This window comes from Gossypium hirsutum, chromosome D09 (assembly GCF_007990345.1).
Source record: "Gossypium hirsutum isolate 1008001.06 chromosome D09, Gossypium_hirsutum_v2.1, whole genome shotgun sequence".
Classification (NCBI taxonomy): domain Eukaryota; kingdom Viridiplantae; phylum Streptophyta; class Magnoliopsida; order Malvales; family Malvaceae; genus Gossypium; species Gossypium hirsutum.
The window spans coordinates 37,422,892-37,494,980 of NC_053445.1; the positions used below are offsets into that span (position 1 = coordinate 37,422,892).

At 30.5% G+C, this 72,089-nt stretch overlaps 4 protein-coding genes and 2 non-coding genes across 8 annotated transcripts; 2 read left to right on the plus strand and 4 right to left on the minus strand.

Annotated features, from left to right (window-relative positions):
• The first annotated feature begins 22,143 nt into the window (after window positions 1-22,143).
• LOC107891644 (glucomannan 4-beta-mannosyltransferase 2) lies at window positions 22,144-26,415 on the plus strand. The gene is made up of 8 exons (XM_041100521.1): window positions 22,144-22,838; window positions 22,921-23,019; window positions 23,164-23,416; window positions 24,542-24,652; window positions 24,874-25,124; window positions 25,217-25,416; window positions 25,500-25,715; window positions 25,804-26,415. Exons 1-8 carry the CDS (start codon window positions 22,509-22,511, stop codon window positions 25,955-25,957), a joined length of 1,614 nt encoding a protein of 537 aa, XP_040956455.1. The 5' UTR covers window positions 22,144-22,508; the 3' UTR covers window positions 25,958-26,415.
• Window positions 26,416-29,470: 3,055 nt separating this feature from the next.
• Window positions 29,471-33,232, plus strand: LOC107891645 (splicing factor U2af small subunit B). 3 transcript variants are annotated; one of them, XM_016816489.2, is made up of 6 exons: window positions 29,471-30,282; window positions 30,431-30,517; window positions 30,588-30,669; window positions 31,371-31,497; window positions 31,584-32,042; window positions 32,917-33,232. In XM_016816489.2, the coding sequence occupies exons 1-5, from the start codon at window positions 30,046-30,048 to the stop codon at window positions 31,993-31,995; spliced, it is 945 nt and encodes a 314-aa protein (XP_016671978.1). In that variant the 5' UTR covers window positions 29,471-30,045; the 3' UTR covers window positions 31,996-32,042; window positions 32,917-33,232. The 3 variants fall into 3 exon arrangements, with proteins under 3 accessions (XP_016671978.1, XP_016671980.1, XP_016671981.1); XM_016816491.2 differs by having other exon boundaries at window positions 29,936-30,282; window positions 32,178-33,232; XM_016816492.2 differs by having other exon boundaries at window positions 29,936-30,282; window positions 32,843-33,232.
• Window positions 33,233-35,082: 1,850 nt separating this feature from the next.
• On the minus strand, window positions 35,083-35,165 carry TRNAL-UAA (transfer RNA leucine (anticodon UAA)). The gene has a single exon. It is a non-coding gene; the product is annotated as a tRNA-Leu (tRNA).
• Window positions 35,166-35,553: 388 nt separating this feature from the next.
• Window positions 35,554-35,636, minus strand: TRNAL-UAA (transfer RNA leucine (anticodon UAA)). Its single transcript has one exon. It is a non-coding gene; the product is annotated as a tRNA-Leu (tRNA).
• A 629-nt stretch (window positions 35,637-36,265) lies between these two features.
• LOC107891646 (histone deacetylase HDT1) lies at window positions 36,266-38,816 on the minus strand. The gene is made up of 10 exons (XM_016816493.2): window positions 38,656-38,816; window positions 38,181-38,251; window positions 37,883-38,094; window positions 37,743-37,759; window positions 37,608-37,661; window positions 37,330-37,514; window positions 37,087-37,134; window positions 36,914-37,001; window positions 36,670-36,781; window positions 36,266-36,580 (listed from the first exon to the last, which is right to left on the minus strand). Exons 1-10 carry the CDS (start codon window positions 38,666-38,668, stop codon window positions 36,520-36,522), a joined length of 861 nt encoding a protein of 286 aa, XP_016671982.1. The 5' UTR covers window positions 38,669-38,816; the 3' UTR covers window positions 36,266-36,519.
• Window positions 38,817-57,603: 18,787 nt separating this feature from the next.
• LOC107891647 (uncharacterized protein At4g22758) lies at window positions 57,604-59,064 on the minus strand. Its single transcript, XM_016816494.2, has 2 exons — window positions 58,105-59,064; window positions 57,604-57,987 (listed from the first exon to the last, which is right to left on the minus strand). Exons 1-2 carry the CDS (start codon window positions 58,487-58,489, stop codon window positions 57,815-57,817), a joined length of 558 nt encoding a protein of 185 aa, XP_016671983.1. The 5' UTR covers window positions 58,490-59,064; the 3' UTR covers window positions 57,604-57,814.
• Window positions 59,065-72,089: the final 13,025 nt, after the last annotated feature.

Sequence of the window (72,089 nt, forward strand, 5' to 3'; positions counted from 1 at the left end):
TTGTTTAAACTGGGGGTCCAAAACGGTGCGTTTTGACCCCCTATAAAAGTCAAAAAATTTCAAAAAAATCATTTGTAAAGCTGAGGGAGAAAAAAAAGAAAAAGGGAGAGAGGAGAGGGGAGCCCGGAGCGATTTCCGGCGAAGGGGGAGGGGTCACCGGACGGCCGCCGGAGGCTCGCCGGCGCCGGCGCCGGCCACCGCACGCGGTGGCCGGAAAGGTAAAATTTTTTATTTTTTTTGCTATTTCCTTTTTATAAACCTATGCTATGTAAAAAATATCTAATAGATGAGTTTTTGGAATAAAAAGGACCTTAGATCTCTGCCTTTTCTGTTTTTGGTCTTTCTTACTTCGATCTGCTTTTATTACTTGTATTCTTAAGTAATACTACAATTGAAAAATGAAAGGAAAAACTCCCGAAGAGAGAAAAAAGAGAAAAAAAGGTCCCTCTGTTGTTCTTGATTTTGGCTTTTTAAAGCCGATTCATTTCTCTTGTTTTTCGTTTCTGTTTTGTTTATTCTTTGCCCCCATTCCTCGCATGCTGCTTTTGCTGTTGTCTCTGTCTCTGTTGCAGGTCGTGGGCGCGGTGGACGAGGGGGGTAAGGGGCCACCATAGTGGAGCAGGGTATGGGCAACGGCGCCAGAAACCTTAGGGTTTCTGGCTTTCCAAAAAAATTTGGAGACTTGGGCTTATCGGGCTAGGCTATTTCGGGCTGGTGTTGGTTTGCTGGTATGGGCCCGGGCAAAATGGGCTTGTACACAAATTATTTTCGAATAATTGAATATATATACATATAGTAGTAGTAGAGTAGACAAAGATGATGGCATTGATACTTTGTTTTTGTTGTCATAACAAAGAGATTAGTTGTGTTGTTGCGTTGGTTCCATAGCCATAGCCATAGCCATATGTCATCACTTTGAACTTCAAACCTACGAAATGTTCAAAACCAGAGATTAGGTATTTTGAGCGACTGCTTCTATAAAATTAACACATTTACAACGATGCTCCAACGGTCTCATTATAACTATCACTTAATATATATATATATATATACACACACCAACACACACATAGCTTATGATGTTGATGCCACATTAATTAATTCCTTGAGCATAAATATAAGAATAAGGAAAAGTGACAGACGTCAACCTAATTAAATTTAAAATTCTCCGACTATGATGTATATGGGTTAATGGTATTTAGACATCCTTAAACTATTGTCTAAATTTTAAAAAGGTTTTAAATTTTAGAATGTTTTAATTGATCCTCAAAGTATTAGTATCATATTAAATCGGGTTTTTCTATTTGTTTATCCATTATGTTAGGTGTTAAATGCTAACTTAAATATGATTTGGAGCATATTCGAAACGTGTAGGTCACATTGTAAACACATGTTTACTTGCTGCATGGATAGTTTAGATTTAACGTCCTCTTAAATTTTGTTGACCTTTTTTAGCACATCAAATATAATTTGTCCATGAGATAGATATACATGTATTTACAAATTGATTCATATTCTTTTAAAAATGCTCCATGTCAGATCTGAACTAGCGTTTCGCACCTAAGTTGATAACTAGATTAGTGAAAGGACCTGACTGATATATTACTGATACTCGACAGTGCACTTAAGGGCTACTTTAAAATGTGAAAGATATTTTGGGTGCAATTAATGTAAATTTTATGTTTAAGATATACCTACCATCTTATATACTTTCAATTATTTAAATATAAACATAATGATTCCATCTCCATGAAAATATTGAGGCTATATCTAGCATCTTAAAGTACTTATGCAGAGGAATAGACCTTTGTCTCTTTTCCACCATTGCTTAATTAAGAGGCACATAAATGCTACTCTAAAATCGAAGGTGCCATATCAACGGTGAAGTACAATGCTACCCTTATTTATATTTATTAATTGTACAATTTTTACATTCACTTAACTTGTTAATGAACAAATCTATTGTCGGTTCGTTTTTGTTTTTGTTTTCTTAGAAAACCAAAAATATGTGAAAATTATAAAAAGCTATTTTCACTAAAAATATTTTGTAAAATTAAAAATAATGAAAGCAATAAATTTTAACTTCAAATAGATTAACCCTAGTTTAAATCTATATAAATACAAAAGTATTTTTTAATAATTTTTAAATATTAAATCTAGTACATTGATTCGAATCTATATAAAATAAAATTTTATTTTCATTTATAAAACATGAAATTTTAAAAATAGGAAACAAAAATCATTTTTGAAAATGAGAATAAAATAATAATTTTAAAAACCAAAACAATTCTAAAATTTTTCACCGCTTTTATTAATTAAAACACTTGACCATATATATTTTGACCAATGGGGAAAAAAAGATTTAAAGTATAAAATACAAAGATCTGTTGTTCTGTAATTATCATCTACGTAAGTTTTCTTAGTTTAATGATTGATCAACTTGTTTGCACTTGCATTAATTTTTTAAATTATTATATATAATAAAAATATTTAAAATGATAAATTTAGTAATATAATCAACCACAAGTGCTATATTAATTATTCTAAAATTTGTCTAAACTCGTATTTTTATATACATTATAGATAATAAAATCATATAATAAATAATGAATAATAAAAGTTTAATAAAGTGGATCAGGTGCTTGAGTTGTGACAAATCCAGTTGTCAACGTGTCGTAGTGTTCTATTGATGTTGAGGTTGAAGTTTTTGTTGTGTTGATGGAACTTATCCTTCATCGCCGACGACGGGTGTTTATTGTTTTTTGTTCTTTGTTCTTTTCCTTGAATGAATTAATGACTTTTCCATTTTTAAAAAATAAATTAAAAATAATATAATTAATAATTATATATGTTTTATATTAAATTTAAATAAACAAAATTTTAACTAATAAATAATAAAAAGAAAGAAGGTAGGTAGGTTTTCTTTGTAAAATCTGTAAAAGAAAACATGCACAAATTTTTTGTTTATCATGTGCAAGTTCTACTTAAGTGACAAACAATATGTGGGCGATACTTTTTATCACAATAATAATTAATATATAAAAATAAATAACAAAAATGTGTTGCTTAGCTTCAGGACCAAAATTCTCTTGTCCAATTTATTCCCATAATAACTTAAGGAGATTATATATATGGTTGTTATTAGGGATAATGACATGACTTTAGGGTTTGTTCTAATGTGATATCTTTATTTTTAAAATATCTAATTTACTACTTCAAGTTTTAAGTTTTATTCATTTGAACAATTTGGTATATGATCCTAATGATGTTAACTTTTTTTGTTGTTGTAGTACATGAACCAATCAAAAGAGGGCATGTGTTCCTTTATTGACTGCTGGCTTGGCTGATGGGGCCTCTAAGCAAATTGTCCCTTTTTTTATCAAAATTAAATTAAAACAAAAAATATATTATCTTTTTATTCTTAGATTATTTTCGACCTTTCTTCATTCCTTCACAAACTGTAAAAAAATAATAATTTCATCATCTTCATCTCAATTGCAACTAAAATCCCAAAATTTTCAATATAATGTAAAAGAAAAAGAAGTAAATGAAGTTTTTTTAAAAAAAAAAAATTGAAATCCAAATACGATCATCATCTTCTCCATTCTGTTCCAAATTATAAAGCTCAGAAATTGAACAAAATGAATCCCACCATATGTGTATAACATAGCCCTAAAATAGTGATGTTACTGATGACACTACCATAAGAGGCGATAAAGGAAACTTTGAAACACCGTTATCGCCAGCATGCATCCTTTTGAACAAACATGACAGGTATGTGTTTTAGAGGTGAATACGGTTTTTGCTTCTTGAAACTCAAAGTTTTTTTGGAGCTCATTCCTACCATATGAACAGTACTATTAGGCTTAGTTGCCTCAATACGATTTTCTTCCGGTTGAAGATGTCGATAAGCATCCTCCAAAGTTTTGATGTTCATATTGTGGGTAAGGTGCACTTTCATGTATTCCAACTTTGAGGTAAGGACCAAATAAGTGCTTGAACTTGTTGTTCATCTGTAACAGCCCATTTTCAGTGAAATCAGAACAGTAGTTTTGGGACTACAAATTTGAGTTAGAAAGAAAAATTATTTTAGTAGTATTGCATGGTCTGCATTATGATAGGAATGACATATAAAAATTTTGTTAAGAAAAATTTTACTGATTACATGTTAAATTGATAAAAGGACCAAATTGTATAAAATGCAAAAGTTGAGTTCTAGTAGATATAGGTATCAAATAGCTATGGGATTCAAAACTTGAGGTCCTTATATGGCAATTAGACCATTAAATGGAGTTAGTAGATAATTATGATAATTCATCCATGGAAGTTTAAGAAAAGAAAATGACTAAATTGGAAATTGAAATAATTAAAGATGATAATAATCTAATATCATCTTATTTTCATCATCTTCCCCAAATTTTTTTATGAAAACCCTACCTAAGAGAAAAGAACTCAAGCAAGCTTAATTGGGTAAGTACTCTTGTCCTGTTTTTAGTAATTTTTATATTTCTGATATCATAATAACCTAATCTAGTTAATTTGGGGATTAATTTGCAAATTTATCAAAGTATTAAAATTTTTCCATGGATGAGTATGCTGAAATTTTGAAATTCATGGTAGAAAATGAAAGGTTGTTGATAGATAAACAACTTTTGTAAAGAAAATTTCCATGAAATTGTGATATAGGGATTAAATTGAAAAGATGTAAAATTCATAGAAAATTTTTTATTTTTGTGAAATACATGGACTGTTATTGTTACATGTAAAAATCGGTTAGGCTTGGATTAAGGATTAAATTGCATGAATTTCATTTTCCGAGCCTAGGGATGAAATTGGAATTAATTAAAAGTATAGGGGCAAAATAGTACTTTTGCCTAAGATGTGACTTGGGTTGATTTGAATATGAAATGTAATAAATTGATGATTAAATTCATTTATATATAGATCCAGAAAGATCAAATAAGGAGTTAGATCGAGGAAAAGAAAAAGTGTCGGATTAGTAGATTTTCATACACGAGCAAGTGTTGAGGTAAGTTCGTGTAACTAAATTGTGTATATTTATATGTTTGAATTAAATGTTGTATATGTGAATATTTATATGTTTGAATTAAATGTTGTATATGTGAATATTGAATTATATAATTATTATGTTTATGAAATTAATCGTATATCCAAAAAATGCTCGATAAATATTAAAACATGTTTGAATACATGAAAATCGATTCGATACAGGCTCCCGTATTGGTTATGGTATTGCATATGTTGCAGACACATCATAGCTCGAAAGAGCGTCCCGATATTAGTTCTCATGAGCATCCCGATATATGGTTCTTGCGAGCTTCCCGTTATAGCTCTTCAGAGCGTTTCGATTGGTTGTGATCCTACATTTGTTGTGGACACACCTTAGCTCTTATGAACGTACCGGTATATGGCTTTTCGTGAGCTTCCTGTTAAATTGGCTCTTTGTGAGCTTCCCATTATGGCTCGCTTGAACTTCATGACATATGGCTAACTATCCGGAGCTTCCCAATTAATGGCTCTTCAGAGCTACTCGTTATAGGCTCGCCCGAGCTACCTGAATACAGCTCTTATGAGCTTCCTGTTTTATCCCGGATAACCTTCTTATTTATGTGCTTTTATAAGCACTCCCGGATAGGAGTTGACATATTTACCATATTGTACACTTTGTGTGTATTGCCCATGTATCCATAGATATTTTAAATGATTTAACGGGTAAAGTTCCGGTATGAGATGATATGAATTCAAGATAAGTGACTATGAAAAATACTTGATATACAAAAATATGATACGTACATGTTCATTGGAAACTTGAAATGATAAATATATGTATGTAGAAATGGAATATTGATGAGCTCATCTATATTTCTTGGCATTTATATGAATTACATAACTAACATGCTTGATGAGGATGTATATGTGTTTAGGTTATTGATTACATTGATTTGGGTGTACTATGTATGCTTACTTTAAATGAACATGATTGGTAAGTTAAATTCCTATTATACGAACTTACTAAGCATTAAATGCTTACTCTGTTTTATTTCCTTTATTTTATAGTACTCGGAAGCTCATAAAGGTTGGAGCGTGTCAGAGTAAGAGCACACTATCCTTCAGCTCTTTTTTATATAAATAGCAAACTTTAAATAGAATATAATGGCATGTATATGTTAAATTGGTCAAATGCAGGCATATACATGTTTTGGTTGAAAATAGCCATTGGAATGACTTGTAATGGTCATGTTTTGATATATATATGGTATTATTATGTTTGAGGTAAGAATTTGATTATGCATATATGTATTTGGTATCTAGGTAAGTAAAGCTTATAATGACATAATAATAAATTATCTATTGGGAAGCCTAAGGGTACATTGATTGTATGTGTAGAATGCTTAGGTATTTTCACACGGATAGAGATACGGGTGTGTGCATCAACCGTGTGTGTCCCACGGCCTAGCACACTGGTGTGTGTCTTGGTCGTGTGACCCCTGCTCCTAATTATTGCAAATTAAAATGTTCACACAGCCTAGCACACGGGCGTGTGGCTTGGCCGTGTGACCAAGTCAGTATACCCTCTAAATTGGACATAGGTTGGGACACGATCGTGTGCCTCACATCGAATGCCCGCGCAGCATGGAACACGGGCGTGTCACTTGGCCGTGTGAGCCACACGGTCTGGCCACACGGGCGTGTGTCCCCTGCATATAAGAAAAATTTTAAAATTTTATGAAAAATTATCTGAGTTCCCGATTTAGTCCCGACTTGTTTCTAACGCATATATTGGGTCTCGAGGATCCATTTAATGGACAATATGATTGAATATGTTTGATTTCAAATATGAATACTAAATGACACAAGTTATTTGTAGTTGATCTGTAAACTCTGATAATACTCTGTAACCCTGTTCTGGCGACAGACATGGATTAGGGGTGTTACATCATCGGACAAAGTGTGACTTACATCATTCATCTCACTTTTTATGTTTCATATTTCTTTTATATGTTGTCTCATATTATAATTGGATTGTTTCTTGTAAGTGTCAAACTTGATTGTGAGCTATCTAAGTTTAGTGATCGATGTGCCACTAAATTTCACTTTGAGTGCAATTTGCATTTCTTTTGCGACCTCATGCTTTTTGAACTCATGCTTGATATTATTGTCCATACTGCTTAACAATGTTATGGGAGCTATGGAATTTTTCCTTTATCAGACATCATAAGCCTCTTGGTCCCTTTTATTTTGGGCAGTATTTCCTTCTTTAGGCTCTTGTAGAACATTATTCAAGATTTTTGTGAACTTGTTGTTCCTCTGGTACATATTGAATTTTCAAACTCCAGATTTTAAAGTTTTCTTTATTGAGCTTTTCACCTTTGTTAAGTTCAACAACAATATTTTTGAAAGCAAACGTCATATCAAAATAAAGATATTCTATATGAAAAAAATACACATGTTAATGTCTAGTATACACAATTTCCATTTATTTATTATCACAATAAAGAAACACAGTGATATTTATCATATTGTATAGAACCAATTGTATAGTAAGTTTAACAGTCAAATTCTATACGAATATTCTAATTGTCACTAATTTATTTTATTGTAGTTTTAGAACTCCCACTGTTTGTAATTGTGTAAGTATAATATACTAAAGGAAAAATGATTAGAAAAATTATAAGAACATAAAGGATAGTATAACTTAATAAAAATAAATGTGTAACACCCCAAACCCGTCCTAAAAGTTTAAGCCGAATCTGGACGAGTTACACTAACGTAGTAAAAACGTACCTCTTTTTCAGAGTTTTAACTTTGAAAACCATAAATTCATTTTAGTTTATTTAGATGATTTTGTAGTTTCGTTTTAGACTTGGAAAATACTAACAAGATTATAAAAAAGAAAAATAAGACAATTCCAAAATAGATTACAAATCCAAAGGATTAAATTGTAGTTAACTCAGTGCAAAACAATCTGAGCTCCTGCATGTTGTCCGATCCTAAATCAGATGCCTTCATGACAAATAAAAGTAGGACAAAGGGTGAGTCACCAAGCACCGCGTATAACCAAACTCAAATACAAATAAACAAAACGTGATATGTAAATCATAGTAACGCAAGCATTTGATAACAGTTGTATAACGAGTATGAAACAAATCTAGAGCAGAACAACGCAATTCAAACAGAACAGAACCGAATAGAGCAGAACAAAATAAGTGTCAAACTTGATTGTGAGCTATCTAAGTTTAGTGATCGATGTGCCACCAAATTTCACTTTGAGTGCAATTCGCATTTCTTTTGCGACCTCATGCTTTTTGAACTCATGCTTGATATCATTTTCCATACTGCTTAACAATGTTATGGGAGCTATGGAATTTTTCCTTTATCAGACATCATAAGCCCCTTGGTCCCTTTTATTTTGGGTAGTATTTCCTTCTTTAGGCTCTTGTAGAACATTATTCAAGATTTTTGTGAACTTGTTGTTCCTCTGGTACATATTGAATTTTCAAACTCCAGATTTTAAAGTTTTCTCTATTGAGCTTTTCACCTTTGTTAAGTTCAACAACAATATTTGTAACAACCCAATTTTGACCCTAATCGGAATAGTGGTTTCGGGACCACAAATTCGAGTCTGAAAAATGTTTTAATATTATTTTGTGTGTTTATGATATGTGAATTTAAATGTGTGAAAGTTTCATGAATTAATTTTGTTGTTTATGTGTTTAATTTGACAAAAGTATCTAATTGCATAAAATGTGAAATTTGCTTATTAAGGTGTGAAGTGTTTATTTGATAGTGGCTTTTAAATATGAGGTTTTTAAAGGGCAATTAGCCCATTTTAAAGGATAGTGGGTGGCATGATTGTTAAAATATATAGTTTTTATATATTAAATATAAAAGTTAAAATAATAATAGTATAATATTAAGTTATTATATCATAAAACATTAAAAAAATAAGCCATGTTATTCATTTTTTTATCACCGAAACTAGAAAAGAAAATTAGGTTTGAAGCTTTGAAATATTCGGCCATTGAAGACTTTGATTAACGTAGGTTTCTGTTTCGATTTTTGATAATTTTTACGTTTTTGAAATCGTTGTTTTAAATACTTCAAAACTCATGTCTTAATTTTGTGAATTGTTGATGATTTTGAAATGTGTCATTGATGAATGTTTGAGTTTCATGATGTTAGTTGATGAAATATGAAATATAAGTGTTAGATAAACATGTTTTGTCTTTGAATTTTTGGTGAATTTGAGTAATTAGGGCTAAATTGAGAAAATAAATTTTGAGGGACTAAAATGTGAAATAAATGACATGCATAGACTTATATGAGCTTAGTGCATATTCGGCCAAGCTATTGTGCAATGAAAATTTAATTATTTTGTATTTTGTGAAATAGGAACTAAATTGTGAAAAATGTGAAATGTTAGGGGCAAAAATGTAATTTTCCCATTTATGTGTTCTTAGACTAAATTAAATGAAAATATGTTTAAATGAGATTTATTTGAATATGTTTAGATCAAGAAACCAAGAAATCAGATTTAGATCGGGAGAAATCGAAAGTAGTTGAGTAGCCGATCTATTAGTCGACGACATTCGAGGTAAGTTATTAAGCATATATTTTGTATCGTTTTAAATCATCTTAGTATCTATGTAATTATGCTGAATTGAATGGTATATATATACATGTAGTGAAAAAAATTATTGAAATAAGATGTATTGAATTGTTGACTTTCGGCACTAAGTGTGCGGGTATAAAAAAAATTATGATAATGAGATTAGCACTAACTGTGCGAGTTTAATTGTAAAGCACTAAGTGTGCGAGATTGATTATTAAGCACTAAGTGTGTGAACTTATTAAATATTTTCGAATAACTATTAGTATTGAGTGTTCGACTTATTGAGTAATCATGATTAGTATAATGAGTAAATAATTGGAGTTCTTGAGTAATAACCGTTGTGGTTGTATCCAAGGTTGAGCTTTGTAAGTATTAAACCTATGTGGTGATTATATTTGGAATCAAATATATAAGATGATTCTTTATATCACATGATGATGAAATGCATAATGTATTTGGCCTTGTATTTAAATTTGAAGAAATATTTATGGTTGAGTAATTATATTGATTTTAGTTAAATCATAGTATTAAGTTAATAATTATCTTATGATATGGTAAGCTAAAGGTAAGATGATTTAGTAGTATGAATTGGTTAAATATTATTCGAGATATCAAGTTAAATTGTAAAGTTTATTTGCTTGTAACTTACTAAGCTAAATTAGCTTACAATGTGTTGGATAATTGTTTTGATGTATAGATTTTGGTGATTGCTACGTGTTCGGGGATCGTCTGTGAAGCTTGTCACACTATCGTCTATATTTTGGTATTTTACTAAGTTGTTTTCAAATAAATGGCATGTATAACGTAGTGAAAATGTTGATTTTGGAACCAATGTATATAGGTGTAATTAATAGCCATGCGAAAATGGCTTATCTCTTTTGGTTTGAATTCAGTATTAATGCATATGTTTTAATGGTCTAAAATGTAGTATATGTTCATGTTATTTTGATGCTTAAATGCTGCCCAATTCGTTGTATTTATGCTGCCTAAATTGTTGTATATATGCTGCCTAAATTGTTGTATATATGTTGTCCAATTTTGATGTAAAAATGTTGCTCAATTTGGTATATATATGCCGCCTAAATTGTTGTATATATGCTGTCCAATTTTGATGTAAAAGTGTTGCTCAATTTGTTATATATATGCTGCCTAAATTGTTGTATATATTCTGTCCAATTTTGATGTAAAAATGTTGCTCAATTTGGTATAAATATGCTGCCCAATTTGTTGTATATATGCTGTTCAATTTTTGGTGTAAAAATGCTGCTCAATTTTGTTGTATATATGCTGCCCAAATTGTTGTATATATGCTGTCCAAATTTTGGTGTGAAAATGTTGTCTAGCTTGGTATATAAATGCTATCCAAATTGATGTATAAGGGCTGTCCAAACAGGGTAGATTACCTATGTTGTAATATGTAGTATAGTTAGTAAATTGAAATGAAATATGTGTACAAATAAATGTTTGGATATATGCTTGATTTATGATATATAATCATATATGTTTGGAAATGTTTTAAGAATTCGAATGATATTAAATTTTGATTAGGTAAATGATAATGATGTGGTTGAATTTTTGAAACATGGTTAGTTTATGAAATTTGATTAATAATGCATGTTGATTTTAACTGGTTATGTGATTAAACATATATATATACATATATATATGGAATGAAATTTCGTGGTTGAGTTGGTATAATTTATGAAATAAAAAAAATTTTGAGTTGGGTTTTTGATCGGTAATGCCTCGTAACTCTAATCCGACGACGGACACGGGTCGGGGTGTTACAATATTTTTGAAAGCAGATGTCATATCAAAATAAAGATATTCTATATGAAAAAATACACATGTTAATGTCTAGTATACACAATTTCCATTTATTTATCATCACAATAAATAAACACAGTGATATTTATCATATTGTATAGAACCAATTGTATAGTAAGTTTAACAGTTAAATTCTATACGAATATTCTAATTGTCACTAATTTATTTTATTGTAGTTTTAGAACTCCCACTGTTTGTAATTGTGTAAGTATAACATACTAAAGGTAAAATGATTAGAAAAATTATAAGAACATAAAGGATAGTATAACTTAATAAAAATAAATGTGTAACACCCCAAACCCGGCCTAAAAGTTTAAGCCGAATCTGGACGAGTTATACTAACGTAGTAAAAACGTACCTCTTTTTCAGAGTTTTAACTTTGAAAACCATAAATTCATTTTAGTTTATTTAGATGATTTTGTAGTTTCATTTTAGACTTGGCAGATACTAACGAGATTATAAAAAAGAAAAATAAGACAAGTCCAAAATAGATTACAAATCCAAAGGATTAAATTGTAGTTAACTCAATGCAAAACAATCCGAGCTCCTGCATGTCGTCCGATCCTAAATCAGATGCCTTCATGACAAATAAAAGTAGGACAAAGGGTGAGTCACCAAGCACCGCGTATAACCAAACTCAAATACAAATAAACAAAACGTGATCTGTAAATCATAGTAATGCAAGCATTTGATAACAGTTGTATAACGAGTATGAAACAAATCTAGAGCAGAACAACGCAATTCAAATAGAACATAACCGAATAGAGCAGAACAAAATAGGATGGAACAGCTCAGAACAATACTGAACAGAATAGAATGGAACAGAATAGAGTAGAATGGAGCATGTATGTTTATGCAGATGTAGTATTTTTCAAATATATGTGGTCTAGCCACTATAGTGCAGTCAAACTGTCGGAACAGAAGTGTGGATAAACCACTGGATAATGCAGATCATTAAACTTCCAAAAACTTCCTCCTTTTACTTCAACCCAGGTCCCATGCAATGTGTCATGGCATGCTTATGTAGAATCAGAGTAATGAGCATGTAAGTCATGCTATCTCTCAATAATAGAATCAGTAAATATGGGAGTTCATGTTTTGTAAAACAGACTTATCAAACCTCAACGAACCATATCAGATTTGCCATGAAGTCACATGCACGGTTATAAATCAGAATTAGTAACAATCAGTCTAACATGTTCAGATATCGCATACTCTTCATCAACAGAGCAATGCAGAGGAGTACTAACAAACTTAACAAAATAAAGATCGTACTTGATAATTCGCACACATAGATAATAGCACATTATGTTCTGACGAATCCTACTCACTTAGGTTCAAACATAACAGATATACGTGCAGATCACAAGTTGTTCATCTTCAGTCTAACACGTTTAGATATCGCATATATCATCCATATATCAGTCTTAAAGCATCAGATAGTCCTCTTACGATCAAATTCAAATCCAATTAAATAATCTTCTCAACTCAATTCTTATCCGTTAAAATCATAATGAATTTACTTTAAAAGAATCTATAAGAAAATATATTTAATATTTTTGCTTTCAACGGTTCACTATAAACAAATGATTTATTTTCATTTTTGAACTTCATTTAATTCGAAAAACATAAATTCATTTCCAGGTAATTTTCATTTTCATTTTGGAGAAAATCATAATCATTTCCAAATGTATAGCCTCCAATCGGTTCCATGGCCTCACCATGATCTTCACTCTTCCCGTTTCATTCCTTCCATTCCTCCATTTCACCATCCTATAACTTGATGATCGAACACCACAATATCCCTCTGCAAGGCCCGAAACTTCGCACATCATGGGTGCACACAACAACACCGTATGGCGATATCTAACAGAATTATCACATTTCCCTTCCTAACTTCATCAAACCCGTTGTTCATCCCCTTGCATGATTTCCCTTATCATGCATACTAACTTGGAATGGCAAATACGCATAAATTCATGTAAGCATGCACCGCTTCTCACTTATAACAACATATATAGTTATAAAATACATTCTTTATTAAATTAGTTTTCTATAACAACATATTGTCTAAAATTTTAAGTAAAATTATAGTTATTTCATATAAGCAAGCTTAGCAATTATAATTTATTAAATAAAAATAATCTTAATTAAAATATTATTTTAATAAAATATTTAAATTTCACATGAAAAAAATCTATTAATAATATTTTATAAAATGAAAATAATTGTGAATGGGTGGAATTAAATATATCAATTCAATAAATTATTAAGTTCTCTAATTAAATATTCGAATTTGAAACATCATAAACTTATAAATTGATTACTTGAATTTAATAACTCATGATTAATTAATTAATTTAATTTCATAACTTATATTAATTAATTGAACTTGTTAGATTTATAAACTTCGTACTTAATCATGTGAAAGAATGTAAAAGCAATAATGCATGCACTTGTTATACATATTTTAATTTTGTTGAACTTAATTATGTTTTCTTTATTCGATGAAAATTTACTATATGTATTTCATGGTGGGCCTACAACAATTCTCTTTATAACACCATGTCCGTAGCAAACAAAAGCTTACCAAACAAATAAAGCTGTAAAGAAAGTCCACTGTACAAGTGTTGTGTTGTGCCAGCCATTATAAGTATTGTGGTTGCATTTTGACTTTCGAGCTTTGTTTTTAGGATGGTGTTAGTATTGAAGATGTGGTTTGTCTTGGGTCTTCTTTTTTCTTCTTTTCACTATTGGTTCAAAATTCAGTATTGAAGTTTGCTAGTGTTTTTTTTTTGGAAATGCTTAGTCTTTTTTTTATTAAAATTTTATTTATTATAGAGATGTGACTTTTATAACATATTATAAAAAGATAATTATTGTAGACTTACAATAAAATTTATATTGTAAAATTTCATTAAATAAAGAAAGTAGATATCAAATCAATAAAATTAAAACATGTATTGTAAGTGTAAATATTGTTGTTTTTATGCATATTTTAATTTAATAAAATTAATAAAAAAACATAATTTATAACTATAGTTATTATTATTACAAGTAAAATTTATTATATATAGTTAAAATAAAAAGCTTAAAGACGAAAGTCTACCAACTTATTAATAAGTTTACAGAATAAGAGTTAAGGTAGAATAAACTTTTCATTTAAGCTACACTTTTTTTAAGCTTATTTTCTAAATCTTGGTAGCCATTTAATGTACAATAAACACATAGGACAATGTAGAATCTTGTCCCCTTGATATTAATGGGTTTTGTTTGAATATTTTTTTCATATTTAATTATAAATATTTTAAGAAAATGTATAAATAAAAAATACAATCTTAATTAATTAGGGAATAAAACAAAGTAGATAAATAAAACCGAGAAAGCAATATAAATATTATTAACTAAGGACTCATCCACCATAGATAATTTTTAATTAATTACTTTATCCTATGAAATCCTTTTTTTTTTGTTATAATAGGCATGATTTATGGTAAAGAGATTCATAGAAAGGTAGGTCAGCTATGTCTACCTTTATGGCACATTATATTGGTGATAAAGCCCTCACTCACTCACCTTTACAAAGGCTAAGCACGAAGATGTGCATCACTATACGCCACAAAGTTGGGGTTTAGTCGGTTTGCCCTAAATTCCCATACCTACTCTATCTTTCCTATCTAACTCTATCATCTCAATATTTTCTTAAAAAAAAAATATTAGTCACTTACATTTGGATTATTATATATATGCATCTCTTCTACTTATGATGTTGGTTTGCAAATAAATTTCGAATGTTTGATCAATTAGATGATATTTGAGAAATTGAAATTTTAAATGTTAAATTTAAGTAATTAAATTATGTAATTTATTTTTAATTTTTAAAACTTTTCACTTTATTTTAAACAAAGCCAAATTTAAAAAAAAAAGTCTTTAAAATATAATGTAATGTGAAAAGAAATAAAATAAAAATATTCTCAAGTAACTCCTTATGTTATTATCATTTTTCACACTTTTTTATAGAAAAATATATTAAGTGGTTTTTATTACTATTTATCAAATGTGTGTAAAAAAAATTAAATCAATGTCATTTTCCTTCTACTTTCTTTTGAATGCAAGAAGGACTAAAGAAAACGTGTTTGATTGAAATTTTGAAAAATAAGATAAAAAAGAATTGTGAAAATTGTTTTCACTGATATTGCTTTGTAAAACTGGAAAATGTTAAAAACAAACATTTTTAACCTTAAAAGAATTCACCGTGGTTCAACTATATAAATCTAAAAATATTTTTTTTCAATAATTTTTAAATATAAATATAAATATAAATTTCTGAATGTAGATTAAATCCATATAAATCTAGAAATTGTTTTATTTTATTTCTAATGTTTCTATTATAGGAGAATAAGTACCATACTTGTTTTCATATTTTCGTTATTGAAAATATATATTTTTTATTTTTATTTATGAAATTATTTTTTAAAAATAAAAATAGAAAATATTTTAGGTACTAAACGGGGTCTTAATTTTTAGTTGATTTAATTTGATCAAATTCTACTGTTATTTCATGTACTATGTGTAAGTTGTGGATTTAGTCATTATATTTAATTGGATCACTTTTAGTCCTTGTACTTTTCAAATTGTTTGATTTTAGTTCTTATACTCTTCAAATTTCAAAATTTCAATATAGACCCTAGCGGTAGCAGTTAAATCCATTTGGTTATTTTTTTCAATTAGGCATCAATTATGCGTAAAATTAAAGATTTAGTAGTCACTGTTCCCCTATAGCTAATGAAGCCTTGGCACAATTGAAGATTTAGTCCTAGATCTTGAGTACCTAGGTTCAAGACGCATCATGTGCAATTAAAAATGTATGTTTTCAAGTCCCACCATATGGAGTGAGATTTAGTTTAAATTAGTTAGTTCATAGCCCGGATTGTTCCATATCACAGTTTGTTTGTGTTGTAATAGTTTGATTCTACATTTGGTGGTTACTTGGACCTATATTTGTACTTCTACTTTGATTGTTTTGTACTTGTAAACTTTTAAAAAAAAGTCCTTGTTCGCCAAGTTGATCTTTCTCAGTTTCTATAGTTTTCTAAAATTGAAATTTCAGCCTTGATATAAATGATAGTAATTAAATCCATTAATCGACTTGTTTGGGTGCAATAATATTTTTGTCGTGTAAAATATTAAATTGCATAACTTAATAAATTTAACTGTTATCATTTGATCAAGACTAAAATTTTAAAAATCGAAAAATAAAAAGAGTAAATATAATTAAAATTAAATCCATTACTTAAGCTGATCAAGCAACGTGTAGGAGTTGCAGTAATGTTGACGTTTTAGTTTACACCTAATTTCAAGTTAAAATCCTAAACAATTCTTACCTCGCCTCCTTATCAAACCAAAAACAAACCCTTCAAAAATTCCAATCTTATATCTTTAGTAACAAAATCATGTTGTGTTTCATAAATTGAACTTCAGGTAGTTTCTTGTTGCTCTAACTTTGAATTTCATCCTCCTACTTTATAAAAATTGAGAAGTTAGTCACTCTACTTTAATTTGTTAGAATTGGGTCCCTGTGCTTTATAAAAATTGAGAAATCTGTGCATTTATTGGTAAACACAAGAATTCAAACTAATGGCTTTTTTTACATACAAAATGATGATTTGTTGATTTTGTTAATTCTTCAAGCCAACAATTTAATGAGAAGGTTTAATAATATTATCCAATTAAACTAACGTTCCAATTTTCACAAAGTAAACACCCTAATGTTGATAGCGAAAATAAACAAATTAAAATTTTATCGAAAAAAACTTGGAATTATTAAAATAACAAAATTTTGGTTTGGAGAAGAAGGTAAAATGGGGACACAAAAGTCAGAAAGTTGCACATGCCTTGCTGAATTCACAGCATGTTTTCCTTTTTCTTTTAATGTTTGACTCATTAATTAGAGCTACCAATTGTAGGTTTTAGAGAACAAATTCCCCCAAACATAATGAGCCTTATGTCAAGGACCATGGTATTGGCTTAGCTAAAGCACTTACTTTCATGTCATTAATGATCCACATGATTGATTCGCAACAAATTTATAAACATCAAATTAGTAATGTTAATTGAGTTATTTTAAATAAAAACCCAATAGGAATCATTAATAATAATTAGTTTCTTAATTTTGATGCACAAGTCCGGAATTTATTGTAGCTTCACATGGTTGTACATTTTGGACTTGAGAAAAGAGAAACACTAGTCAAAGTTAATGCAGAAATTGAGTAAAGTGAGAGCCTTATCCTTCTTTTTTCTTCTTTTCTTTTTGTACTGTTAATATATTTTGGTGAGAGGAGAGGAGACAAACCTTGTCTCACACCGCTCTAGACTCAACGCCTGCGGCATCCAATTCCTCTTCATTTTTCAATTGGCTTGTAGGTACAAATTTTATAAAATTCCGACTTCACTCTTGTATTAAAAACCTTTCCTCTAAATTAAAATATGATATAAACACATACATCTTAAAACTAGTTTTAGTACGGAACTAAGGGATGACACTTAACCTCCCAAATTTTGCACTTCCATTCATAGAATATAAATCTCCTACTACAAATAGTGGAACAAAATTTTTGGAATTAATTGAAATTTTTATTGGGTCCTTGGAAACAAAATATAGTATGATTTGGATTTGATGTGTGAGCAGACTCTACAAGCACAAATACATGCACTTATGTTGGACATAGATTTTGCTAGCATGATAACAACGTTTAAGAAAATAAGCATAGCCCACGGTTTAGGTGAATGTGTGCATAACTATACCTTTAATTTTGGAATGGTCAATACTCAGCATACTATTTTGCCGTCAATTTGATACCGTTGCAAATTAGCGCAATAGAAAGTGATGAAGAAGACAATTTATGTATAGACAAAGGGCTGAGTAAATAGATCTTGCGAGTATTTGGTATATTGATAATATATATTTTTTATTTCATAAATAGTATTAAAAAATTGATATATATTTATTTTTTATAATATTTTATAATATTTTATAGGACACTTATCAACCTCTAATCATATTTGTATATAGAATATAGAATAAAACTAAAGTTTGTCTCTCAAATTAGGTTTGGAAATTGATGGAACTTATACCACCAGGTTGGGTGGCATTATGTGCGGAGAAATTGTGTACGAAAGCGTAAATTAACCCACTCATATGCTTTCATACATGCATACATACATATGATGGGAAACTGCATCATTTTGGACACTGCACAACAGTCACGTAATCAAGGCAAGAAGCCTGTTAGACTAATTTTCCTATCATTTTTATATGGGTCTAATACCACATCCAATGATCTTTCGGATTAATAAGTTTTGGCCATGAGTAGTACTAAGGTTATCAAAATTAGATTTATTATTAAATCGGTCAAGTTGTTGTTTTTTCGGTTTGATTGATTCAATTATAAAATTTTATGAAAATAAAAAATTAAAAAAATTGGTTCAACTGATAATTTAATTGGTTTTAGTTTGGTTTAATTAGTTCACATTGATTTACAAATCAACCGATTCAACCCCTTTCTATGGATCAATATCTTAATTAATTGTTGGTCTAACCGACTGACCTGGCTTAATTTAAAAAACAATAGGTTTAACTTTGACCTGGTCCCACATGGAAGTGGCTCATGGTTTTTCAAGCACTTGGTGAAACTTTATTGCACAGGTTCATGGGGACTCATTTTTATTGGTTGTCTATTACATTTGTTGTTTTAGCTTTTAGGTTCATAGATGTTTCCACTACCAGGACGACAAGGGATTTGAATAGAGATTCATTGCATCAATATTTTTGTTTGCCAAAGTATTGTCTCGAGGTCTCTCCTTGCTCCCATTGATTGACAAGAAAGCTTAATTCAAGCAATGGATGCGTGCTTTCTCCTTCATAAAGTGATAGGTTTTATTAGCCTTTCAGGGTTTCGTCTTGTGCGGGTCCGAGGTCCTCAATACTTTCTCCATCTTGTGTGGTTGCGTCTGTGGCTTCGTTGGCCTCTATTTATATGGGATTTTATTCCTATTTTGTTGCAATTCCCCGTTTCTTTATGAAATAATTTATTTGATAAAAAAAATGCATCCAATGATCATTTTCATCTTTCTTTTCTTCTTTACACCAAGCTAATTCTCATAGTTGTTTTTTAAATAAGAGTAGAGATGAAATTCGAGATCAGTATCAACTAAAAATTTAAAAGTAATCCACTTATGAATATGGACATAATAATTGAGTAAAAAAATCAAATTGATTTAAATCAGAGAATTGAACTCATTTATGCAATTATGTGTAATAGTTGGACGTACCTATGTCTGATAATGGGTGAAGTGGCTAACTTGACTTAATCTAGTCTAAATTGAGTTTGGGGAAGAATTTTTTTTTATTTATTTCAAATTGACTAAGCTCAAATTCAATTTAAATAATAAAATATTTGTAAATTTAGATTAATTATAAGAATTTGTAAATATTAATATAAAATATAATTTAATATTTTATTAATAAATAAAATGGGGCATCAAGTTAAGTCATGTTGGGCTAAATTCAAATTTGGGATTAAAAAGTTTTTAAAATCGGATTGTAACAAATCTAATCATAATTTACACCATATTCTATAAATGTCAGATTAATACATTTGATTTTGTTTTGGTAAAATGTTATTAAAATATAGTTGAAGAATGAATGTTAATTGAGATCTTAATAAAGTGAATGAATTTTAGTGTTTTTACAATTAAAAAAAAGATTAATTTTAAAGTATTAAACAATCGATTCAAAAGGGTTATTGTGTGAAATATTCACACACTCGTACATAATATTTCGATTTCATATGTTTTAGAATGAAAACAACCTTTGGAAGATTTTACACTAAAGGCACTTCACACTTGGATGTCCCATTAATGACAATTGAATGCCATGTCTTAAATAATTATTCTGCAATAAATATATAAAATACAACCACAGGAGTTAGGTGAGATGATAAGTGTCTCTTCTACTTTAATTAGTGTTTGAAGGTTCGATCATCTCCCTGAGTATGAAACAATTTTAAAACTCGTACAGATATCTTAAAGAAACAAAAAAAAAGAGTACAAAATACAATTTATATACAAAATAAATATATTATGGAATATATTATACTATTTCATTTGATTAGACCGTAAAATTTTATTATTCGGTTATAAATTATCTTCAGCATATTTTACTAGATTATTCTTAATCATTAATAAGGATAAAACCATAACTAGACTAAGTGGAGCCAGGTTATTCCAGAGCAATCATCGTTAGCTTTTGAAGACTTTTATCTAGGGGTTGCATATAGCTGTACATGCCCAAATACCATGAAAATGTCATTATTGTCGGTCCATTGGCTACTTGGTTACTCTCTCTTGTAACACGGCTGGATGGTGGTACACAAGTGACTCATTTTGAATCAATTGAATTGCAATCATACTATTCATCTCAAGCACAACCAGTATAATTTTCTTCATTTTAGTTGAATGAAGGTGGATTAAAGTCAATAAGAATGAATCAAAATTGATAAAATTCATTCATAATAAATAAAAGGTATATATATAGAATTTGGGTCCCAAATGAGATTTTATGAAATATATGAGGCAAAAAAGATTTGATTCAGCCATCATTGCCTAATAAGAAGAATCCACTCAAAGGGTAAGTGAGAAGGCAACAATTGGTTTAAGTAAATAAGTTAATATGGAAGAATAGTTACTTTGTTTGGCTCATGAAGTAAATGTTTTACCTCTTATTCTAAAATAGCATTTATAATTAGTAAAATCATGCCATATACTTAGTAAGTAACTAATTAAAGATCATTTTATTTGGCAACCTCTTAATTTATATAATATTTATGTTATAATTTCTTCTTTTTAAAGCACTAAGGAAAAAAATAAAATCTCTTTCCAATCATAACAAAAAAGAGTGAAAACTGAAGAATGATTTTGGGGATGGTGACTCATTAAAAGTGGGTGATTAGGTCTAATTATGGTTTTTAGTCCCTTAAGTCGATTCAATTTGAAATAATTTAGTTATAAAATTATGTGAAATTAAAATAGAAGGATGAAATTGTAAAGATTAGCAATGATAGAGGGAGTGAAATCAAGATTCCTAAAGAGGGAAAGGGGGAAACAAACTAATCCAGGTATTTAACTAATAATCTTGCCTGAAGAGGGAGTTTAAACCTTCCTCCTCCAACCTTCTCTTATTGGTACTTTGGGTTTTAACTTTTAGGTCAAGGCAGTTAATGCCAATTTTCCAAGGTGAAAGTGTTGAATGTTTTTGGCTTCTGCCACCCCACTCAATTGCTAAATGCCACATCATATCTTTAAAAAGTGAACAGTGTGTTCACATTCTTGGAAGGTTATTTCAGTAACTCAGTATGCCAAAAATGTCCTCTTTATGGTCATCAACACCAAGCTTGCTATGGTCTAATTTTGTCCTTAGTCCCTGCACTCTTTGGACTTTTTTAAATTTCAGGAATTGAAGGTAGATAAAATTCAGAAGTAGGAAGAAGTACAGAGAATTAAAACTTGGTTTTACAAAGTTGTTAGGTTGTCTGAACTAATAAAGGTCTCCATTCAGTCGTCTAGTTGGAACAGTTAATGTACTGAACTTTTATGGTGACCCCCCTAAAAAAAAAATGTATGTAACTCCAAAAGAAAATTAATAGGGGGAAGAGAGTAAAAATTAGGAGTCCCAAAAAAGGACCAAATGCGACTATAAAAAACACTTTCTATTTCTCTCTCTCATTATCTACCTATCCATCTATTGCCCTGTTTTCTTCCTCACACAGCCAGCCTCTCTCTCCTTTTTTGTTTCAAACAAAACGGAAGCTACATTGGGTGGCACATGTTTTGCGAGAGAGTAAAGAGGAGAGCAGTGGCAAATTTCATTTGGGTCTCTTAGTTTTCCATGTTATAAAAAAAAAAAGAAAAAAAACGCCATTGCCGACACCCGTTTTCTTGGTTTCTTTTTTTTTTTTTGTTCTACTAGTGAGTGGGAGAGAGGGAGGCGATGGCTCAAATTTCACCGAAGCTGCTGATCCCGGAGTCGTTTCAAGTGTCGAGAGATGACATCACGGGCCAACTGGGTTTGATTTGGGAGCTAATCAAAACGCCATTGATAGTTCCCTTGCTGCAACTGGGCGTCTACATTTGCTTGGCCATGTCCCTCATGCTCTTCATGGAGCGGGTCTACATGGGCATAGTCATTATCCTGGTTAAGCTTTTCTGGAAAAAACCAGAGAAGCGTTACAAATTTGAGCTCATTCAAGATGATGTGGAACTCGGTAGCTCTAATTTCCCCGTCGTTTTAATCCAAATCCCAATGTTCAATGAAAAAGAAGTCTGTTTTTTCTCCTCTCTTGTTCATTTTTGGTGTTTTTCATTTCTAGGTTTTTTGTTGTTGACGTTGGGTATTGGAACAGGTTTACAAGATCTCCATTGGAGCAGCTTGTGGACTTTCATGGCCGTCGGATCGTCTCGTGATCCAAGTACTTGATGATTCAACTGACCCTGCAATCAAGGTAAAAACCAATATCTTACCTAAAGTCAAAACCAGTCACTTTTAAAACAGTTCCCGATACCATTTTTGTGTCCTTAATTTCCTCACCCAAAAATGATAATGCAATTGAATCGCCATAATTACCCCCCCCCCCTTATGATTGCAGTTGATGGTTGAGCAAGAGTGCCAAAGATGGGCGAGCAAAGGCATCAACATAACGTACCAAATCAGGGAAAATAGAACGGGTTACAAGGCCGGAGCTTTGAAAGAAGGGTTAAAACGAAGCTACGTTAAACACTGCGAATACGTGGCCATTTTCGATGCTGATTTCAGGCCTGAACCCGATTTCCTTAGACGCAGCATCCCATTTCTGGTCAACAACCCTGACATTGCTCTGGTTCAAGCCCGGTGGAGATTTGGTAAGCACAAACTCTAAACCGTAACACAACCATATCCATAACCGCCTAATAACAGAAGACAACCAAAATTAATACATTAAATTTAATTACCATTTATAATTTTGGGTTAGCTTTGGTGCTTAAATTTCTCAGACTGTCGGTGGGCTTATTATCTTGGTTGCTCTGTTTAGGTCATTTTTATCTTTGTAATTGGGTTTTGGTTTTTTGTCGGCGGAATTGGTTGCAGACTGCATGGGAAGCTGGCCAAAGGGATGGGTCCACAAGAAGAACCCACCAATCACGGGGGTGTGGACCCTATTTGCCCTAAGCCACCCTTTCTTCATCATTGTTCATGGGACCCATCTTTGAGAATATGAAATAGTATCATAACACCTAATCAATTATATTAATGGTAGTACTAGTAAGCATATAAATATTTGGTTAGTTTAGTAATTATTACTTCCACAATTCCAATATGGATTTAAAATCTGCCCATCTTTTCTGTATGGGTTAGAGATTACTAATTTTTTTTGGGGCTAATAGAAAACATAGAGTTAATTTTCAATAGCATGTGACTTGCAAGGGTGGTTTCGTCATTTTCAAATAAAAAAGAACAAAAAACGGTGGGATTTTGCTCTTTTGATCAACGAACCAGATTGTACGGGTCACGTGGTCAAGAGCAAAGGTCCCCCAGTGGCCCTGGAGGTTAAATTTGTCATTTAGAACCAAATAACAGCCACTCCACTTTCCACGTGCCTTTTTAACTTTTTCAAGTAAAAAATTGGGTCCCAGCGTAAAGTTTAAGATGCGGGCAGTACTATATCCATATGCGGTGGACCTTACTCCATTTTGCCGACACTTGGATATTTTCTTAAAGTCGGATATTTTCCATTCTCTTTGAAATTAAAAAAATAGTAGTAATTGGATGCAAAGGAATTAATAAAATTATTATAAAAATAGGAGAGTCAGTTGCATAGATTTTGTATGCTCCCCTCGTGTTGTCACATTATCATTTGAGCCGAAAGAGGACAAAAAAAGTCTAGACGGCTTTATATTTTGTTAATTATGTTAATTACAAATATAATAATTTTTAAGACATTTAAATTAAATCCCATGATATTCATCGATGGTACATTGTTTTTGCAGTGAATGCTGACGAATGTTTGTTAACAAGAATGCAAGAGATGTCATTGGATTACCATTTCACAGTGGAGCAGGAAGTTGGATCAGCAACACATGCTTTCTTTGGTTTTAATGGTATACATATATGATGCATTAATTTGGTCTATCAGTCTGATGGTGACTTTGCCATGTATTAAAAAGAGAGAGGTGTGTTGGTGTTTGAAAGTGAGTGGAAACTAAGAAAATATATGTAGCATTGAATTGGACAAACTCAGAATTAGTGTCGGTTAAGATGTCGTTACTAAGTCATTTATTCATAAACGAGTGTAATGAATCACATAAAAAAATGAATGCAGGGACGGCTGGTATATGGAGAATTGCGGCCATTAATGAGGCAGGTGGGTGGAAGGATCGGACCACCGTGGAGGACATGGACCTGGCGGTCCGAGCGAGTCTCCGGGGATGGAAATTCGTTTACCTGGGTGACCTTCAGGTGAAAAGTGAACTTCCTAGTACTTTTAAGGCATTTCGATTCCAGCAGCATCGATGGTCTTGTGGCCCTGCTAATCTCTTCAGGAAAATGGTGTGGGAAATCATTCAAAACAAGGTTAGAACTTTTGCTGTAAACCATGCTGCAAAATTTCACTTCTTTTACATCTTCATAATGTTGATCGATTTGTTTCGAAATACGTGTTGCAGAAAGTGAAATTCTGGAAGAAAGTATACGTAATTTACAGCTTCTTCTTCGTCCGGAAGATCATTGCTCATATGGTCACCTTTTGCTTTTACTGCGTTGTTCTTCCGCTCACGATTTTGATCCCCGAAGTTTGGGTTCCTATTTGGGGAGCCGTCTATATTCCGTCAGTCATTACCATTCTAAACTCTGTAGGAACTCCAAGGTATGACAATGGTAGCATACTTTGTTCCCCTGCCTGTTTATTGCAATTGGCAAAAACTAAAATTTTTGCATGGTTTCTTGCAGATCAATCCACCTATTGTTTTACTGGATCCTGTTCGAGAACGTGATGTCGTTGCACCGGACAAAGGCGACGTTTATCGGTCTCCTAGAGGCAGGGAGAGCCAATGAATGGGTCGTGACCGAGAAACTCGGTGATGCTGTCAAGAAAGCAGCCGATGCTGCTAAGAACAAGAACAATGCCAAAGCACCAAGGAAGTTGAAATTCAAATTCACTGATAGGTAAACAACATAAATCATCATCACTCTTTAATAAAAATTGACACAAAAAGAATCCAACAGTGTGTGTATAATCATGCTGTATCAACAGGCTGAATACGTTGGAGCTCGGATTCGCAGCATTCCTTTTCCTATGCGGATGCTACGATTTCGTCCACGGGAAGAATAACTACTTCGTATACCTCTTCCTGCAAACCATTACCTTCTTTATCACAGGAATTGGATATGTTGGCACCATCATTTAAGTAAGCAAAGTGTATCAACTTGTCTGCTGCTGCTATCGTTTGACTGCAAATATCAGTCCCATCACTTATTTTTAGTTAAACAGAAATAGTTCATTCAATATATTCAGTACCCAAAAAAAAAAAAAAAAAAAGGCGTCATCGGTCGGTCCGTTGCCATGTCTCCCTCAAAGATCATTGCTGTTAAATGGAGAATTCACCAGAAAAGAACAAAAAAAAAGTGGTGTTATTGCCAATATATATTTATACAGAGTCAGGGCCTTGGGATAGTTTGCTTTGGACAATTTGCATGTAATTGTGAGATTTATTTTTTTTCTCTTTTGGTTTTCTTTATTTTTGAGTTTCCATTTGTTAGTTTTACTGAAGCTTTTTTTTTCAAGGGAATAAAGTGAGAAATAGTAGGGTGAACTTGTAATCACAGTTAATTTATCAAATTCAAGTATTTCCATGCTTTTTAATAATAATTAGATTGCTTTTCCAAGATCACAACTGTGGCAATAATTGCAGCATCATTCATAGAATAAAAAAAAACTAGAATTATCAACTTTCTCATTAGTCAACCAAGCCTTGATTTCACTCACCAACCTCTGTTTTGTGCGTGCATACATTCCCAGGATTTTTCTAATTTTTTGCATCATTAATGCAACTGGTAAACTATTTACAGATCCTGAAATCATTGATCCCATTCATGTAAATACAGCTATATATATCAAAGTACAGAAAAAAAAAAACTTGATGCTAAAGTAACATGATGCCATACATAATTTGTCTTAGACTTTAAGCATTGGCCTACGTTTTCTCCTTTCTCTTAGAATAGATTATTTAGAATAAATTATATAATCTGGTAAACCGTCGTAATATCAGGTTAAGCTTTTATAAGTTTTCCAGATATTAATATTGTCCATAATCATTGCTAGATCTGTAATTTTCAGACACTTTATTACTTGGTAAGTTTACAAGAGACAGGTTCATTCTTACCTTTCATGTCTTGTCCCAATCATTTGCAGCTTGTGGGAAGAATTATGATTTCTGAATTAAAGTATTTCTGGTTTTAGTCCCTCTATTATGCTGAAATATAAGATTTAATCCATTACTTTAATTTGGATTAATGTTTATGTAATAACAATATTCAGTTGACAGGTAATTTTTTTATTGGTTCAACATGATTGGCTAAATTTAAAGTTGACTGCATAATTGAATAACAGTAAAAAAAATCATAATATTACTCAAACAATAGCAATTAGCTTTGTTGTCAATCCGGACCTATACTTAATGTCTTTTTTTGTTTTGTTTTTTTTATGATTGATTATAATTATTTTTCATAAATTAATTTGTTTGTTAATACAAAATTTTATAATAAAACATGGACATACCTATTTATTATAATTTTTTAATATATATTTCAAATAAAAATTTCCTCGATTTATTTTAACAATTGATATCTCTATTTAATATAATCATTTTAATATAATATCTCCCCACTTCATAATAAAACATATATTTTATATACGACTAATATGTATTGTCGATTTTTATTGCTTTTTATTTTTTTTTAAAAAGGTAAACTACACCATTAGTCACTAATATTTATAGATAAATTTTCGTTTTAATCACTTAACTCAAAAAGTTACAATTTGGTCACTAAACTATTTGAAAGTTTTCATTTAAGTCATTTAACTATTCAAAAGTTTTTATTTAACTCATTGGGCTATTAAGTTAAAAAAAATTCCGCTAGCGAGCTCAAAGCAACTATTCAACAATTGGTCCAGTGAATTAGTACCCATCAATGAGTAGAATAGCATGCCTTAAATCCAAGTTGATTTGACGATTAGTGTCGAAGATCGGAGAAAAAAATTGTTTGAATTTTGGTTTGTAGATTCGTGACATCTAAAATTGGTTCATGAAAAAAAAACTAAACTGTAGAAGAGGAGAAAAAGAACTTACGACTGATGCAGACAGTGCAAACAAAAAAAAGTCATATAACATCGATTTTAATAGCTCTGTGATTTAAATGAAAACTTTTGAATAGTTTAGTAATTGAATTGTAACTTTTCAATTAAGTGATCGAAATAAAAATTTACTCATAATTTAGTGATTAATGTTATAGTTTACTCTAATATATATATAAATAAATTTCAGTTACCTTTTTTTCAAGTTAGGAATCTAGCTCTATTCATTGAGTGGAAAAAAAAACCCAACATATTGGAACATTAAACTTAAAATGAAGCTAAATGTATGTTACTTTATGTAGAAGCCTCATTAAATTTTGGTTAACAAGTGGGGAGAGATAATTATATAATATAAGAGAGTAGGTTGAAAGGTTTTAATTGAGTGAACTGAGGCCTGCAAATTACTGTTTTTTTCTTCTTCAAAAACTGACAAACAATAATTGGCCTTATGAAAGTAATTCAATATTTAATTGCTGGTCATAGATTTAGGGAAACTTCCAAATTAAGTTTTCTGACAATTTGTTTTAAAGAAAATAAAATAAAATAAATTTTCTATTTAAATTTTTGAACCTTTTGTGTCAATGAGGTAAAGTCTCATTTTTATTTGATGAGAAAAAATCACGGGATTTAAAGTGGTGAAGAATATGAAGTCTTTCATCTTCATATATATTTTTAGATTATATTATTTTATTAGAAAAATAAATAAATTATTTGTTAAATTATTAAAAAATTAACATGACTGATGAAATAACTAGACAATGACACGTGACGTATAATATATATATCAGATGACAATATTTTTACCACATTATGTTGCAAACCTTAACTGTTGCCAACTATAGTGTAAGTGAATAGTATCACCCATAGGCAAAATGGTATTATTATTGCAAAGCACAAGGTACTCCATACCATATTATATATATATATTGCATTATAATGTAACAGCCAAGATGTGTCAGATTGCATTAAAGTATATATCTTTTGTCAATTATGATGGGGAGAATTGTAAAGAGTGGCTTTGAGACACTCATTTAAGCACACTTCGTCTCCAAGGACCACATAGCTAACACTTCATTTAAAAAAACAAAAGAAACCAAAAATTTGACCCGCTGGTGTTGCAATGAATGAAGAAAAGGACTGATAAGATGAAGTGATTAAATGTGAGAATTTAGTTAAAATTGATTTGTTTTAGTTGGTTGATGTTCAAGTATAAGATGAAATACAATAATGGTTAGCTGAGAAGTCATCTCAAACTTGCTGTCTTGTGTTTTGGCCTTTTAGGAGTGGTGTTTGATGTTTCAATTTTATAACAAAGACATATACATAGGGATCCTTTTGGTTTTTTTTTTTTGGTTATGCAACCCCATCATTCGGGGGACATGTTAGGTCCATTTTTCTGAGACATGGGGTCAGCCTCATTCATCCTTATATATACCGCCGCATCTACTATCTACTATGCTGAAAGTGAAATCATTTAGAATCCAGTTTGTCCATTTCCAGGCTTGTGAGAGTAGGTGGGGGATATTGGTGAAGTTATTTTGAAAGTTGTAAAATTAAAGTTAGTTTTGGGATAATAAACTGATTGGAATTAAAAGATAAAATTGAACGATTTCGAAAGCAGCATACATATTAAACCCATCCTACTGGGTGCTGTGTATCACGTATGATGTGTATATGGTAAGGAATAAGGATCTCATCTATTGTGTCATTCATGGCTGCCACTATCTTATAACAATATGTAAGAGGTTACCGCTGAGACAAACAAAAAATAATTGACTTAATCAAAGTTTTAGAATTTTTGAATATTTTTGTGTGAGTTAATTGGGGTGTAGGTTTTGGTTTATGGGGTTGAGTGTTCTACATGGAATGTAGTTAGAGGAGATTTGCAGAAGGATGGTATTGGATTATGATTAGCCTTGGAATGATGTGACCATAGCCATAGCCCAAAGGTACGTATATGAGCCCTGTTTAAATCTGAATGATGCCAAAGCTGGGCCTTGAAAGTCTGGACGTAACGTAATGTTATTATCCAAATACCCAAAAACCGAAAACACTTTACACCTATATTATTGATCTTCAAATCAAACCCACGACGGAAAAGAACCAGAAAAAAGGGAACAGATCCTTGGAAGAGGAAGAAAAATGGCGGAGCATTTGGCGTCGATATTTGGGACTGAAAAGGACAGAGTGAACTGCCCCTTTTATTTCAAGATAGGCGCGTGCCGTCACGGGGATCGCTGCTCGCGTCTCCACACCAAGCCCAGCATCAGCCCTACTATCCTTCTCTCCAACATGTACCAACGGCCGGACATGATCACCCCGGGCGTCGACGCCCAGGGTAACCCTATCGACCCCCGCAAGATCCAACAACATTTTGAGGTATTTCTCCTTAAGCTTTTCAAATCTCAAAGCTTTACTGTTTCTCTATTTGGATTCTGTGATTTGGTGTAGAGTAATTTTTAGTTAGGATATTGTTTAAAAGTAGCTTGGCAACCGGAGTCTTAGTGTTTTAATGTTGAATTTGCAGGCTTTTTATGAGGATTTGTTTGAGGAGTTGAGCAAGTACGGTCAAATTGAGAGTTTGAACATATGTGATAACTTGGCTGACCATATGGTAAATCTTTTTTTCCCGGAAAATTTTTTGTTTGGATTCTATTTGTTTGATATCTTAATTTTCTGAACAGGTAGGCAATGTGTATGTTCAGTTTAGAGAGGAAGAACATGCTGCAAATGCAGTCAAGAATCTTAGCGGAAGATTTTATGCTGGTTTGGCTTCTTCTATCCTTTGTATTACATGATATATATATATATACAGGTTATAGGATAATGCTTTTAAATATGATTAAATACAACAAAGTTAAGCCTTATATACATGATAAACGTATTTGAACATGGATGATAAGTTATTTTATGTATTTCAAATATATAACTCTATAAATGAGTTTAAACAGGTTATGTGTTCAGCAATGTAGGTTAACCTGTTAGTACAATTAATTAAACATGTAGAAACAGTTCATGTACAAGTTAGATGTGTCAACATACTTTGAACACGATTATTTTGTGTCAAATTTAAGATGGCACAATTATGACATAAACATGATTATTCAAACCTCAAACCAACTCAACTTTGTGTCATTTCCAAAATGTCAAGTCCTGGCTATGTTACATTATTCTTTGGTATTAGGTTCCATCCGTTAGTAATTTTGGTATTCCAATAGATGAATGTGTTGTTACCTTACCCTTTTGTATTAGTTTCTTTCTTTTCATAATATGTAATAGTTTCTTGTGTTGTTGAGTTGTCCTTTTGTATGAGCTTCTATTATTGGGCATTTTCATAATATGTAATAGATGTTTGTGTTGTTAAGTTGTCTTTCGTATTAGCTTTGATTTATTGGTTATTTTGGAAGTTCATTTTCACAAATGCTTGTATCACTAATTTGCCTTAGCTTTTTGCTACTTTTCTACAGCCCGTCCTATCATTGTTGACTTCTCACCTGTGACGGACTTCCGAGAGGCCACCTGTAGGCAGTATGATGAGAATACTTGCAGTCGTGGTGGATACTGCAATTTTATGCACCTTAAAAGAATAAGCAGGTAGGATGTTTCTCTAAATCAGCTTTAGTTTTATATGGTCATTGTTTTGTATGTCTAAAACTTTTCATTGTGTTAATCTTTATTAGGGAGTTGAGGCGCCAGTTATTTGGGAGGTCAAAAAGGAGGCGAAGTCATAGCCGAAGCAAAAGCCCTAACCGGCGTCGTAGTAGCCATGATGAGCGCCCTCATGGTTCACGTGACCATGGTAGACGGTACAATGATAGGGATAATTATCACGAAAGCCGGAGCAGAAGACACAGAAGCACAAGTCCTGGTCATCGGAGAGGTCGGAGCAGAAGCCCTGGGGGAAAGAGGAATCATAGCCCAATCCGTGAAGGCAGTGAGGAGAGACGTGCTAAAATTGAGCAATGGAACCGTGAAAGGGAGCAACAGGAAAATGCAAATAATTTTGAGAAAGATGCTGCCAATAATAACAAGAAGAATGGTAGAAATGAATATTTGCGGAATGATGATAAGAACTATCAGCAACAGGAGTAGGCTTCACTTCCAGAAGTTCATTAATCCTGATTATATCACCCTGCCTGGTTTGTCTCTCAATGTTTTTCCTTCATCATTTTTGTATTTCAACCCCTCTCTGTAGTCAGTAGAAGTTAGAAATATTTCTGCTAAGACCAACCATTCAGTAAATCTTTCTACTAAGCACATTTTCCACTGTGCAGGTAGTGCAGGTTCACAATTCTATGATATGGAATTTGAAATTTGTTTTGCCTTTTCCATTTAGGTCCATGCCTTTTGCAACTATCATCATGATGCTTGATTGTGTGCTTTTACTTTGAGAAGTTTCAAACACATGCCCTTTTTGTTTTCAGCTTTCCAATCAGTTTCTTTCTAGAATTGTTTGTTTAATTCCTCTCTCTTTGTTTACCGGTTTTATCATATTTTTCCTCGATTTCTTCTCTTCTATTAACTTGGTTTTATCGAAGTTTCTAGAACAAGACGATTAAGAAAGAAAAGTCAAAATACCTAGAGAAATGAGGTTTTAAGCTAATCAGCATACATTTACTTTCTTTTACACAACTCCCTTGAAGCTCTTCTAGTGGCCTTAATCTCCTCTGTGGAACCTTGCTACCTTTCTGCCTTCAATATTTAGTTTAGCCTTTAGCATTAGGAAAATATGTGGATTAAAGCTTTGTTTGTGCATTTATACTGTGTGTGCGCATAAATCTACAGTCAGGTACTCTGACCATGGCACGTCCAGGCTACTGAATGATCAAAGTTCATGGTTCTAATTTCCTTAAACCATCTCTACCTCAAAACTCTTTTTTAAGTCACAATTTTTCTGTAGGAAATCGGTATACTTATCAATGTTAATCTAGTTTTGCAGGTTCAGGTATTCCTGCTCCTCGGGACTGAGCAATCATTTTAATTGCAACTTTATCATGGAATTTGTGTATACAGGTAGTCCATTGGGTGCCAAATAAACTGGTGGTTTAAAGTATCTTTTGGGTTTAACTTAAAGAAGAAAACAAGAAGCACCTGCAACCACTACTCTCTCAACTCTGTTGCATTGGGTCCTAACCACAAGCAAGGAGTAATAGTGGTATTAGCAAAGGCTCTACTTAATTTGCTAGACTTTGTTATTTGTTATATTTAGTTGTTAACCTGACAGGTTTGGTGTTTGTTGGACCCCCAGAACTATGTTTTGTGTTAAGACATTGAAGGACCTGTTTGTTTTTTGATTGAAGAAACATTTGGTGATTGGTAGTTATTAAAATCTGTGTTTCCCTTCTAACTTCTCATTTCTTTGTTCTGTCTGCTCACCTCTGCCACACTTAATACCTAACAACTGCTACAGGGCTACTAATCTATTTAGTTTTATTTATTTATTAATAATTAGGTCAAATTGTATACGCAGTCCCTGTGCTAGTGAAATTAGTTGCACTTTAATTTTAGTAAAATTTAGTTCTGCTTCTAATATATTATTCTCATATGGGTTATTAACGACTTGACAATTTTTTTTGAAAGGAAAAAATAAGTAATCCGGGGCTCATCACAAGATTAAAAACTACAGTTAGGGTTAGGTTGAAAAGTTATTTTCAAAATTGGTTTTAGAAAAAAGTGGTAGAAAATTACTCTATAAAAATATTTTTTGGTATTTTGCGTTGTCTATTACAGTCAAAAACTACGGTTGAAAGTTTAAAAAAAAATAGTCATAATTGTAGAAAGTAAAAAGTTAGTAAAATTATATGATAGTTAAATAATTTAATATAATGATAAATGAAATATAAATTTTAAATATTTTTAAGTATTTAATTGTACGGTTGTCAAAGCTGAAAAAAATAAAAATCTATTTCAAAATATAAATTAATAGATAGCAACAAGTATGGTCATGTCCACAAAAATTGATGATAATTTTATTTCTTTAACAAATAAAATAAAATATGGGGTTAAAAATAAAAATAAAAATTAAAACAAAGTAAAAAGAAATAGTAAAATAAAATATAAGAAAACCAATATGATAAACTCTAGCCGAAAGGTAAAATTTTCGTTTTGATTGAATAATTTGACTGTTGATATAAAGATAATTTTCAATGTCCTTTAATAAATTGGTTTAGTTGTCAACAATCGCCTAGCAACTTACTATATTGTTACCTTCTCGATAATCAAGTCAATCATCATTAATTACTTTCCTTATTGTTAAACAACCCTATAACAATTGCTTAATCAACTAAGGGTGAGTTTGGATGGGCGGTGCTTTTACCTGCGGTTAGTGTAAAAGCAGCGGTGGCGGTGAGATTAGATACTGTAGCGATATTGTAGCGTGAGACAAAAAATAAGCTAAACGCACCGCACCGCACCGCACCCAATCGCCCATCCAAACCCACCCTAAATCTCTAATTGACAAAGCAACCGTTCTAAGTTATCAAATACCAACCGAATATTTAACAACGTTGAATAATTGTAATTAATCCAAAAGACATGCAAATACTAAAGAGTAAATAAAAGATTAAGAATAATTATATCTCACAAACTTTAGATAATCAAACTTCAACTAAAAAAGAGGGATAAAAACCCATAAAGAAAATAAAATACAAAACCAAAATAAAACCAATAATGGTTATATCCCTCTCTCAACCTAATAATGTCTATTTATAGGGAAAAATATAATGGAGAAAATACAAAAGTGCCATCGAATACATAAAGCGAAATATTTTTAGGGTTTTCGACAATTTATGCGTCAAACTTCCAAGTCCTTTTTGGATATATTCTTGACATTTTAGGGCTTGAGTCATGAAATAACTTTAACTAAATCTTTCAATTCCTTTCAAATCAATAAATTATGAACTCAAAACAAAAGTCTATAGTTTAAATTATTATCAAAATACTAAAATTGCATAATATTAAAAGTACAAACTATAAAAATTTGCCACATATAAATTTTAAGCTACTTTATCTCTAATTTTTCTCCGACATCCACCCTTCATGCCAAAATTTCAAAAAGTTAAATTCAAAATGATTTAGTTAGTATCGAAATATAAACAATTATTAGGAAAAAATTTGTAGCCCATGAATTGAAAAAAATTACTGTCTGCATAACATTTCAAACAAGCCAATCAAAATTACTGCTGGCTGTGAGGTTCGAACTCACGCGCACTTATGTGCAGCAGATCTTAAGTCTGCCCCCTTAACCACTCGGGCAAACCAGCCAGTTGCAGTGTTAATTCCACAACTACTTTACAAAATATATTAATAAAGTAATAAAATTAAAATTAAAATTTACTGGATGTGAGATGCGAAATTAGAACTCACTCGTACTTATGTGTATTTGATCTTAAGTCTGCCTCCTTAACCTCTCGGGCAAACCAGCTGATTCCAATGTTCATTTCACAATTATATTCATATTGTAATATATAAAGCAAGAAAGTAAAAATAAATTTAAATTTTGCTGGCTGTGAGGTTCGAACTCACAAGCACTTATGTGCAGCAGATCTTAAGTCTGCCCCCTTAACCTCTCGTGCAAACCAGCTGTTCGTTTCACAGTTATCTTTTCATTATAATATATAAAGAAAAAAAGTAATAAAAAAAATTAAAATATGCTGGCTGTGAGGTTCGAACTCACGCGCACTTCTGTGCAGCAGATCTTAAGTCTGCCCCCTTAACCTCTCGGGCAAACCAGCTAACTGTTCACTAAACCATATATAGAATTATACTTACGTTGGTGTTACAGTGGTCATTTTTATCTGATCAAGTATTACAACGTCCTTGGAGAACAGACAGACAGGCAGGCAGAGCAATGTTTATAATAGGTACAAAGAGTTCATACCCATTGTTTTATTACTACTATCATATCTGTTGCTCAGTCTTCCATTGGAACTAAAACAGATGCTTGGAATTCATGGATGGACCTTTTTCTATATGCAAAAATTCAAACTCTTCAGTCAGAAATTTTAGTATAACTCAAAATTTTTGGTATGTCCTTTTTTTCTTTGAGCGCAGCTTAATTTCCTGTTACTTGCATTAATCATTTGAAAGACAATAGCATGCCACTTTTCTCAGGTGTTATTGTTGTGGTGGATATTACAATTTTATATGCCTACTTTCAATTATAATTTTTTAACTTATCCTTTAGCCATTTGTTAAAATGAATGCACTAAAGCTTGCTGTGCATTCCTGAAAATGATAACACATTTTGCATTACCACTTGAAATTATTATCATTTTACCAGTTGAAGTAGTTAATACTAAGGTTAACCATATGATGAATACGCATTGCCATTCAACATTTCGTTATCCAAAAAAAAAAAAAATACAAAAGTTTAACTTCTATAGGCTCCAAAAACATAAACATCAAATTTAATGCCAGAAAAAAAACAAGACTAAAATAGTAACCGATTTGAGATAGGCAACAGTACACCCTAAATATATAATTGCCAAAACGATAAGCTTTGAATCAGAAGCAAGGGGACTCAATTGCCTTTTTTAAACAATAAACTACCAGTTTACTAAGAAAAGCGTAATCTCTCAAAAATTAAACATGCACATGAGAGCATGTAATATCATCTCATTTGCCACCATGCTTGGCCTTCTTGTGGGACTCTAGACCACCCTCGGAACCAAAGGACCTGTTCATGGTGAATGGAGGGAGTTAGTTAAGAAACCAAACCGATTCAAAACAAAATTGGAAGCAGTTCTAAAAGTTATAGGCAATTACTTGCTACAAGATCCACAAGAGAATTGACCACCAGACTTTGGACTCTTTCCAGAAGTTTTCCCAGCTTGCTTTGATGGGTGTGGGGTTGCAGTGTGACCACCCTTCTTACCATCTGCAAGAGCAAGGAATAATGAAATCATAAGATCTTAAAGAAATGAATGCCAGATCCAGGTAAACCATTGCCAAAAAAATGTCGAAACGATATATGATACGGCAGAGTTTCATGTGAACTATGAGAAAAGACCTGTCTTCTGAGGTGTCGCTGCAGGTTTGGCCTTCTTTGCAGAAACAGGTGTTGCAGCTTCTGCTGGTCTCTTTTTGCTCGACTCAACCTTGAAATCCAGAGACATAAATTTACATCAACTGAATCAGGTCAGATTGAACAATCAAGTACCAGTTAGAACCCACAAAATGTACCTTCTTAGGTGTCTCCTCATCCTCATCTGAACTTTCATCCACAGACATCTGTCCAGAAGAACAGAAAAACTCAATCCAAATTTCTCAATCACTACTTCAACTAGAGAAAAACAAATCCTTAAAAATTATCAAACTGAAGTCACTGACAATAAAATTAACGTCATATCAAAAAAAACACCACTCAGAACAAAGGGAAAGCATTCATTATGAAATTATGGTTTTGCTTAGTTTTGAGAAGAGAACCTCTTCGTCTTCATCCTCGGAATCATCTTCATCATCAGAACCACTTCCATCCTCGGAATCACTATCATCATCATCGTCCTCATTTTTCTTGTTATTGCTTGGTTCTGCTATCTTGACAGCTTGTTTTACAGCATCAGGTTTCCCAGCATTAGCTTTGGCTGTTTTTGCATCTGTCTTAGCTTTTCCTGTAATGGAAGAAAATGTTTGCAGGTTGAAAGTGCAAATTAGTAGAATCTTCAATTATTGATACTAAATTCCAGTACACAAAGAGAACTAACCGTTTTCAGCAGCTACAGGAAGTTCCTCATCCTCGCTACTTTCTTCCTCACTATCTGTATATAAGAATAATACGCATGAGAAATACTTGATTAAAGCAATTTGCAATTAGGCAAAAGATATATTCCATTACTCACCAAATTCCTCATCAGAGGTGACAGAAGACAGCATAGAAGTCAAGGAAGCACAAGATTTCACAGGCAAAATTCACATTAAAAAAAAGGTTTGGTTATCACAAAAAAGAAAAACAAAATAATTGCTACTGATAAAAGGATATCCTTCCTCTGGGACAAAAGCTTTGTAACCAAGGAAATAGACGCTCCCATTTTTCCAGTTGTGAGAGAGCTCAAAGCCTTGCTCAAATACTAAATCAAAACACAATTGCGGGCAATTCTGGTGGGAAAGTGTTCCGAGAACGAGTTTCTTCCCATTAACATTCACATAGAGGGGAACCGACTCTGCTTTGTTCTTTGACTCACCAAGTGTTGCCTAAAACATAAGGCAACAAAGCAGATGGTTTTAGATAAACAACAATAGATAACAATATCAAGTTAGACAAGCAAATCGTTTCCAACCTGGGAAAGATGGATGACATGACTGGCACCAGGATCTGTTTTAATAGGCTGTCCAGCTTTAACTTCAATACCTAATAGTAGCATTAAAAATGATCCAATTTAATTAACCCAAATTGAAATGAAAACATGTCCATGTCTTAAGTATACTCCTAAAGCATATAATTTGCATATAATCATTTTCAACAAGCTACCATCCAATGAAAAAATAATTACCATGTGCCAAATCATACTAATAAATCTCAAATAATGAAACCAACAACTGATGCTATTAGCGTTGACACTAGTAAACCCAAAACCCAATCAAACACGGCCACAAAAACAAGCTTCCCATTGAAAGAAAGAAGTTTAAATAAAACCCAAGGGAAAGCTAGCATCATTTCATTGGAATTTAAAAAAAAAAAACCAAAGCTTCAAAAAATAAAAGAAACATAAACATAAAATCGAAGAGAGATAAGTAAAAGAAAGAATGGGTTACCCCAGAACTCCATTGATGAGGATGATGAAAGACAAGTGAGAGGACTAAGGTTTTAGTGGCGTCTGAGAACTAGGGTTTTAGGAGGAGTGGGAGAAGGTGAGAGTAAAAATACGCCTTCTAAAGAAGAGTGTGGAATTGCATGGCAATCGAAATGAATTTATAAGCAAGTTGCCGCTTATTTTATTTCTAGGGTTCTTTTAAAAAATAAATATATTTATTTATTCCTTTTTCAATATTAAAGGATTTGTTTGTGAATTGTGAAGGCTTCCTTTTCGGATTATGATCAACCCATATGTTTCGTAAAGCCAATAATAAGCCCATCACTAAAACTATCTACAAATACCTAAAGACTAGGCCTCATATCTCCGTATCAATATCACTCTTTGTTTCCCACTTAAGATTTGGGTTTAAAAATAAAATCAATTGAGTCTTAGCTCGATTAGTATGTGTATTATTGTCAATGCAGAAGGATGTGTATTCGAATGCACTAAAGCGCATTATCTTCTTATTTATGGGGTAGTTCTAGGCATTGTGTCAAAAAAAACAAGTTTAATTAGAACTTATAATGAGATTGTTCCAAAAAAAAAGATTTGGGTAAAAAAAATTAGCTGCGTTCAATGATCGACACCTCACCAAATTTTCACTCCCCAAGTGGAGTTAAGATTTTGATATGTGCCCTTAAATTGCATTTAAAAATTTAAGGGATAAATCTCAAAACTATACATAAACTATGATTTAATGTACAATTTTATACATGAACTTTAATTTTGTACAATTTTTGCACGAAATTTTGATTTGATCAAATTCGCACAAATTATTAACACAATTATTGATATAACATTATTTTATGTTTATATATTGCATACACATATAATTATATTTATCCAATATAAAAATAAATTGATTATTTATTTCTTTAAATGTGTATGATTGAATTAAAATTAAAGTTTCGTGTATGCATTTGAACCACAATCGAAGTTACATGTATATAATTACATCAAATTAAAATTCATATATCAAATCGCACATTGAATCAAAGTTGATGTATAAATTTAAAATTTATCCCAAAATTTAAAAAATAAAAATAAAACATGTGATAAAATTTCAAATAGCATTAAATAATTCACCGTTTATATACCAAATAATTGTCCTTAATTTTATCTGATTTAAAAAATATAAAATTCTTAATAATATTTCTAAGTGAATTGCATTATAATATTTTATTTTATCCTTGCATAATTTTTATTTGATTTTAAAGCTTTGAACTGAAATTGCATTTATTACAAGAAAGCAATTCTTTCGTAAGAATTATATTGTTTAACTATAAGATATTTCAATACGTAGTAATATATTTACAATAATTTACAATAGGAACGATATATTTAAGGTTCGTATACAAACATTAGTATTATTTTAGGATTTGATCTAAGTAAAGGAATTAAATTTTTAATTTTTTTAAAGTATGGGGACTATTATATTAAAATTAAAATTATATAGATTAGTAATTATTATATTGCTAATCATGTTTTGTGTTATTTTACCTATTATTTTAAATATATTTTTTTAAATTAAATAGTAAACTATTCTACGAATAATTATATTTGTAATTTTTATTTTATTCTAAAATATAATTTATTTAGTTTTTAATAATATAAACAAAATATTTTTATCTAATAGTAAAATTATCATTACTCTATCAAACCAAACAATATAATATTATGTTATCACTCTCGTATATTCCATTCCCACCAAATAGACTATTCAATTCTTGTCATATTCCATTTTAACTAACCAAAAGTGATATATAAATTCCCTTCTTTTTTTTTTTTGGGGGTGAAAGTAAAACATTATCTAACTAATTACATAAAAGTATTTTGAAAAGAAAACCCTTTGCCTTATTTGTTTCTAGGAGAGGAGGGAGGTTAAAAATTTACATTTCTTTTCTGACCAAAGCTAGTTTAGCTAAGTAATCTGTAGTTTGATTAATTTTCTTGTGCCAAGATGTTTTGAATTCGTCTAATCAATGTTGAGTTCGACGTAGTGAAAACACTTCCTTAGATAGTTTTAATAACCTCCAAGCTCTCATATTGGATTATGACCTTGTCACGACCTCTGTGTTAGATAAGCTTAAGGCTCTCCAAAATTACCTAAAGTTCGACATAAACAATTGAGCACTTCCCGATATATCAGTTATGCCCAAAGATCCACTCTCCATTATCATCACAAATCATTTCTACAGATGCTGCGTTTCCTGAATCCAGTTGTATAGCACCGTCAGTGTTAAGGAAGATCTGCTTTCCAAAAGGCCGGTCATCAATGGACAAGTTGTTGCAACCCATCATTTCGTCACTATAGACTGAAAAAGAATTGTTTGGCCCAACTATACAAAGCTTTGACTATCTCACTTGGTCTCAAGTTTTTCCTTGAAAAATAAAGAGATTTCGGTTCTTCCAGATACTCCAAGTAAGTATTCTAAAGAGGCAAGCCCAATTGGCTCCTCCCTCATGAATCATAATATTGTCCTGCACATTAGAAAGAATCCAATCATATAAACTATTAGAGAAAAATTTTGGTAAGTGGTTACCTAAGATAATCTAATTCCAAACATCTTTAGCTGTTGTGCAATCTTTGAGAATATGCAAAATGTCTTCCGATTCATGACCATAGATAGAGCAAGAAGGATCAACCGCTAGTTCTCGTTTGACTCTTTCTGCATTACTGAGAAGTCTTTGCTATAAGACAGTCCAAATAAAGAAACAGACTCTCTATGGACCTGGAAGCTTCCATGCGTATTTCCATTTCTCATCTCTAGAATTCCACTCGTCTTCCTTCAAGATCTTGTAAGCACTTTTGAAGGAAAAAGCTCCTGTCAAAGTGTGACACCATGAGATTTTATCTGGTCCCTCAAATGGATGTGAAGATAACACTGCTCACAGATAACACTGCTTTCGAATCCTCAATCATGCAATGGTTGATTATTTTTTTAAAACTTTTCAGAATTGTAGCAATAATACTTATAATAATTTTTATTTTGTCAATTTAGCTTTTCTTAACCTTTTAAAAAGAGTCAAATTTAATTATCAACCTTCCAAAAAGAGTCAAGTTGCTTTTTTTTAAGGAAATATTAACTGAACATTAAACTTTTAAACATGACAACTCTTATGTACTTCATGCTAACTTTTTTTAATTTAAATTTTTTGAATATTTTTATAAATTTTAAATTCTTTGTTAACGTGACATTTCAAATAAATATTTCCATGTTAGCATGAACTATATGTGGACTATCATGCAGATTGTCACACCAATATTATTAACAATTTAATGTTTTTGTCAATATTTCCATTAAAAAAATGATTTAACTCTTTTTGAAATGTTAATGGTCAAATTTAGCTCAAGAAAAGAATAAGAATCAAATTGACAAAATATTTAAACATTGAGAATTAAATTTATCATTATACTTCTTCTCTAACACGTTTTTTATATTGGATGAAATGAGTTGTTTGTTGCATTATAATCCATTGCTACACATCAAACAATATAAAACTAACACAATAAGATTAAAGCAAATAATCATACTTAAATAAAGAAATTAAATAGAATAGATATTATAAAATTTAAGTATCATAAAAGTCATTTGTGTTTGGTTAAGTTTACGTTTTGGTTGTTAAACTTTAATTTATTTCGAAACACTCATTAATGTTATCAATTTGTAACATTTTGGTTACTGTATTGTTAACTAGTGTTAGGAGTGCAATGGAAATCACATGTCACTTGTTAAACACTAGCATCACTTCCATGTCATCGCCACGTAATTTAAATGCATTTTTTTATTTTTTATTTATCTTTTTATCTTTTACTTTATTTCTTTATTTCCTTTCTTTTTTTATTTATTCATATATTATATATTTATATATTTATAAATTCTTAATTTTTTATTAATTCATATATTTACATATTTTTAAAATACCAATATCCTAAAATTGATATTTTATAAAAAAAATAAAAAAAATATATAAACTTATTAAAAATACATCTAGAATGAATCCGAACAAAGGAGTGTCCAGATTCAGATGTATTTGGACAACCATTTGTCCATGTTCATTTTAGATGTAATTTTTTTTATTTTTAATAATTTATATATTTTCAAAGATTTTTAATTTATGTCTATCATGTGGAATACTAAGAAGTTGCCACGTGTCACCACTAGATTGGCTATAAATGACAAGTCAGCATAAACTAATGATATTAGTGTGGAGGTACTAACATGAGTAACGAAATACAAATTCAAGTATTAACTAGATAAAAAAAGGAGTTGAAATATGAATTAAATAATTTCAAATAAGTTTAAGGGACAAACTGCCCATTAACACAAATTTGAAGGAGTGTTTTTTTTTCCTCTGAGTCAGGAACATCTTTAAATTGCTTATTACTTCATCATATGCGAAATTGAAGATTTGAGTTAAATAGACGAGGATTGTCCAAAGAGAGAGGCAAAACCAAAGATTTGACATGAAAACAACAATTCTCCCCGGCAAATTCTTTTGGTTTCAAGGTGATTTTTCTAGCAAATGCTATCAAGCCAAGGCATGTATGTTTATAAATAAAGTTGATTTCGTTTTCTCCAAAAATGGTGACAAGAAAAAGAGTTGGTTTTGTTTTTCTAAAAGTCGTGACGGTGTTAGCAGTTTTTATTTTTAGTTATGACTAGTTTGGTGTATCACCAATTTTTTGCATATTGTCATTATAATTAATAGCATAACTTAAGAAGCATTAGAATGATGTTATTAGTGATGATACATCTTTAATAATTTTTTAGTACCACCAATTTTTCATCATTTATATTTCTCTTCCATTAGATTTTTCATGATAAATACATACTATAACCAACGATTTCCAGTATCATTTCTATCTTGATTTTCTTTAATTTGATATATTTTCCTATTTGCACCAGATTTAAATTACATATTAATTCAACTATTGATGAGTTGTTGTTTCCGTCTTAAAAAGGGGCAAAAACCAGACGTCAGGAGCCATGTTTTGAATGATTATGATTGCATATGGCTAAAATTTAAAAGAATAAAAATTAATTATTGTAAAAAGGATACGTCATACAGGTGAGGTTACAGTCGGCAAAGATGAGGCATTTGGGGTTATGAATCTTTCAGCTTTTCATTTCCACCTTACAGCCATTAGAAATGTCGGCTGGGTGTGACTCCAAATATTTTATATTTAAATTTAAGTTGGGTTGGGTCCCTATCATATGATAAGTCGATGCTTAAAATAATATTAAATATTATTAATATATATGTTGAGTGTAGTAATAGAATATAAAGATGGTATTGTTGTGTGAAGCAACCATATATGTGAGACAAATAATAATCTTTATTTCAATAAATTTTAGAAAATTTTAAAAAATATTATAAGATTTGCACATTTTAATTAAATAAAAAAATCATTAAAGGTCTATTTGAAGACTAAATAGTAATTGGATAAAAGTAAAATTATTAGGGCGGTAATTATACCCTCTTGTAATTACATAATTTTATGGACGTATTTAATTGATAAAGTGTAATTATATCGTCATTTCCTACGTCATATTTGATAGTTAAATTGTAGTTACATAATTAAATAATTTTAAAATTTTAAAAAAATCTTAATTATTTTGAAAATTATCAATGATACTTGAAATCAAACCATCATATGTGATAGAAAGAATTCCACAATAGAAAAAATAAACACCCTATGCAATTTTATCTGATTATTCTAACATTTCATATCTGTTGCATTATTCACTATTTAACATTAAACACATACTCATTAATATGTAATTTAGTTAAATTTAGTAGAATTAATTTATGATAAATATTAATTAATTTAGTTAATTATTTAGTATGTCAAAATATATAAATATTTATCACTCTTCAATAAAAATTTTAAATTATTTAAAAATACTAGTAAAATAAATATATAATTATATTTTAAAAATAAAATATATGTAAATAAATTAAAATATTGTAATTATTGTATAAAATTAATATTTTAAATTTAAATCATGTGGAGTGTATCTGGAAATTCGTAGAAAAATAGAATTTGAGTATATTTATTTGTAATTAGTCGCACAATTACTTAAATTCTCGCCATTCTCTTAAGAATTAAAGAGGGTTACACTCAATTGAATGAGACCCACTAATTGCAGTGTCTACCCAAAAAATTATAATTTTCGAGACGTGTTTGGTTGACAAAGTGTAATTACAACATAATTACCTATGTCATGTTTGGTAGTATAAATTGTAAAACACATTTACATAATTTGTATTTTTAAAAATATTAATTATTATAAAAATATTATTAGTTTGACCAAAATAGTTTCTAAACAAGTAACAAAAATTAAAATCAAATCATCATAAGTATTATGTTAATTTTAAAAAAAGCAGCTGGTAATATGATTACTAATAGAAATAGTAAGAAAAATAAATATCATATACAAATTTATTTAATTGTTCTAGTGCATATTTGTAAGATTATTTCCTCTTTAATATTTAACATATTCTCCTTATCATCATTTATTAATCCTTTTTCTATATATTCTTCGAAGTATAAATCATCTCAGTTCCATCTATAATTGAAGTTATGAAATATGCAACATGCTAATACGATCCAACCCCTTTTTTTATGCTATACTAAGGTGATGTTGTTAATATGAGAAATATTTTTTTAGAACAACAAATATCTTCTCAACCACATTTCAAAGCCTTTAATGTCTCAAATTAAAGAGTTTGCAAGTTGTCTATGATGATTATGTCTGTCATAATTCTCTCAAATAGTACCATACCCCATGATATGGTGCAAAAAAGCCTTTTCTATTTGCATAATTAGTATCAACCTTATAATATTTGGGTTTACAATCCAAATGGTCTGTAACTTTAATTATAAAAGCTTATATAAACTTAATTTGGAGAAAGACTTATATTGGATTATATCCCTTTGAAATATTACTTAAGTAAAAAATAATATAAAATTTATAATATATAACATTTTAAAAAAATTATAAATTGTTCAAAAAAATTCATAACACTTCTTATAAATAATATAATTTTCTGTCATAACTTTAGAAAGTTTTTCTTTTATAAATAAGTTATGATAAGAAAAAACTGTAATATTTTTTAATATATAAGTAGCTTGTTTTTATAATATATAGCATAGACAAATAAATAAGTTATATTCATACTTCTTGGTCATAACTTTTATAAATAAATATATTATAAAATTTTTACAACATTGGAATTATTTTTTACAATAAGTTTTTTTTTGCTATAATTTTAGAAAATTTTTAGGATTTAAATGATATAATTTTTTGTTATAATTTTATAAAATACACAAATTATTTTTATAATATAATTTTTAAGATTTATAATATAAGAAATTTTAAAATTAGATTTGGTTGTAATTACATTCATAATTACTCCAATTCTCACCCTCTCACTTAAGAATTGAAAAGTGTAATTGGATACACCCAATTTGGTGGGATAGACCGGTCACAATGGTTAACAAAACATGCCACTATTATGTAATTACAAGTAATTACACACAAATCTAATTATTAAGTGACTTTTCAAATACTACCTAAATACCTTTCCGAACACTATCTTAATTAAAGCTATAGAAAACTCTATAAAAATAAAAGCTAAAATAATAATCAAAGCCATTTCCAGAAATATCCATCGTCTTTCCTTCTCTCAAGCTCTATAAAATTACTAAATAAACGAATTAAAAAAAAAAAACTATCATCTTCTTTCTCTCTCAAGTTATGTATCCTACAATTTTAAATAAACTAACAGAACCTGATGATGGCATAAGACAGAAGCAAGAGAAACTGATGAGGTTGGGCAATGAAGAAACCTAGCAACTTCAGCCTTTTCCTTTAGTTTGACAGCACTGGGAGGCAGTAGTTAGAGGGAAAGATTAAAAGAGGAGATACACGAAGGAGGTAAAAAATGTATAGGAGGTTATCAATTGTTAATACAAATTTCAAATTATTTAAACTAGACTAATAAAATAATAGGATTATATCTTAAAATATATATTATATAATTAAACTAAAATTATTATTATATAAAAATAGCTTTTAAAATTTAAATCATGTACGGAATGTTTGAAAAGTCATAGGAAAATAAGATTTGAATAATTATTTGCAGTGATTTGCGTAATTATTCTAATTCTCACAAATCCTTAAAAACCGGAGCGTGTTCACAATAAATAGAAATAGAGAGTGGATTATAAGATATAATATATACTTGGATGAATATTCAATCTTTGATGCTGAATTGTAAAGTATTCCTAATGGATTGGTATTCATCCAAGGCAAGCATATCGAAATGTATAATTATAATAGAGAATGTTAGTTTAGGTACTCCTATTATACTCAATTTAGTAAGATTTACTAATTATAATGGTGGCCTAACATATCAAAATATATAATTACAAATAATTATGTATAAACCTAATTACTAAACAACTTTTTAAATACTTCCTCATATATACTATTTGTATTAAAAAATTAATGACGCAATTAATTCATTTCATAATCTTGAAGATGAATGGTATTTACAACAGTAAATATAATCAAACATAATTGGTAATAATTTTAGGAGCGTTTTAGTCAAACCCTACTTTACATATCGTTCTCCTACATGGTGTAAAATGGCATAAGAAAGCAAGTTACGCGATGCGAGTGCACAACCAGCCTATGTTTATGGACGGTGAATGGTCAAATTATGTAGGCAGAAAGCACATTGATGGGACAAGGGAGTGCATGGGGTGAAAAATAGCTCTCACTAATTAAATGGCTACATTTTATCTTATTAAAACTGAAAAATGATAATAAATAAAGACCTACATCTTTTTGCAAATTATTACATTTTCTTCTTAATTCCTCAAAGTCTTTAAAAGAAAAATTGTAGATCCAATTCAATAAGTCAAAATTTTAGCAATCATAATGATTTATAAGAATACCTACCCAATGACGATGCATGACGCCGGTTTATTTGGAGGGTTAGAATTAGATTTTTATTTTTACTTTTAGGTAAAATTAAATTTATCATTATATTAATATATAATTTTATAATTTTAGAAGGATTAAATTAAAAATTTATCATTTTTAAAGAGATTTGCCCTTTGACACCATCCTTATTAAATATATTAATTTCACTTAAATTTGACATGTAAAATCAATATAAATTATTGTCATACCATCACCAAATTATCTAATGCTGAAGCATAAACTTTGGCGAAGCTTGGCTTTCTAGAAGCTTAGTCTCAACTTTGCCAAACTCCACATCATATGAAGTGTACCCATGCAATCCCTAAAAGATATGGAAAGAGCTCTTGCTAACACCAATCCATTCATCACCTCTTTAAACTTGACTACACTCCACTTAGTCACTTTACATTGACTTCAACTGTGTTCCCAGTAGACAACTTGCCACTCTATTGCCTACACCTATGGAGTAAAGGACTAAATGGCTAAAACTTACACTAAGCCAACTTCTCATTATAAATACAATCCTTCAACACCAATATAAGAGGATAGAAAAGCGACTATATAACCCTAATTTGCTTAAATACTAGCTTCAAACCCTCATCTATAGTGGCTATTCGCACCACCTACGATGTGAACCACCCTTGTTGTCCACCAAACACCTTGTATAACTTCATTGTTATAATAATCAATGTTGTTTGTGGGTATCAACCAAAAAGTTACATATTTGCCCTTAGGAAGTTATCATCATCAGGAACAAAGAGACTAAGATGCCTTTCACTACCAGAACCAAGGTAAAATTGAACACTGAGGTTATAACGATGTTGTAGAAGCTTATCATTAATCTTCTCCATAATTTCAATGATGGAATAATAGTCATACCCTTTCATTTCCTTCCACTACTCAAGATGAAGGGTATCGTTAAGATCCAAGAGTGGGAGAAGAGTTTTAGCCTATAGTCTAGTAGTAAGCCTAGAATGAGTTTCTTTAGGCTCAACTCCGGGAGTGTTTTCGAAAAGGTGCTAAAAGGGTTAAAGAGTAGCTAAGAAAGGAAGAAGAAAAATATTTTTAGAGTCAAAGTCGGTCCTTAAGATACTAGCATAACCCTAGCTCAAAAGGGCAACCAAACCATTACTTTGCCCAATGGAGGAGAGATGAGGCTATGCTAGGACGTTAAAACTATTGACACTCAAAACACTTGAATGAGTGTCGTCTACACCCTTCTTCATTATACTTGAGTCGGCAAACTCTCATTAGAATGACCTTGCATTAGACCTTTAAACTATCAACATTTATCATAAAAAGGGCCTAAACAAGTATGGAAAAATAGGAAGAAAGCTAACTAAAATATCACTACCTTAATCTAGCTTAAATATGTAGTAGCACTAGCCAGCATTTCGTTCAGTCTTTTCAAAAAATGACCCTCATAGTTGTAGTTAAGAGAACGCCCCCTCATTGTCGATCGTAAAACAACATTAGAAGAGGGGTATACAAACTTAAAAGGGGAAGGAAAAGTTTGAAATGTCAGATGATAAGATAATCTAACATGGCCAAAACTCTTTTTCCTCGAAACTTGGTACCAGTGAAGAATAAAGTAAAGCAACCACAATACTTATTAGCTAACAATAACGACGATGCATCCATCATCAAAGAAGTAGAAGATAGGAGCTTTGCCCGCACCTTACTGGGACCTTTAAAAAGTCAACCATGAATGGATCAATGAACATTCTACTATAAGAAATTGATCCCAAGCTTTTGCAATTGAAAGAGATAACCTAAAGGATCCTGATGCTAACAATTAATGAACCACCCACACCCACCACCACCTCTCACAGCCAGTGGCGAATCTAGGGGGCTGGCAGGGCCCCTGACCCCCTTAAAATGTAAAATTAAAATTTAAGCCCTTGAGATTTTTAAAAAATTTTAAATTAGTAAAGGTAAAATTACACTTTGGCCCCCCTAAAATTATAAAAATTTGATTTAATCATTTAAAAATTATAAAGATATAAACTATAAAAAATTAAAATTTCATCTGGCCCCACCTAAAAAATTATTCTGGCTTCGCCCCTGCTCACAACCATCATCAAACATCTCACTCAATTACTTCAACAGACTACCTTTCTATTCCTTTAAAAACAAGGAGAATTGACAAAAGAACTGATGAAGGAAACTGTTAATGGATAGATCAACACCAAGAATCTATTAATCCAAGCTCAAAGTGTCTATCACTATTTTAACATCGATACATGTTCAAAATTTTCAAACAAGAGAGAAATCTCGTTCAACATCTTTACATATGGATTAAGCATCACCAGAAGGCTGATCGACGTCCCCCTCAAGCATCAAGGAAGACAAAGACCATCATCTAAACTAGAATTTCCATCATTTGTACTTGCCATAGATTGAAATTTGTGATGCCATTGAACTTCTCAATGTCAAACCTTGTTGTTGCCATCCCTGAACGGGCTGATCTACAAAAATTGAACTAGCTCTGACACCACTTGTTGGGGATCAACCTAATTAAGCAACGAACAAGTAAAAAATAGCGGAAGAAATTGATAAATTAAACACAAATTTAACGTGGAAAACCCCTTTCAAAAAGGATAAAAAGCGACGGGCAAAGAAAATTTTACTATAATGGCAAAAGAATGATGAGTACAAAAGATGGAGATAAAAACTAAATCCCGAAACCCGAAAACAAAGAACCTTCAAAATATAAACACAAAATTCTCCAAAAGTGTTATGAGTTCTAATAATTTAATGAGTGTATTTTTTAAGGTTGTAAAATGGCCTATTTATAGGTTAAATTCGTAGGTCAAATAATAATAAAATAATCTAAACTAATCAGAGTTCGACTGAAACAAATAATCAGAGTTTAACTGGGAGATTATCTCTCAAATTTGATTGACATATGAGGCATACTAAAAAATCTGCTATGAAAGTACAAGGATAGAAGTAAATGGCAAAATGTTAATGGAAGTAAAATAACTTTGGTGAATTAAGGTATATGTATATGTATTTATATTTATACTTGTGATTTGTACATGTATACTTGTGTTGTGATCTCATAATTGATTCCAATTATGCTTCAATAGATAGTTAAAAGTAATCGAATGATAATGGTGTCGAATATAATTTACATATATATTTGAGCACTTGATTTTTGTTGAAATGTATATACATTTGTAACTATGAAAATCGCATTACGATTTTGTTATATTATATGGTTTGTAATATGTTTTGATGATTATTGGTATTTATTAATGCCCTATTAACAGTGCCAGATAGAGTCATGGGTATAGTTGGCACATTATAGGGTTTGTTTTGATAGGTGGGAGATTTAGCATAGAGCGCGTATCATATTGTGATAGTTCTTTAATACCCTAGGGGTTGAGAACGTATCACTAACTCAAATACCCTAGGGGTACGAGCATATTCTGGTGTGGTTGGTGGGATTGGTGCATTTATGCCCAATTAGCAATTCGTTGCATATTCTAATGTGTTGGTGGATTGATACATGTATCCGTTCTCAAACCCGAGTCAGTTGATAGGGGTCCTATTAATAAACAAATGTGAATTGTATTTGTTAATTATGTAACACCCCTAACCCGTATACGTCAATAAATTAGGATTACAAGGCGTTACTGGATAAAACACAACCTAACACAGACATTCAGTAGAATTCAAGAATTTTATATCTATGTTAAATTAGTCAAATTTTAGGTAAGTAAAATTATAAATTCTACTTTAACTTTTTATAACAAAACATAACATTTCAGTTCAGTTAAACCATAAGAAAAATAAACTAATTTCGTATGGCTATTAATTATATATATACAGTACATTAAAGTACGACTCCCAAAATATTATCTAGCCTATACATGCCATAAGTTAAAATTTAAACATTTCAATACCGAGACAGTAGATAGAGTGATGATCTTCGCTAATGATCCCCGAGTCTGCAGCTTGATTTTTATCTATAAAACAATTGGACAAAAACAATCAAAGTAAGCTTTTATAGCTTAGTAAGTTTATAACATATCTAAAATACATATAAACGAACATATGTATAAACATTATATGCTTATAATCAAGTTACAAACATAATCCTTAATTGTATATACTGATTGCTAGTATACTTATCATTTGCATTTCATCGAATGCATATCTATGATCTTTCAATTACATATGTCAGAAAACATATATTGTTACTTATCAACTACGTGAGCCAAATGCACATCTATACCTATAATCCACATATGCCGAATGCATACATATATTCAATAATTTGCATAACAACCAATATATGTGCCTACTAACTAAATACAAAGATCCAAACGTTTATATGCTCATCAATTACATATAAACAAAATCATATATATATGTATCAAATACATATAATCACTTAATTTAACAGATTCACCGGCACTTGGCCTGCTAGGCTTATAGCCTGATTCAGATCACCGGCACTTAGCCTGCTAGACGTTTAGTCTGAATAATTTCACTGGCAATAAATCCGATTGATACTGAGCTTTAACAAAAGAATCTCAATTCACAGAAGTTGTATCTCATATTTGTATATAAAATCCAAATAAAATTCAGCTCAATATTCAATACTTATATCTTTAAAACACATGGATAGATATAAATCCCAATCATCAAATCTAACTTAAATAATTCAACCAAAACACATTTATATATATAACCTCATACTTTAGATTCCACTACTAATATCATAAAATTTAACTTATAATATTCTATGTACCTTTAACATTTGAATTCCATATATACAGATATAATTTCATATACCATTTCAATACAAGATCTTATACATGTACATATATACTTATTCGAATCTAACAAACATATATTACTCTATACTTATATTCGAAACAAGAACATATACCTATATACTTATACATATTCGAATTTAACATATATATATATAAATATAATTTCATCCTTATACTCAATATAAATATTTATTCATAAGTACACATACTTATTCGCTCCAACTTATACAACTATTTTATACTAAATTCACACCTTATTCACACATACATGCATATGTTCGAATATATCTCATACCTTTGTAATTTCATACCTAAATTCAATACAACAAATTTTACATGTATATACATGTATATTCGAATATAATTTATACATATATTTTCATACCTAAATTTATTACAATGACATTTATATGCATATTTGCATATTCATAGTCATTCGAATTTAACATATATATGTATACATAATTTCATACTTTCAATTCAAATTTTATACTTTTAAATTTAACTCAACAAAAATACAATTGATATACATACTCATATACTGATTTAATAAAATTAAATAGCTAATAGACTTACCTCTGATATCAGCGGACACGATCGACTATTCAACTACTTTCTTTTTCCCCCGATCCAAATCCGTTTTCTTCGTTTCTTGATCTAAACATATTAAAATTTAATTTTTTTATTCATCAAAACATTCAATTAAATCCAAAAATACATAAATGGGCAAATTACCATTTTGCCCCTGACATTTTACACTTTTTGCAATTTAGTCCTTTTGCACAAAACACAAACTACACAAAATTTGCCCACACTAAGCTAGGGCCGAATGTTCCTTATCTTTATTCAAGTCCACAAATTTCATTTATGTCACATTTTAATCCCTCAAAAATTTATTTTCACAATTTAGCTCTAATTTCTCAAATTCATTAAAAATTCAAAGACAAAACATGTTAATCTATCGCATATCTTTCATTTTTCATCATCAACTATCACAAAGTTCAAGCATTCATCAATGGCACATTTCAAAATCATCAACAATTCACAAAATTAAAACATGGGTTTTGAAGAACACAAAGCAACGATATCAAAAACGTAAAAATTATTAAAAACCGAACAAAGAACTGACCTCAATCAAGCTTTTATATGACCGAATGTAGCTAGGTTTTCTTTCTTTTTCTTTTGTTTAATTTCGGCTAGTGAAGAAGATGATAACCCTTGGATTTTTCTTTGGTTTTTAATTAACATATATTAGTTTTTTATTTATTTACCTTATTAACCTTTAATAAATAATTTATATTTCATATAACATAAGGATATAATTGTCCATAGCCACCCACTATCATTTCAAATGGTCTAATTGACATTTAAGACCCCCATTTTTAAAAGACAACAACAATTAGGTATTTTTGATTTAACCCCTAAATTTTCATTTTACGCAATTAAACCCTTTTTATCGAATTGAACATTCAAACGATTAAATTTCCACACGAATTTTTCACACCTATAACTTAACATATAATAGACACTAAAAATAATATTAAAATATTTTTCTGATTCGGATTTGTGGTCCCAAAACCACTATTCCGATTAGGGTCAAAATCGGGTTGTTACAAATTGGTTATGTTAAAAAGTATTGACATAAAGATCGATTCATGTCATATGAAATGAGATGTTAAAACCCTGTGGGTGTGTCAACATTATTTATAACTAATTGTGTAAAATGAATACCTTGAGGGTGATTTAAGAGATGGATAATATTGAATGTTATGTGAATTGTGATACTAATATTAAACTTATTAATATGTGATATAATGATTTCCAAATTTTCTATTTAATTTGATTTCATGCTATTTCTATATTGATTTCTAATTGTGTTAGCACCATTAAGTATTCAATACTTAACGTACGGTTGTATTTTTCTTTGTGCGCTAGTCTCAAACAAATTTTTAGTAGACCGAAGTTGCAAAGCTTCCAAAGACAGTAACTCAGCTTAGTTCAAGTTAAGTTTGTAATTCTTTTTATATAAAAATGCACCTAGGTTGTTTTTGGTTGTTAAATATTGTTTTGGTCAATTTGGTATGCTTTGATTAGCTATGGAACTATAAGGTGTCTTTTGTTGAATTTTAATGCTAAAGTAATGTATGAGTGTGCATGGTTATAAGTATTAAGCCATTTATTTAACTACATTAGGTAAAGGTGATTTGATTGCTAAGTTGTTCGAATGTTTGGTTACATATTTGTTTGTTAAACTGATGTATATGAAATTGGTATAAAGTTTGCTCAAGTTAGGTATGAATTTATTGATGTTTGAATGCATTTAAATGTTCATTTTAGCCCATATAATAATATTATCTCGAGACATAACGACCATGTCTAAAGACCCCAAGAACAAAAATGATCAAATCGTGCATGTTTGGGTACAAGTCTCGAGACTTAACAAGCAAGTTTGAGACATCATAATCCAAGACCCAAGACACAGTGGCCTTTGTCTCGAGACAACAAAACATCAAATTTAGAGGTCTAAAATAGGAGAATCTCGAGACACGAGGGCCCTAGTCTTGAGACATGTATCCTTATGTCTTGATACACATCAACATCAAATTAAAATAAAAATAAAAATAAATTTTATCATGTCTTGCGACATGAAGGTCATGTTTCAAGACCTCTATGTAGAAACTAGATAAAAGAATTTAGATTCAAATCCTAAATTCGTTTTTTAATTTCGTACAACTCCTAAATATATTAAACTAGATCAATTGGCATTCATTGAGCTCGTACACATGATTTAATTGAAATTATACATGATTTATTTGTGTGAATGTACGTTACATAGTAAAACGATATTGAGTTAGTCTAAGTTGCTCCAACAACGTAATATGATATCACGCATTCAAATCTGATGATTAGATTGGGTATGGGGTGTCACAGGTTACATTATTCAAAACTAAACCTTCAAAAGTTATCCATAAACTATACATTGCTAAACCTCAGTGGCTCTAATCTTAGGCGACACAATTGGTCCTGGGCAAGGTCTCAATCAAATAGAAGGGCCAAAAGCATTGCAAACAAAGGGATGGTCCACTAATGGTGGAATGGAAAGTCCTCCAACTTATTTTTTATTTGAATGTATTTGTGCGGGATAAAAGGCAAGACTCTTAGGGAACTTGTTAACCTCAAGGATAAGATTGCTTTATGGTGCAAAATAACTTATGCCATGAGGACCTTTAAAGACAAGGGTAAACATATTCCTAAATCTAATTGAAGAAGGTTATTTTCAACGTTTTTTATAATCCAAAAAATACAATATTAATAGGTGCCAAGAGTTTACTAACAATTGTCTAAGGGAAATATTATACAATCACAACATCTTTACAAACTAAAGATGAAATGGTAACTGAAAACCCGTCTCAAACAAGTGTAAAAGAAGAAAAAAATCCTTTCCCACTACCTGTAACCTTACTCATTCGACGTGTCCCTGAAGAAATAAAAAACTGGTACTTCTAGTGAGGATGTTTGAGATATCACATTTTCAACATGGTAGTCATATCCACAATAGTGGTTGAACACAATCGTTCCTCACCCTTTATGGAAACATCCTTCATTCGGAATGTTGAATGATTGACTTCAATTCCTAAAAATAAAACAACAAACAACAGAAAGATAATAAGGAACTTCCCTATGAATAAAAATGAAAAAATGTCGAAGGTAAAGAAGAAGAAAATGAAGAGACAAGTTATATAGGAAATCACAAGGGAGCCTTATTTATAAGTATTTGAATTGGAAGTTAAAACAAATTTTAAAGAGAAATAAAAGTGTCGCTATTTCAAAAACTCAATTAAAGATGAACTTGTGTCTAGCAAGAAATTAATTAAAAGACACAACGATTAAGGGTATTAATCACGATGGTACAAAAGTCACTTCATAGCCTTGTTAGAAATTTGACTCAATCCAAATCACTTTATAACCTAGTTTTCATCTAGGGCCAAATTTTTATACCCTTGCCAAATCGTCCAAGTATTGGCATAGACTTTGGTGAAACTCGAAGCTTAATCTTATCCTTTCCAAACGCCAAATCGTATAAAGTGAACTCATGTAATCACTCAAGAGATATATGGGGAAGAACTCATACTAACATCCATCAGTCCATCACCTCTCCAAAATTGACTATACTCCATCTAGTCACCTCCCATTAACTCCAACAATGTTCTTGCTTGACAACTTGCCACTTTATCACTTGCATCTATGGAGTAAAGCATTCGATAGTTGAGACCTAAGCTAAGCCTTCCTCCCTTTACAATATCATCCTCCAATACCAAGATAGGGAGACACAAAAGATTAACTACTATATAACCTTTGCTCTCCTCAAACACCACCTCTAAACCTTTGCTCCTAATAGCTGTCCCACCACTCATGGAATAAACTACCACAATTGTCTTTGTAAAATTTAATTATTATAACGGTTAAAAATAAATTAATCAAATCTAAATCAGAAAAACATAAAAAATAAAATTAATTTTGCTCTAATATAAGAACTCTCCTCGATACTCAACATGGTAGTTGGAACTTGGAATTTTGTGTGCAAGTTACTTCGAATTGCCAATGCGACACCAAGTCTCAACCCTTAGCTTCAAAGGAATATCCAAGCATCCATTTTCAGGGCCAATCACAGCTTACGCTTTATCCTGTTAAGCCTTCATTAATGGTGTTTCTTTTCTTTCTTCAAAAATCAATATATTTGGTTGCTTCATATTTCAAAAATTTTCATTACAAAATTGTGTTTAAAGTTTTTTCAATTATCATTTTAAAAATTTATCAATTATATCCTCATATGAAAAGCACTTTTATCGTTGCAGAAACTCGTGAACAAATTTATGGAAATTAATAAACAGATAATATCAATTTTGGAGGTATAATTTACTATTTACTTTGAAAAAAAATGTCTTTTCTTTGATTTATACTCTTGTGTTTGGAAGTGAGAAGAAATAAACCCAAGATATTTTACTTACCATCACTTTTTTTTTTTTTTTGGTGTCTTTCATTAGAATTGAGATCATCCCAATGTTTCTTTTTCTCAATTTAAGCCAACATGATAAAACAATGACTGAGATTAACAAATTAAGAAATATTCCAACTTTAATAAATTAAGCCAAAAAACTTTATACATTTTTAGCAAATAATTAAGCAGAAGAGAGATTATGATTAATTAAACACTCTCTCTTTCCTTCCCTAACCATTCTAAAATACCCTACATGCAATTTTTCATAAATTTGCATGTTCCATAATCTTTTTTTTTTTTTACAAAATACAATACCCATAAACAATGCTTCTAAAACAAGAAATCCATGAATTTGAACCAATGTTTCGAGCTTTTTGTAACACTTTCCGCTTCATTTGAGCACGACGCCGTTTTATTCTGGCCGTCCTTCGATGCCGCCGTTTTTGTGCATAAGAAGAAATTTCTTGATCCCAACGCTATCAGCTTCTCTTCCCTTCCCAAACCTGCGATCAAACAAACGCAACAATATTGGCAATCAATTACAGCCGTACGTTTCCCCAAAAATATAGAAACCTGATCTAACGTCTAATAAATTTTCGGAGGTAGTTCTTTTTTCTTACTTTCTAAGCTGAATTGAGAATAATGGAGATCGAATAGCGCGGCGTCCGTTGGCGGCAGCATCGGTCGCCTACCTTCCTTCGAGTACTGCCTGACGGATACCGTTATTACGTCACCGACAGTGTTTTCCGGTGACATCACCACTTGCACGGCTCCGAGGCTCCCTTGAATCGTCACGTTCAATAGCAGCTTCGTCAACTTCGGCGGCCTCGCATCGGATGAGAGTGAAGTAGACCTCTCTGGAAGCAGGTCGGGAAGCGTCTTCGGCCGCCTCAGCTCCACCGGTTCCATCGTCTGGATTCTCCCGTGAAACGACGACGCCCTTTCAGATAACCTTACCCTCCGGCTCTTCTCCGGTTCCTTACGGTTATTTTTTGAATTCCTCATCGGATTGAAATGATCGACCGTGGTATATTATACAGTGATTCAAATCTTAAATAAATAAATAAATAAATAAAACTTCTCTTCGCTGCTTTTTTAGGTTGGAGAGTGAGACAAGGGTTACCGCAATCGCCGGTGGCGGAAAAACCTAAACCGAGGGAAACCGAGAGCGGGGACAGAGCGACGGCTCTCGAGTTTCCGATCACAGTAAGCTATCATTAGCTGAATGGTATAGCCGTAAATAAACAGAGAACCAAAAGGCAAAGTAGAGAAGGTATGAAAGAAAGGATAGGAAACTGACTGCCTCTAGTACCCAACCCTCGCAGGCACTTTATATGGGAAGGAAAGCGAAGAACGAGCCAGAATCATTGAATCGCACTCAATCTATTATTCTTTTGGGTTACTGGCTATACCCGGTTGATGGGAAATAGATAATTTCATTTTGCGCGCATTACTCATTACTCTACCGCTCTGACTGGTAATTGCCCGCGGATATGACATTTCTGTGGCTTTGCTTGTTGGGTAGCGGGCTTCGTGTTAAAGTGCGCTGGTGAAGTACTGAGCCTCCTTAACCTTAAGCCTGAAAGTAAAAGTCCTATGGTCCACTAAATTTATAACACCTACGGAAAGATAGGGTCAAACTTCATCAATCCCCCCAAACTCCACCAGATTCTATATTCGTCCCTAAGTTTCAAAATGCTTTAATTGAGTCCTCAAATTATTATTATTGCTTTAATCATGCCTTTCTTTTGGGTGTATTTTAAAAAAAATTGGGCACCTTGCATATGAACAACTTGGATATCACGTTTAAAAAAAAAAGCAAATAGTTTTGATAGAATTTAGAATTATTTCTTTTTTTCACACATCAGATTCAAGTTGTTTATATGATAGGTGCATCCATTTTTACAATTTAATCCACATTTGTAAAATATATTGATACTTTTGAGTCTAAATTAAAATATTTTAAAATTTAAAGACCAAATTAGAAGCTAAACTATATTTTTGGTACTTAGAATGGATTTAACCCACTAGAAGAATATTGGTATAGTGTTGAGACCACATGGCTACCATGTGGACCAATCTAACTTCCTAGCTTTTACTTTTTAAAAATGTTGACGTTCATAGTTTTGTTTTAGGCCCTTAAACTATACTCATTTTCCCATTAAACTCTTTTCCATATAAACACCTAAACTTTTATTATACTTTTAAGTCCAAAACTCAAATGGTGTTAAATAAAAAAATTGAAACCCAATCATAATATTTTCCATGTCATGTTTCTTTAATATGAAAACCTTGAATTATTTTTTTAATTATTTCTCTCTCTCTCTCTCTCTCCCCACTTTCTCTTCTCATGTAAAGCCATGGCCAACACGATAATGGCCTCCTCAAATGCCATAATCTCCATTGTTGTTTCAGCATCCCTCCCTCCCAAACTCAAATTCCATCAAATCCGACAGCTTTTCCTCTAAAAAATCCCCACTTCAAAAAACAAAAAACCCCAAATCCTTGATTCAGCCAAACCCTTTCTTTCTTTTATTATTATTATTTTTTTTGGCAAATCCAAGCTTTCATTTGGTTGATCGAATTTTGATGGGTTTTTTCAAACCTCAACTTGCACTGTAGATTCAAACGTATTTTCCATTCTGCATTTGTATTAGACTAAATGGTTTGCTGGAAATGAAGAAGGGAGCATGAAAATGGCTTTTGGATTGAAGAAGAAGAGGGGGCAAGAGAGAGAACCAGGGAGGGGTAAGAGAGAATAAAAAAAATAAATTAAATTAACTTAAGTTTAATATATAATATATTTATTCCATATGGATGATGATGATGTATATAAAAATGACATGGGCATACTTCGATTGGCTCCACAAGTTGAACGGTTTTTTTAACGATGTTAACTTAAATAGGCTGAAACGATTGACTGAAGTAAAATTTAGGTAATCATAGAAATAGAAGTTTAAGTATCAATATGAAAAAATAAATATAGTTTAGAGGTTAAATTGCGAATAAAATTTTTGTTTTATTTAAATAAATATTTTATTCATCTCTACTAAAATTACCACAAACTCAAAAAAAAAATTAAATAATAATTTCATACTGAAAAAAAAACTAATATATCATGTTTGAAAATTTAGCCTTCTTAATAACAATGTTGTTTGAACCGGATTGAATTAATCAGTCAGACTAATTGGATTGAAAATTGATACAGATCGATTAAATCAAGTAAAAATCTTTTGAACCAAAATTTTTAAATATTTTTATGAAATTTTATTGATATATTTAATCAAACCAAACAAATCGATTGAATCAATTAGATTGATTAGACCGACAAATTGATAAGCTGACCAACATACTATCCACATTATTTTAATCTACAAATGATTATTTTTATTTTTAATTTACTAATCAGAAGAGTTTTCCCCATAACTAGAAATGAAATGAACCAAGCACATTGATATGTTTGTACACATGGTGAAAACTAAAATCAACGCATTCAGTTAAGTTCGTAAATTTTATTATTTAGGGTAAACTATATCAAATGTTACTAAATTATTAGTAATTTATGTTTTACTTATACAATTTCAAAAAGTTACAAAATGGTTATTGAATTATACAAAAATTCTTATTTAAGTCTCTTGGCTATTAAAATCTTTATTGTATGACATTCTCTGTTCATATCGCTTACACCAATCAAAAGTTCTCATTCTTCTCTTCTACAATTAGTTATTTCTTTTTATAAAATATCTTTGAATGTCACCAATATGTGAACCAAAATTTAAATAGGTTTCCTTCAATCTTTGACATTATTGTCAAATCAACTTGGATCTAAGATAGATTTTTTTACTCATCGATGGATACTACTCCACTGTATCGATTATCAAATCACCACTTGGAGCTCACTACCTGGACTTTTTGTTTAAAAAAGAACTTAACAACCCACTAACTTAAATAAAAACTTTCGAATAGTTCAATGATTATTTTGTAACATTTTGATGTCTAATGATCAAAACGTAAATTTACTAGTAGTTTAATGACCTTAAATGTAATTTGCCTTTTTTTAGACCAATATTAAAATAAAAAAGTATAATTATATTACAATAAAGATTTATTAATTAAATACTAATGTGTGTTTAGAAGATTAACATTGATTAGGTCAAATAGTAAGAAGTTGAATATACTTTAGGGTTTGTTTGTTTGCATGTAAAATATTTTTTATTTTCATTGTTTTATAGTGTTTGTTTGGTAGAAAATAAATTACCAAAAGAAATCATTCTTCAAAAAAGGGTAAAATCAAGGCTTTTTTAAGGAAAATGTCTTATCAATTTTTTTTCCATAAGACATTTTCTAAATTGATAAAACTCTAGTCACTGTTTAAGAAACAAAAAGGGAAAGCTTTTAGAGCAACAAAGGGAAAGCTCTCTTCACTATTCAAGAAAACAGTCTCTTATATTCTAATTTTATATTTTCTTATGATTTAGTCTCTAAAATCTAAAATTTTACTATTCTACAATTTAATTCCTAAAAAAAAAAATGATTTTCTTATTCTACAATTCAGTCCTAAACCTCCATGTACAGTTTTGCAAAACAATCCCTTTTCTAAAATTTCCAAATCTTATAATTTAGTCCTTACAACTAAAATTGTCAAAATTTCAAAAAATTAGTTATTGATTTTTGAACAGTTAAACTTTCATATTCTATTTTTCAAAATTGTAAATTCTTAAATAATGTAAATTAGTCCTAAAACTCAAGTTTTGAAATCTTTACAATTTAACCCCTATAGTTTCAAACTTTACTATTTTATGCTCAACTTTCTAAATTTTCATATTTCATAATCATATACTTTAGTTACTACATCAATATTTTAAAATTTACTATTCAAAAAATTAGAATTCAAAAATTTACAAATTTTACAACTTTGTCCTTACTTCAATTTTTATCAAATTAAATCATTTTTCAGCTTACTCATCCAAATAATATTCAAAATAAATATTTATCACTTTCAACTTAATTAAACAGATATAAATTTATAAACAATTAAAATCTCAAATTCAATTTTTATAAAAAGATGCTAAAACAACTTTATATTAATTTAAAGGTTTAACCTGAAAAAAAAGCATATTGATAGGGAAACCCTATATATGTAGTACTAGCATGTAGCAGGTGACCAAATTCAATGGTCTAATTTAATTAGCCTGGCAGCTGAAGTGGGTCCTAAATACTAACACAGACCACTTGGCCGACCGGAGCCGCCGGTGGGTCTCCCGACTTGAAAGAAAGAAAGTGAAACCTTAATGAAAAATGTTAAATTGGTTTAGTTTTAAAATTTAATTTTATACTTAATTTTTTTATTTTAATTTGATATTCAAGTTTAGTTTAAATGTTCATTTTAGTATTAGAATTTTTTTTCTCATTTGATATTTGAATTTCTTTGGTCCTAATTAAGTACGGAATTGTTTTTTTTTCTCAATTAATTATCTATGATTTTTCACTAGAACATACATTTTAAATATTCATTGAACCACATGATTTTATTTGATTCAAGTACCAATTTAAACATTGAAACCAAACTCAAATATTTAATTAAGACAAGAAAATTCAAATACTAAAAATAAAAATATTAAAACTAGCAAATAATAAAATTAAGACGCGAAATAAAAACTAAAGACATAAGACACAGTAAGGGCCCTTTGTTTTGTCTTTTACGAATGCACAGGATCATCAACTTGGTTCAAACTATACAGTAGTTTTAGAAACCAAAGTTGGGTAAAAAAATCGTAGGTCTAGCACTATCTTTTAACTGTTACAGTTGAATAAAAATAGAAAGCTGTATTTTGTTGTTTGTTGATAAAGAGTTAGCCAAAAACAAAGGGACCCCACCGCCTTTATTATTTGTAATTGAATGGCTAGCTGCTGCTGATCAATCCTTCTATCCATTTGCTAGTCAACAATCCTGTTCATGGGATGGGATCCAAGGAAGTTTGAGTAAAATAATTATTTCAATTACAAACAAAACATTTTTAAAAATGAAAAACAAATTCCAATGGCGTTTTTGTTATGGAACATAGTATTTTATAATAATAAAAAATTTGGAACATTAATGAGGATTAAATTACAAGTGTTACTAAATTTAACATACAAAACTATAAATTCTAAATTTAACATAACAGATTTGAAAGTTGAGCTGGTACGAGTATTGTTAACTTTGCGAGAGATGTGAGTTCAAGCGTACTAAAACATATTATGAAAATTTATAATATTTTTTTTATACTTGCGTTGAATTACATTTTATTATTTTGTTGATAAAAGATTACGCTTGACCTTTTGCCTTTACTTTAAGCTTTAACCAATCATTTGAAGAATTAAGTTTTCCATCAGATTCTCGAGAAAAGAGAGGTGTTGGATAACCATTGACTTTGAAGTGAAACAATGAGTTAATTAGTTACAAATAATTACAGTTAAAAGGGAGGAGAATTACAAAGAAAAAACTAGGCTTCAATAATTGAAAGAAATTTCGTGTCTCATTCGAGGTGAGGCGGCTAAAAGTACACTAAGTTTTGGCCTATACAATGCATTTTTGGAGGATTTAGTCCTCCTTTTATAATTTGATATTTTAAATTTCTCTACGTTTCGAAATGTATATATATATTGGGTTAATTCCATTAAATAATTTGATTTACACATATATCTCGACATTTTTTGAACAGTTGGATAATTTTTGCACATTTAAGAAAAACACAAAAAAGAGACAAAGTAATAACACAAAAACACCAATATGTAGATGCTATGTCACTGTATGTTTTAGAAGAACCCAAAAATTTGAATTGAAAATTTAAAGCGTCTAAAAATGTGATATCAACGAATGCATAAATATTAATATTGATAATGTATAATAATATAATTATTGAAATAGTAAGTAAAAGAAAATAAATTTCAATAATTGGTAACTATTTCACAACTGTTCACGATTTTTTCATGTGTTGTAACCATTGAAGTATCTTATCATCGTCAATGTTGTAAAAAATAAAAAATAGATAATTTTTAAAAATCAAAGTTTATTATTATCATTAAATAATATAATTATATGTTGTACTACTCCACCGTACTGTTTTTGTAAAATAAATTTAATATTATAAAATTCTTCAGTATTTAATTTTTTTTCATTTATCAAATAATAATTTTGTAAATAGAATTATTATGATAAATTATGAAATTCAAACACAACACAAAAATAAATTCAATATTAACAAACAACTAGTATTTTTTTTCACAAAAATAAAAACCACTTAAGTGCTTTTTGATGTCTTGAGAATGAAATAGTCAAACACGATAGGAAAACAAATATAATATTCACAATAATCACACTAACAACGAATTTTAAAGAAATGCTAAATTTCTAAACAATATTCAATAAATTGACGATTATAAATGCAACCAATCTTAATTTCTTCTAGGATTTGTAGTAATCGACCTCTAAAAATTATTATCCAATTAAGATGTTAGCAACATCCAAAATTATGCAATCAGTTAACGCTAAATATTGCATAAAAATAACTAATTTATCACAAGAAGAGCTTTTAAAAATTAACCAATAAATCTTAAAAATAAAAGAGTTATTGTCTAATTAGGTAGACTCAGATAAAAGTATTGAAAGATTTATCATATATCTTGTAAAAATTCTAAGGAGAGATGGCGAGAGAATATAAGAAAGAAATTTGAGAGATTAGGGATTTTGAGGGTTTTGTGGGTGGAGAGGGAATAATCAATTTTTATATAAATTAATTTTTTTGTAAATTAAATTTATTTCTCGCTAAACATACAAATTGGTACCTAAACTCTGTTTTCTTATTCTTTTTTATTTTCCAATTTTGGTACTTAATTTTTTTTGTCACAATTAGTATTTAAACTACTTTCTTCCCTAGTTGGTACCTCTGTTAGTTCACTTGCCTGTCAAACCATTAACTCTATTTTAAAAAGATGAGCAGTTAAAAATTGTCATGTGAAAATAAGATAAAATGTATTATTATATATATTTTTACTTTTATTTATTTTCTTTATTCTTTCTCTCATTTTGGGCTTCTTCTACAAGTGTGAGCATTTTGAGATTCATGGTTTTGATCAAGGATTTTAGACGTGAATCGATGGTTGAACCAATCAGGTCACCAAGTTTGACCACTTCGATCAAATAAATTATTAAAATATTCATAGAAATAAAAATAAAAATAAAAATATTTAACAAATAAAGACAAATGGTTTAACCTTTTTTTAGCCTGTTTCAATCGATTTGTATCGGTTCACAAGTCAATCGATTTAACCCCTATATCCAAAATGGTAACTCGGTCGGTTCCTGATTCGATTGGTTAGTCTGAGTTGGTTTTGAAAACACAAATTTTGATCAATGAAAGAACTTTTTCAATCCCGTGTCTCGACCTTGGGAGGGCTAATTTTTAGCATTGTTGGCATTGTAATAGGCCATTTTAGCCCGGGCCCAAATACATAAACCTGAAAATAAAAATACAATAAATTACAGACCCAGTTTTAAACCCAATAACACCCTAACCCTAAATAAACCCACTAGCCTAAAACACTAAACAGAATCAAAGAACCCTAAGCAGTTAGCAGCAGCCGCCTTTGTCGCAGTAATCGTTCCACTGCCCACGTCATTGCTCGCACGTTCAGCCCTTCACGCTCGCACCTGCAAACTACGAATAGCACTAAAAGGATATACACAGCAAAAAAATTGTAAAAAGGGGGGGGATTTCAATTGTATAAAGGGGGAATGGATTGATGTAAAAAGGGGTTAGCAAAATATTGTATTGAAAGAAAAGAAATACGAGTAAAGAATCAGAGGAGAAAATTTTGGAAAGGTGATCGATTTTGTTTTTTTTCCCTGTTCTTTTTACTATTTTTATTTTATTTTGGGGCTTTTCCTTTGATTTTTAAAGCAAAAATAAAAACAAAAGGGAAGGAAAAAGAGAGCTTATCGTCGAGGTGCCGTCGTCGTTGTTGTGGCCGGTCTGAAATGGGTCTGAAACGGTGGAAGGGAGATGGCAACGGCGTGATTTTAAAATGGCAGAGGAGTTCTTTATTTAGGGAAAATTACTAAAAAAGCCCTTTTTCTTTCAAAAATTACCGAAATGGGCCCTTTATGTAATTATTTACCATAATGGTCCGTTTTTCACGAAATCGCGTCCACGTCAGCGTGATTTGCTGACGTGAACACAAATCGCGCCCCCTAGGACGTGATTTGCTGACGTGGCATGAACAGTTTATGTTTTTTAGCTTGGAAAACTTTGAAAGGCCATAACTTTTCGCTCGATTGTCCGATTGAGACGAATTTTTTTTGATTTTGAATAACTTTTCGAGATCTACGCGCTGACAAACCGCCAAAGGTGGTTTGCCACACTTTTCATCAAAAAAGATCCTTTTTTGCCCCTAAATTTTGATTTTTTTGGTTTAAAATTGAATTTTGAAACATTCAAATCATTATTTTCCTTATTTATTTGAAGTAAACACCGGATATTTTTTTACAGAATTGTTCCATTTATTTGAATCTTTCAAAATTCAATTTTAAACCGAAAAAATCAAAATTTAGGGGCAAAAAGGATCTTTTTCGACGAAAAGTGCGGTAAACCGCCTTTGGCTGTTTGTTAGCACGTAGATCTCGAAAAGTTATTCGAAATAAAAAAAATTGTCTCAATTGGACAATCGAGCGAAAAGTTATGGCCTTTCAAAGTTTTCCAAGCTAAAAAACATAAACTGTTCATGCTACGTCAGCAAATTGCGTCCTAGGGGGCGCGATTTGTGTCCACGTCAGCAAATCGCGTTGACGTGGACGCGATTTCGCGGAAAATGGACCATTCCGGTAAATAATTACATAAAGGGCCCATTTCGGTAATTTTTGAAAAAAAAGGGGCTTTTTTTGGTAAATTACCCCTTTATTTAGGGGTGTGAAATGGGTTTTATTGGCTGCAAATGAAATGGGGTTTTATTTATGGGTTATTTATGTTTTTAATCCTTTTTATTTTTCCATCATTTCAAGATCATAGTCTTTATTTTTAAATTTTTCCATGAAAATTTTAAATTGTTTTATTTTAATCCCCTTTAAACGCATTGTTTAGGAGGTTTAGGAGAATTTTCCCTTTCGGTCCTCCACCTGTTGTGTGCATTTTAATTCAGTCCCTTTTTGTGTTTTCAATTTTTAAATTTGGCTTTAAACCTTCGTTTGTTTTCAAATTAATCATTAATATGTTGTTTTAGTTTTTTTTTGTTTTTTAATATATTATTAATTTTATTATATTAATTATTATTATATTGTATATTATTATTTTTAAACCTATATATATACACCCGCACGTATGTTAATATATATATGTATATTCTAAATGTTTTAAATACATATATGTAGTACGTATATATTTTATTATCATATCATTTTATTTTTATAGTTTATATATTTTATGTACATTCATATTTTTTATGATATTTATATTTTCATGTTTTATAATTCATATGTTTATACATTTTTATAACGTGTACATATATTTTTGCATTCCTTTCAAGGCTATTATAAATATTTTCCATGTTTTTATATTTACTAATACATTATACTTATACATTTTTTTAAATGTATTAATATATTTTATATGTATTTTATCATTGTTTTTTTTATGACTTACGTTTTTTTCTCTCATATCCATATACATATTTGCTAAAATTGTTTATATATCGTACTTATGTATACACATAATTTAAATTAAAATATTTGTTTCATATTGCATTGACATTTTAACACATTTTTCAAATACATTTTGATTTTGTCAAAACATTAAAATCATTTTTTTATGATTCAAGGGTTTTTAAAATAAAAACGATATTCAAAGTTAGGGATTTTCGAGGAAATTGAGCTCTAACGTATTGGGTTCCGATTTTCTTTGTTAATTCCAAATAACCGAGAATATTCGCTATTTAAAATGCATAAGTAACAATCATTTTTGGGAACTTAATTTGTTATGTCCTAATGTATTGGGCATGACATAATTGCTTCCTCGGAATAAAAATTTACTTATAAAGCAAAAGTGATATTCAAAATTCGGGGATTTTGAGAAATTGTACCCTAACATATTGGGTCTCAATTTCTTCACATGACTTGAACAATTGATTATCCTTTTCAAGTTTCATCATTTGAATTTTAAAAATCTTTTTAACCCTCGACATTAAGACATCAAATAATCAATTTGGTACCGATTTTTGGGCGTTACGAGGGTGTGCGTAACTGACTCCCGAACCCATTTTCTCAAATTTCATAGACCAGAATCGTTTTTAAGGTGAGCCGATCACACCTCAATAAAGGATCGGTGGTGACTCCAGTTTTTGTTTTTTTAAAGTCGACAACTAAATTTTTGTTTTATCAAAAAATGGTTTCGACAGGCATTACTAGACATTTTAAAGGAAGAACAAAAGAAAAGGAAAAATAGAAAAAAAAAAATAAAAAGAGAGCAATAATGTAAAAGAAAAAAATAAAATAAAAGAATTTTTTTAAAGTTTATATGATGTGGTAGTCTATTATTGGGTGAAACTTTTTTTAATGGGTTTAACAAATTGGTTTAAAATGGGTAACGAAAGAATAGTTTAGGTACCAATTTTGGAAAACATGTATAATTTTCATACTAATTTGTGAGTTAAGCGTTTTTTTTAAATAGACTTAATGGACGAAAATACCAACTTGGGGGAAAAGGTAGTTCAAGTACCAAAATAAGAAAAAAAATTTAGGTATTAATTTATAGGTTAAGCCTTTATTTTCAATTTTTTTGTGGGGTCATTTAATTTTTATTTTTCCGTGAGTTTAATTTATCAATTATATAAATTAAAAAAAATTGTAATTTAAATTTAAAATACTTTTTTTGAAAATAATTATCTCGAAATCCCATGTGTGGCTCTAACTATTTGATACAATTAATGAAAATTGAATTCAAAACTAAAAACACACATTTTACCAAATTATAATTAAAAAACTAAAAAAAAACATTCTTTTAATTTCACAAATAAAGTTATATTCATTTCTTTTATATTATATTATATATACACTTTTCATTAGTCCAATTTTAGTTATAAATTTTTTAAATTTTATTGATAGTGTATGAAATGGGAATAAGTTTTGAAAATTGAAGGGACGGGGTGCAAGACAAGTTTGGTGATCGGTATTATTGAAAATTTTTAGAGCCATACAATTATGTAGAAATAGGAAATAAGTCAAAAATAGAGCTATAGAAGCGAACAAATTATGTTTTGAGTCAATAATTTCGGATCAATGATAGAAATCAATTGATTAATTAACAAGTAACTTATGTGGGTTAAAATGAATAAATTATTTATGATTTTTTATTGGAGCATGCTTCAATAACATTACCAATGACTATAAATTGATGTTGACATATATAAAAAAATTTTACAAAACCAAATTTCAAATTGGCATCATCCACATATATAACACCAGTCCAATCATGAAAATGTCTCATGCTCCAATCTATAATCTTATTTCAATGACATGAAAAATAATATTTACACTAATTCCTAGCAAGAAAATTGTATTTGATTGGGTTAGACATTAATGAAAAATGCTTGGGAGTTCCATTATTTGGTGGAATTGCTTCTAAGCAATGGGTGGGGATTGTGTTCAGAAGTCAATGCAGTGCAAATTGTAAAGCCGAGGCTTTATTGAGTGGTCCTGTCAAGGGAGGCTTTAATTAAGATTATGGCTATTGTATGAAATTTTATCAATAAGATTTAATGGCCTCTCTATTCGCTTGATTAATTTCTTTGCTGAAATCTATTGCATTGCAATTTGCCAGATTGACCAATTGGAAACAATTTGCCTATTTGGTGTGGTCCTTCATTTCAAATAGACACATATGGAGTTAAAGATGGATGGGGTTAGGCTTTCTGGGTTCATCTTAATCTCTTTGTTGAAAAAAATGTTTATACAGAATTTTCCTTTTTCAGAATTTGAAATGGTCGAATACAGTAACTAGAAGTTAGTACAATGATATACTAAAATTTTCATGTTATAGCTCTTGTTTCTTGACACCAATAGCAGGAAGCCTTTGAGAACAAATAGGAGGAGCTCGTCCCATGCAAGGGCGAAGGTAGGGTGGTAGGTAAGGGCTCGCCCATGATCAAATTAAAATTTTTTTTTTTTTTTTGCTTTTTCGACAAAATCAATAATTCCTTTAATTGAATGGAAAATTTCCATCTCAAAATTTAATAATTTAATATAAGATTTTTAGCTCTGTGCAGTTTTGGCCCCTCCCAAAAACTTGAAGCTCTTTAATGTAAAAGTTTTAGCCTAGGTCCTTTGAAATTTTACAATTTTATTTTGGTTCCCGGCACAAGTCCCTAGCTTCGCCCCCCCCCCCCTATTTTCATGAATTTTAACTACCAGTACAGGTGTATGGTCAAGTATCACCATTAAATATAGTTTTCCAGGCTCCATCTAATAGAAAAATTAAATCTCGATTTTTGTCAATCAGTCTTGTAGAAGAAAAGTTTTTACCAATCAATATTCATAATGTACCATTATTATTCATCTCTAATTAAATTAAATTAATTAATAAGAGATAAATAACAAAATTAAATCTTTTTAGAACTATTTTATAAACATATCTTATTCTTTAATGACTATTTTAACTCTAATTAATTTGAAGAAATCAATTTTGAAGAAAGTCACTCTCAAATCCTGCTCAATTGGCAGAAAGGAGACTAAACTTGTTTTCAAGTTCAAGTTTAGAAGACCTTTGAAGTGGACTCTACTATTCAAGATCAAGTCTTGAAGACACTTGGATCAAAGTTTTCTCCCATCCATCTGGTTGCATCATTAGAAAGGAGATAAAACTCGTTCTTCAATATTAAGTCTTGACAACCCTTTAAGTAAGCCTTATTGATTCAAGATCAAGTCTCGAAGTCCCTTGAATTCATACTAAATTAAATTCTCAAGCAAGCATTTCTCCAAATGCATTTTCAAGATAAAATCTTGATGACCCTTCAAGATAAAGTCTAGGTGACCCTTAGATCGAAACTTCATTGAAGAAAAGCATCAAAGGGTTTCCTTGCATTCAACAAACTTCCAAAGATTGTAGCTAAAATTTATTAATAAGATTTCTTTGCATTCAACAAACTTTAGAGATTGTAGCTTAAATTTATAAATAAGATTTCTTTGCATTCAATAAACTTCAGAGATTGTAGCTCAAATTTATAAATAAGATTTCTTTGCACTCAACAAACTTTAGAGATTGTAGCTCAAATTTCTATCATTCCAAGTGGGACAATCTTTGCATTTTATCTCTTGCCAGTTCATCAAAGACACAACGGCTCCTATGAAAAACTCATCAACAAGTCAAATCACAACTATCCTCAAATTCAAAAGTTAGAGGAAGAAAAATCTTCAATAGTACTTCGCTAATGCGCATAATCAAAGTTGGATGTTGTGGTTATGATGAACGTGAGTGTACTCAAGCAATTAGAAAAGAAAATAGTTGAAGAATGATCGATTATTACCTCCAGTCATTGTCGAAGTAAAAAGACTTAAAATGGGAAGAGTAATAGCACCGAG

What these genes read in the sequence shown, in the direction of transcription:
- LOC107891644 (XM_041100521.1), top strand. Translation starts at nt 22,509, where the DNA reads ATGGCTCAAATTTCACCGAAGCTGCTGATCCCGGAGTCGTTTCAAGTG. An exon ending in TCAAGCCCGGTGGAGATTTG is followed by an intron (nt 23,417 to 24,541) that starts GTAAGCACAAAC and finishes TTGTTTTTGCAG; the next exon opens with TGAATGCTGACGAATGTTTG. An exon ending in TGCTTTCTTTGGTTTTAATG is followed by an intron (nt 24,653 to 24,873) that starts GTATACATATAT and finishes AAATGAATGCAG; the next exon opens with GGACGGCTGGTATATGGAGA.
- LOC107891645 (XM_016816489.2), top strand. Translation starts at nt 30,046, where the DNA reads ATGGCGGAGCATTTGGCGTCGATATTTGGGACTGAAAAGGACAGAGTG. An exon ending in AGATCCAACAACATTTTGAG is followed by an intron (nt 30,283 to 30,430) that starts GTATTTCTCCTT and finishes TTGAATTTGCAG; the next exon opens with GCTTTTTATGAGGATTTGTT. An exon ending in TAGCGGAAGATTTTATGCTG is followed by an intron (nt 30,670 to 31,370) that starts GTTTGGCTTCTT and finishes ACTTTTCTACAG; the next exon opens with CCCGTCCTATCATTGTTGAC.
- LOC107891646 (XM_016816493.2), bottom strand. An exon ending in ATGTCATCCATCTTTCCCAG is followed by an intron (nt 38,095 to 38,180) that starts GTTGGAAACGAT and finishes CTTATGTTTTAG; the next exon opens with GCAACACTTGGTGAGTCAAA. An exon ending in CCGAGGATGAAGACGAAGAG is followed by an intron (nt 37,135 to 37,329) that starts GTTCTCTTCTCA and finishes TCTTCTGGACAG; the next exon opens with ATGTCTGTGGATGAAAGTTC.
- LOC107891647 (XM_016816494.2), bottom strand. Translation starts at nt 58,489, where the DNA reads ATGAGGAATTCAAAAAATAACCGTAAGGAACCGGAGAAGAGCCGGAGG. An exon ending in TTCTCAATTCAGCTTAGAAA is followed by an intron (nt 57,988 to 58,104) that starts GTAAGAAAAAAG and finishes GTTTGATCGCAG; the next exon opens with GTTTGGGAAGGGAAGAGAAG.